Here is a 69,675-nt window from a genome sequence, read left to right as displayed (position 1 = left end):
AAGTAAACACACACACACTTTTAAATACAGTGGTGTTAGGGTAGCATTGTCTATGACACGTGGGGATCGGTGTCACTGTGTCACAGATGATCCCTGGTGTACAATCTGACAGCAGGCACCCTCAGGGCCCTGCTTTACTGCTGAAAATACATCCGTCCATACGGTATCTATCGCAACAAACACATTTGGCGTTCATGTGAGTGGGGTGTTTGCACTTTAGCTGTATGGCTGTGAGTACACTGATGTAGCTGCCTGTGTGTGCATGTTGTATATTTCTGATTCTGCCATTTTATTATATTTGTGCAAAGCTAAAACATTCAAACATTAGCCCTTCAGTCTCATCCTACCCAGCTGCACCTGTCTTGCTCAAATTGTTTTTTCCCCACTCTGTCTCGCCTGCCAGCTACCTGCCATTGTGGCTGGCAGATTATCCCTATTTTACCAAGTTCCTCCTGTGTTTATTTGTCCCATCTTTAATGACGGGTCACTGTGGTCGCAGCCACTAATGACCTTGGTCTAGCACTCCTGCCACAGTAGGATTGCTCCATAAATGGTCAGTAAAGACCGAGTGCCTGAGAGCTAACAGGCCCCACTGTTACAAACAAAGGTAAGTAACAGTGACTGGGCTTTGATTGTAGAGCTTCTGTTCTTCCCAGAACAACTCGATCTTCTGGTTCCTTATGAAGAGAGTGAGGCTTTATTACTAGATTGCAAACATGTGGTATTAAAAATCAACATTTTGGTTTGAATGGGGTGCTATAATGAGAATTTAGCATCAGGTAAAATTAATTCTTATTTTCCAGTATTTGGTATTTCTTTTAGATGTTTCAGATAATTAAATTAATTGTCAGTGGTAGTTGTATTATTGGTATTATTTTTTAACCTAGCAAGGTGGGTCTAGGGTAAGGATGCTAATACTGGTAGGTCCAGACTGAATTTCTCAGAAACTACTGCATGAACTAACATATTTTTATAAGTTCAACAGATGATGGACTTAACGCTTTGATCTGCCGGTTTTCCAAATTGCTACCAGCAGGTTTACAATTGGCCAACAGCAAAATGTCCTCCTTGTAGCTGGATGGATTTTGATGATGGTTACATGCGTTGTTCCCTTCAGGATAATTTAACTCTGGGGATCATTGAACACTTTTACCAGCGTTATTACCAGGTCAAACCCCAGTATGTGTACTTGAGTGCAAGAAAATTACTTCTCCTACTTTAAAGTCCTACTTTATATCTTTTGCTAATTAGCAAATGTTAGCTGGTCATTATGCTAAAATAAGGCGAAGATTAGCATGCTAGCTTCTAATGACTTGCATTGGATTTTTAGTCTTCTTAAAACACATCAGGTCATTACTTTGCTTTTCCAGAATTATTGAACATGGGAATGCTGTTGCACATAAGTACATGAAATATTCCAATAAACACAGGCATAAATAATAATAAATCATTCATTTTTAAGCATTCAGGGGACCAAAAAATGGCTATCACTTTTTTGTTTAACCCCTGTCTTTATCGGGGTAACTGAAAAGTGCTGACACTTTTATAGCAGCTGTGAAGAGAAGCCTCTTGAAGAGGCACCACAGAGCTCGCTCTGCTCCCTAGGTAGACACAGATAGACTGCTGCAGATTAGCTGGTTTTCTTAATGTCTCCTCTCTGGCAAAGTTTCTTTCAGAGTGTTGAGAGGCAAACAGGCCCTGGTGAAAGACTCACTCCCCATTAGTGGAGGTAAATGGCTCTTCTGTGAGCAACCAGTTAAAACAGGGTGGGATAAAGGACCTCTCCACAGAGTCTTCAGTCAGATTAGAGAGGTGACTCTTGTCTCGAGGATGTAAAATGTTTACATGGGCACAAGAGCCACTCTACCGTAGGACTTCAGCAGTTTTTCCTAACACATACAACACCAGGACTTCAGAAAGCGCTTCTTTTTAGTACTGACACAGCTCCCAAATAGGATATTAAAACTCTCCACATATGGCGAAACAGTTATAGTTAGCTGTCATTTATGTGTTTCCTATAGTGATAGCTTTAGCATTAATCAGTTTAATGCCACACAGCTCCCTGACGTCAAAACTAAATCAACTTTTCCTTCACCGTGTTTTAAAATTTACATGCAGTTTGGTGTGAGAGACCAAACTACTGCAATATATTTTCTGTGCTACTTCTTCAGCTCAAACTCTGCCTTACTCCTTGAAAGGCGTGGGGCGGGGAGGGACTGCACCTAATCACAGGCTCATTGCTTCTTTGCCAGCTACCAGCCACTGATTGCATTTCAGCTGAGAAGTAAATACTACATGCTCAGTTACCAGGTGAAATCAAGCAGGCAGATGTGTCTGCAGCCTCAGTAGATACTCGCTGGACCCTGCTTCTGTCTACCTGTGCCACAGAGTTTCTAGCCAAGTCAGCTGCTGCTGATCCATGTTGCTGAGTAGGTGTGTGTTTGTGTTGTGTTGTGTGTGTGTGTGTGTGTGTGTGTGTGTGTGTGTGCGTGTGTGTGTGTAAGTGAGTGAGTGAGGGGGGAAATGTACTTAAGCTAACTTAAAGGCTATTTAAGAGACAAACATGAAGCAAATCCATGAGCCTCAGTGGGTAGAGTGGGTTGTCTACTAAACAGAAGGTCTGTAGTTCAATCCCCATCTTCTCCATATTTATAATATTTCATATTATCCTCAGGCATGATACTCCACCTGAAATTCCCCCCAATGATGCATTTAAAGGCATTTAAGAAAGCATTGTTTGAATATGTGCGTAAATGAGTAGATGTGACAGTCTGAAAACTGCTTTGAGTGCTCATTAAAAAACATTATATAAATACCAGACTACATACTTCTACTGATTAAAATATAGCTCAAAATTCAAAACATACTCAAAGTAATGCATACTAGCTTCAGATTTCTAAGAGCTTACAAAGGAAGAGTGCAGCAGAGCTAGGTTTGCCAGAGAAGGGGTGAGAATACAATAGCCTTCCTTCCAAGGGTCTGTAACCATAGACTCTAATAAAGTCACTGCCTGCAAATAAAGAGCCGCTGCTCTGCTCGTGTTACAACAACAAGGACGGCATTATACACCACGGCTCTGTTTTGAAGTTCGCTACCATATATTAAAGATCAACAAAGGGGCACAATCCACATGGTTTGATACTGACGATCAGTAATTTGCTCGTCTCCTTTCACAACAGATATATCAATATATAACTGCACAGTTTGAAGTAACACGGCTGAGTTTTTTGTCTGATCTGTGTCCTGAAGACTGGTTGTTTGGCTGAGAATAATACTTAATGTATTACATTTTATAGACATAACATGCTGTCAGCTCAATCAAGAACAGACGTTGTATTGATGTTGAGTTTGAGAAAGATGTAAATCAATACCGATACATACTGATTGGTTCGTCTTTTTTTAGGAAGCCGATCACTGGCTAGATGGAGATAAAGTTAATAAAAAAAAGTAAGACAGAACAACACACCTGTGTAAATGATCAAAAACATGGCAATGGCAACAAGGTAATGCCGGTGTTTATTATCACTTTTAATATGAAATTACATCCAATAAAACTGAATTAACCTCAAATTATTTGGTAAAAAGTTACAATGAAACAGTGACTGAAACTTGTCTGTACTCTGTCAGCAGTTACATGTAGTAAAAGTTTGACGGGGCTGCTCTTTGCAAATTTCAGGCCTCCCTGTTGCTAAAGGTTGTGACCCGGCTTTTTATTTTTCCCGGGGCTGTTGGGTTAATGAAGTAACAACAAACTGGGCCTGCAGCTAATTTGGAGTGGCACTTCCTGGCCCCTCCTGTCTCCACGAAGACGTATTTCATTTTCTCTTATCTCTGCTTCGGTCATGTGGCTTTCCGCATGGACGCCCTTGTCTCCCCCAGTTGCGCGAATAATGGAAACTTCGTTAATGTCATTAATCTGCAGACCAGGACATGAACCAAACATGGTTAACCTTTCTGGGTTTGCCTCTTCCACGAAGCTGTTGTGACTTGGTGCTCAGTGTGTGGACGATTACTGCTTAGTGTTAGGTGTAACAACACGAGTTTCTCTTGTCCACATCAATTTCATCCACTACAAAGCCACGTTGGACCAACGTGGGAGTGCTATGCAGCATTGCAAAACATCATGTAAAACACGTAAGGTCTACAGATACTCAGGTTTCACCAGCACTAGGAGGATGGCTGTATCTTTAAGTTTACACTAAATACCTTTTCCAATCATTCTCACTTGACTGGATTGGTGTTTATTGATGACAGCGCTCCCACTTCCAGCATGCCCATTTAAACACTGCTAATGTCAAAAGCTTGTTTAATGACTAATCAGGTGTCTGTGTTTCATGCTTCATTCAAAGCCCTTATTCCCACATTCCACCAGCTCCATGAATGGACACTCAGCCCCGCATGTCATATACTTTCATTCATAAGAAGAAGACAGGAGAAGAGGGGGTGGTTAGAAAAAAAAAAGGACTCTCTCTCTCTGGTAGGATGGGTAACCCAGGGGACATTTTCTTTTGTGTGGCACTCAGCTTATGGGGCCAAATGCCAGCAGGCTTACCTCCACACTGTCTGTCTGTGTGTGTCCCTTTTTCCTTTGCACACAGTAATTAGGAGGATCTTAATGGAGAGGGGGTTTATTAGTGTCTAAGGAAGGCTTTAAACGTCACTTTAATTAAGGGGGATTCGACAGACAGCTTGTGTGGCTATGTCACCCGTTTTATAAAATCCTTGTTTGGGCACAACAGGAAAATAGAAGTGGGTCTTTAAAAAGAAGGGGAAAAGGCTTTCCAGAGGAAGACTGTCTAGACCTGCGGTCAGACAGAGAATAGATAGTCTGACCCTGGCTGAGCATTAAGATGACGATCATTATCTGCTCAGAAATTTCACATCTGTGCATGCAGCGGGGGGACACCCTCCCTCAAGAAAATCAGACAAACAAACTCACCTGCCTCTCTGAAAGTGTTTCATTGAAAAGATAACCTCTCTGCTAAAATTTGGACAGGGTGGGGGGGGGGATTAATTTATTCTCAGCATATCCTATGGCCATTCATGCAGGATATAAAATCCTAGATTATTTCCTGCTTGGTTAACCCGCATCCGGCCAGTCCCTCTCACAAAGCCATTCTAATGTTGCCATTAGTTATGCTCCTCTGGTGGCCAAAAGATTGATCCCAGAGACTTGGAAACCAATAAATGTGTACATGAATGGCAGAGAGAGATAACATATTTCCCACAGATAGTAGAGGGGCCGATCAGTGCTGAAACATAATTGGAAAAAATTACTGATGATATAGCTTGGGGAAAATAGCACAACAATGATATGTTCAATTAAATATTTAATATTTAATCCTTCTTCTTTTTATGATATGTTTGATATATCTTTTACAGTTGTCATGTTTTCAGAATATTTTTTAATACAAAACGGCATTATTATATTTTTCTAGTATTGTGTTAACATGCATTAAAAAAGAAGGAAACTACTATCCAAACAAGTTAAATAGAGCATATATTTCCTCATAAAAAATAAAAAATAAAAATCCTGTCACAGACATCATGGTGCTATAAAAGTAGAGTCTTCCACAATGACTGCAGCTGCTGGGAGCCCACAGAGGGGATCTGATAATGGGCCTGAGGGGAAATGACAACGTGCTCAGGGAGCAGGGATTGTCTGGAAGACAGATAAGAAGACGCAGGAACAGGTTATCAGCTAGTTTATGGGGTGTCACTCTACTCAAACATTCACCTGTTCCTCAGGAAAAATCACACAGTCACAAGCACTGCATTAATTCCCACAAGGATCTTATAGCTATGATCCATTTAAATGTAGATATCTTTAAACTGTGTCTCGCGTATAACATTTAGACTGTTCAGACAGAAATGACACAAGATAATATTATTATATACACTGTAAACCAACTGTACATTGCAGTCAGGATTTAGTCAGTGTGTACACCAACACTTTGGAGTATTAATGCCGTACTTCGAAACAAGAAAGAAAAAAAAAACAATGTAACAACGTAGAAGAGGTTCTTAAGGAAACATCCAACCAAAACTGTTTTGTGGAAATCATACAAAGACAGGTTAAATGTGAAAATGTAATGTTTTTTATCATTTCAAAGTGGGTCACAGCTGTCATGATGCACTTTTCCACAAATCCCAAATCAAATTTGGCTCAAGTCTGAGTAAAATCGCTAAAAGACTACAAAAGAGAATATCAGTCGGCGTACATTTGTACAAACAGGGCATTGCTGTAGAATAAAAGTCTTAGGAGTTACCAAGTCATTTCAGTCACATTTGACTTTTGTGGCACCTGCAGTCCCTACAGAAGGCAAACTTCTTGTTGACAATAAACTAAAACAGCATCTTTTTTATTCATCGTCTATGAGCTGTAGTGTACTTGTTTACTAGACTAGCTACTACTCATGACATCAAAATGACTTCTTCATTCACTCATACAAATCTGACAAAGTAAATAAATTGTGTTTTGCACAATGAAATCGTTCGAAACAATATAGCACAATGCCAATTTCTCTTCTCCACTGACTTCTTCCCTATTGTGATAACAATCATCGCATCATGAATAATTTTTGTTATCATTTTTAAGCCGCTGTCAATAACGCTAAATGCATGGGGGGATGTATGCTTACTGAATTGGTAAATTGCAAAATGTTTCTAAAAACTTTACTTTGCCATATTGCTCCCAGAGAATTATAGTTTAGATTTACATTAAATAACATAGTTACATGACATGCCTCGATGTGCCAGCTGCACTGTGCCACTAAAACATGGAAATGTTGCCTTCCATTAAAAAAGGCACAACCTCCTGTAGATAGCTTAACTACATGGGAATATTCTCCAGATTTTTTATTATTATTCTTTCACCCACATAAATGATCAAAACAAATGACAATCTCTGCGCAAGGAGGAGACGAAGCCCACAAAAGGGAGTCTGACAGCCATTTCCACAACAGATGTTTTTACAGAGGGGTGTCTTCTCTCCGCTGAGCAGTCTCACACATGAGAGACCCCCAAAAGCTTCAGAGAAACGTCCAGAAAACCAACATGTAAATTTGTAACTGCCACGTCTCAGACAAGCAGGCCCACGCCAATTATATTTCTTTAGGAAAAAAACACTGAGAGAGAAAGAAAGAGATGCCGTAAAAGCAAATACAAATGTACATATCAGCAAGGATGGTTTAAGAAAAAAAAAAGAGTGGCGGACAAAATTAAAACTTCAATATCAGAAGAAGACAACAGGCATCGTTATGTGTTATCGTGAAAAGATAAAAGTCCCTATTGATCCAGGTTGTGGGCAAAGGCTGCACTATTGACAGGAAGACTGAATATGTCGGAGGGGCAATATTTCATACATTTGGCCTGTTCACTCCATCACTGTGAGAGGGTGTTTTTCTGGGCTGTATATAATAACACGTGTGCTCTTTATTTCCCTCAGATCAATGGTAATGTGAGGCGGGCCACACAAGATGGATGCCACAGGCAGGTTAACCTATCGACTGCTGAACAGAGACACGCAGACTAAGACAAGAGAGACCAATCCATTTACTGAGATAAACCTAAGCTAGTTGGGATTTGAATCTCTCTGCTTGTTGCTGTAGCTCGACAAAAAAATATCATAATTAAATGTATATTTTTTTATGTTATTTCCAGATACAAATTAAGATTTTTCTAAACATCCTGTTAACCTAGCTCTGATTTCTGTGTTGAAGGTGATGGGGGAAGTAGAAGAGGATGGAAAGAGCCAGTGGGAAGCCTAGTGACCATTTCCTGGAGCCAGGACAGGAGGCAGATGAGAGGGCAGGCTAGGCCACACAGGTGGCCCGGATCTGGACCAGGTCAGCCTCACCCTCGAACAACAAGCCAGCGTATCTTGTGCTTATGCTCCAAGTTCTCTCAAGTCACTAACTGGCAGCTTTTGTTAAGTGGGGGGAAAAAGTGTAAAAGGTAACATTTAATTAAATTCATATGCCCGCTTTGATTTCATGAGTGTTGTTAATATGGTGCTTTTGTAAAAAATCTACACGGTCTGGCTTTGAAATCTATGACCTTCAAAACCAAGCAGAGAGAGGAGAAATGGATTTCAAGCATCTGATTTGATTAAACATACCTTAGGTTATGATTGTGAAGAAAGCCTTATATTATAAAAGTTTCAACTAATTAAACCACACTGTGCTTGAATTCACTTCGTAAATGCTCCTTTTGTAATGCTTAGGAACAGATCTGTTAACTGTTTAACAAATTCTGCCTCCGCTGAGTGTGCTGATCCCATCTGCGCTGCACAGGTGACTCAACAGAAAATGTGAAATAATTCTGCACCGTTCTATTGTGGATGCAATGCCACGCACTCACTGAGAAAATACAATAAAATCTAAATATGAAATCACTCTGGCTGAACTGCAAAGCGACTGTTAATAGAAGAATACCGTTCCGACAGACGGCTCCGAGCATTATTGTCTAAAGTTGGGTAAGGGGTAATTAATTTGGCATTAAATCATTCAGTGTTTTGGTGAGTCTGATGAGAACTGTAAAATACCTTCTTTTCTTTTTTTTCTCAGACACTGCCTCAGCCAACCCCCAGCCCCCATTGTCTGTGTGAAAATGGAAATCTGTGCCACCAGTACAATATCCACATTATGTGCCCTGCCTCGACATTGTTGCATGACATGCTTGATTGTACCCTGGCATATAAGAACAGAAATGTATAAACATACCATTAGCACATATTAAATTTATCTCCCACTCACATTATTGTGTAAAAGGTAAGTTTTTAAGTTCATTTTTTTAATTTTTTGTATTTTCTGAATAAAATTCACCACTTTAGACATTTTGTACAACGCTTTTGATTGGATTTAAATGCAGAAGAAATGCATTTATTTCCTATTTGTTATGTCTTTGGACATGCTTAAGCGGTCAATTTTAAACTTTTACAATTAAATTTCGAAAAAAGAAAACTACGCAATTATGTTGAATTATCATTCCGCCACACGCATGCACAAAACAATCAAAAGGATACCGTTTTGCCACACCACTTTAACTTAATCAACCTGCTCTTCCATGTCTTTAGGTTAAAACTAAAAGTCTAAAACAATCTTTGTAATTATTTACAGTGTTAGCCATCTGTAAGCATTAATATGACTTGTTTTAAATGCTCCACATGTTTTATAGAAGTAAATGTTTTCTTCTGAACCTTAAAAAGGCCTGCAGCAATAGCAGGAAAAAAAACCTCACTAACCCTCAGCTGCACATTCACATTACTGGTATATTCTATTCCATTTTCGTTCACTCAAGTCCAAATTTAACAATTCTGCTCACAGCACAGGCTGAGGTCAACCCAGTACAAGCAGTCCAAACATGTCTCCCACTCACACTGAATGCACTGTAGCCACTGTATGCACAGAGAAAGTCTTCACTCATAAAACCAAATCAAAGAAACCTAAATTTGTACATCAGCATGGGTTAATGCTTTCAGATAGGACAAAATTATAGGTGACTTTTAACAACTTCCAACCCCAACATCATCGACACAACTGTTATTAATCCAAATTTGCACTCTTAAATTGAACTTTTCTGTCTGTTTTTTGGTTTTTTACATAATTCATTTTTGCATTTAAAAACGTAACATTGGGAGCATCTCGCCATCCCAGGAGGTTGTGGAAAATACACAAAGATATTCTAAAATTCTTTTCTTGCTTTCATTTATTTTTATTTTATTTTTCTCCAACTGAAAGGTCTCATGAGAATGCTATCTTTTCAAAAAATAGAAGAGGTCCTCTTGTCACTAATAACTCAATGCTGCCACCCAGTGTCAGCACATCTGTTGATTTAAAACAGCGGGTCTCAGACTTTCTCTGGCATTTCCCCCTTTTTGGAAGCTAAAAAAAATATCAACAGTAAAAAAAAGGAATCCTTTCTGGGTTTGCAGAAAAATCATAGTCATTTAACTTAGTTCCCAAATTTTTCCAGCTGGCCTTTCAAAGGCAAAAGTTAATTTTGTCTTTATCATGGTCTGTGAGGTTGATTTAACTACTGAACTTTGACTAGAAGAAGCTATAAACAGGACCTCCAGATGGCTTTTGAGACTATTATTTTCTGTTTGGACATGTGCAAATGCAGTTAAAACCTTGTTTCGTGCATTAAGGTATAAGCAATGGCTGTTCTAAGTATGAGCATGCGCAATATAATATTACAATATGTTCTTCAAATGTGTGTATTACTACTTGCAGGCTGTTCTCGGTGTTGGGAAAACACAAAGAGGGGAAAAACACCATGCTGTCCTTTAATACAGATACTACATGCTCTCCTCTGATACCTCAGCCCCACCTGTCTAGCCATGAGCTCAGAGTTGAAACAGAGTTCAGCCAAGTCGAGAATTGTTCTTGCTTGTTTTATCAGTGGTGTGTACCATATTTCCCGATGAAATACTACAGCCGGCAAGAGATACTGCCAAGGGAGCAAGGAGACAATTGAATGAGCATTAATGATTTACAGGTACATATCTGCTATAATACCAACACAGGCGGAGGTAACTGAGAGCAGGCTCTAATGACATCATTGATGTTGCCTCAGATAACACCTTGATCATCAACTATGTATGGATCTGGCAAAAGATATAAGATAATGTCAAAGTGAGAGTAGACTGTTTACCACCCTACCATAGGCTGGTAAATAGACCAATATTCAGACACTGAGTCAGGAATTTAAAAAAAGAAATCTACACATGTATCAATAAGACAAATGAACTGTAAATCTTGGGTTCGCAGTGGAAGATAAAATGTATTTTCTAAGAGAAAAATATTTGATGACAGCTGGAAAATACTTTGGGGGAAATAATTATTTGATCTCATGCTGAATTTGTAAGTTTTCTTGCTCGCAAGAAAATGAACGGTCTCTAATTTTTATGGTTGCATTTTAATGGAGATGGACAGAATATCAGCCAAAAATCATGAAGAAAACATGTTACACAAACGTTATAAATTGATTTGCATGTCACTGAGTGAAATATACATTTGATCCCCAAGCAAAACATGACTGGAAATCATAATGATATGACATTTCTTCTAGTTGGTCACCAGGTTTACATTCATGTCAGGAGGGATTTGGGGCCACTCCTGTTTACAGAAACTCTCTAAATCCTTTAGTCTTCTTTTACTGCATCTTGGCAGACCCTCTTGGACTGAAGGCTGTTAATCCATGACCCTATTGTGCTTCCTTTTTACCCACACCTTTGTTGCCTTGAAAATATTTTTGGGGCCACTGTCATGCTGGAAGATCCATCCACAGCTTAGAGAAGGAGGCTCTCCGCTATGATTTTATGGTACGTGGCTCTGTCTATAGGCCCCTCTGTGCAGTGAAGTAGCATGTACGCTTAGTAGAAGAAACAGTCCAAATCATAATGTTTCCACCTCTGTGCTTGACTGTGGGGATGATGTTCTTTGGGTCATACTTAGCACTTCTCTTTCTCCAAACAGGGTGGGTAGAATTGATGCCAAAGAGCTCATTTTTGTTTTCTACAGTCATTGTGTGTTACCAATGGTGTTCTCACTGACTGTGGTCCTGACTGTCTGCAGATCATTTACCGATTCATACATATAGTTTTGGACTGATCCACCAACTTTCTCATGATCATCCTCACCTCATAAACCAAAGATCTTGTATGGAGCTTCAGACTGAGGGTCACCAAAAGTTGTCACTAGTTCTTGCTGATGGTCTTGTAACTCATTCCAGCTTCTTTTGACAGCTTTTTGGTTTTGCCCATGGTGGCATAGAGGTTGGTGTCTAAGAAGTATCTGTGACTGATTGATTGATTGATTGATTGATTGATTCATTCATTCATTCATTCATTCATTCATTGACTGATTGAATACTTATTTTACCCACTAAGGAAAAAAATGTGACATTTTAAAAAAGGTAACAATGACCTTGAACTGGTAGGTATTAGCACTAATAGCTCTGAGAAAGTCTTACACTGATGTTTTTGCATTTCCGCCATTCGTTATCTACTTACTATCTACCGTCCATCATAAAATGGGTACACTGGATAACCAGGATAACCCACCATGTCACAAAGCTGAAATCATCTCAAACTGGATTTTGCTGTGTTTTATTCGTCAAACTACATTCTTGAACATAGCAATGAGTTCAGTATACTCAAATGGCCTCCAGTGACCAGATTTCAGTGTAACGTAGCAACTTAGGGATGTAGTGGAATAAAAGATTCCCATTATGAATATGTAGCTGACGAATCTGCAAGAATGATGTGATGATATTATTTTAATATAGACCAAAATTTCTTAGGAATATTTTCAGCATCTTGTTGCTGCAGTGAGTGTAGTTCTTTGTTATTTGTAGCAATATTTTGTCACAGTAACTGTGTATTTTAAGAGGGAGCAGGATAGTCCCTTGAATATATATGAATATTTAAAAAACATATGTTAAATAAAATATTATTCTACCATGGTCTCTTGGTTGTTTTGTTTTTTGTGTGTGTGTTTAAGCTTGACAGTGCAGATTCAAAAGAAACAGTCTGAATTGCATTAGATTTCCTTTTTATTTCAATTAAATATAACCAACATTATTAAGGATTAAACATTTTTAGAGGAAGTGACGTGCTAATGTTTTGAATCGTGCCGTGCAAGTTTGCGGTTGTCACGAATAGAAATCCCTGTACTGACCTGTCTTCCCCGTATATATCTGGGGAAAACCTTTTAGCTTCATGTCTCCATAATTTCTCTCACAGTAAGTTTTCTTCAATACAAACCCGCTCTTATGTAACAGCATTCGTTTAGGCATTCAGCGTTGAGTGTTAGCTTGCTTGTAGTTGTTGTCAGCTAACGAGAAGCCACTTTGCTAGCGCTAGTTCTCCAAGAGCCTGCAGCTATTTCTCTAACGAGATGCCCAGATGAAGGTTAGCCTTGTGGATCAACAGACACTTGTGATGTTGAGAAAATACGAGTGATATGTGTGTGAATAACAACACACAATATCGTATAGCTTATGATAGCTAAGCCGTGATGCTAGTAATTAACCATTAGCGGGTAAGTAACAGCTGCAGTGCTAATGCTGTGCTGCAAAGCACGAGAGAGGTCATTGTATAGTTGTGTGTGTGTGTTGTGCTAAAGCGTTGTTAGCTGCATAGATAGGCTGTTGCTTAACTATCTGAATTAATCTGCCTAATTGCAATGGTAAGTCTTTCCTCAAAGTTTGTAATATTATGGTTGCATCACAGCTAACCACATTTGAGATCTGTCCCGCATAAAAGTCATCGCTGCCTGCTAGAGATGCTGGATCTCAAGCTTTTGTAACAACTGGTTTTGTAACGTGTTTATTTCAGCATGAGCTGACTGTGTACCAAATCTGGTAAATGGTGACAGCTGTTAGGTTATTTAAGGGTCTGCATTTGCCACTGCTCAGTACATAACTGACGTGATCATCCAGCACTTTGACTTTTGTGCGTATTCTACCTCACAGCAGGAGAAAGTAATGGACCTCCACAAAATTATCCACAGTGCACTGCAGGAATTTATTCAGACTTACATTACTGATGCAGATCTCAGGTAAGCAGCCCCCAGCCTCATTTAAGCCTGAAAAATCATTTTCTATGGCTTTTGGAAGTAACTTCCTTTCTTACCGTGCCATGCAGCACACTGGATGATGTCCTGTTGTCTTACATCACTGGGGTCCTGGAGGATCTTGGTTCCCAGCAGAGTGTTGAGGAGAACTTTGATGTGGAGGACTTTGCAGAGATGCTAGAAGCTTACATACCTGGCTTTGCAGAAATTGACAGGTAAACAGACTTTCTCCTTTCTCTGGATGGGTTAAGAAAACCACATAACAACTGTACTATGTGTTTTAATGTTATTTCTATTTTTATTTATTTTTTTAATAACAGTTTTTTTTTCTTTTTATTCTGCAGTGTCAAAGTCTGTGAAATGATGTTCAGTCTGGCTTCAAAACTAGCTACTGCTCGGACCTCAGGTGGCAAACATGTTCATTTTCTCAGCGTTTCTAAAAGTGTGATTCTGATACCTCTACTATTCTACTAAATGTTAATTTATTTGTTCCTTTTTATTTAGCTCGTGAAGAAAATGGTATCCCCAAGGCAAGGACAGAAGAGATCTCATTGAAGCTCACCAGCCTGCCCAGTGAGCCACCAAGAAGAGAAACGCAGTGCCTTAAATCACAGACAGAGGGAGCCACTGCCAAGGTTATCGATTCACCTGACATCAGCACATTGTTTTTTTACATATTTGCATTTGTCTTTTTGTCCTACTGTAGATATTGTTACATCCATTAACAAATATTCACGTGTCTGTGTTAGCCACCAGTGTCTGAGTGGGAGGCCCAGGAGCAGCACTTACTAGAGATGTTTCCCAAGTGTAGTCTGACTGAGGCTCGCAGCGCCCTGTCTATTGCCAAAGGAGACATGGAGGAAGCTGTTCGTCTTATCATAGAAGGGGATGTTCAACTCAGTCCCACACCTCTTAACGTGAGTCTCTGATAGACACAGAAACGTTGGTTTTGTGTTCCTCCTACCTTCCTTAGCAGTCTTTGATGGGATCCTCTTGTCTCAGGTAAACCATGGGAAGAGTATTTCCTCACTGGCAGACCAGAAACTTAAAGAGAGCATCCTTGAGAAGTGAGTAAGAGTGCTAGTGTGACTCAGCAGAACTTTCCTCATTTGTTTGTTTCTTGAGTTTATGACTGTGCTTAATCATACCAGGTACATGCTGGTGGACAGGGAGGAAGATAAGAAAACACACCGTCCCGTCGTTCCCAAAGATGTAAGCTTCCCCTTATACTTCTATTTTCTTCACATCAAATCTGTTTCATGCCTCTAAATCCAGGTGCACTCTGTTGTGACAGGCTCCAAAGAAGCTAGTTCGGTACCACGGTAACCAGGTGGTAACCACGAAAGGAGAACGGTATCAGCTCGTGAAGAAGGACGAGACCGAGGACATGAAGAAGACATATGTCAACCTCAAGCCAGCGCGAAAGTACAGATTCCATTGATGACGAGCACAGTTCTGAAAGAGCAGCTAATGACAGTATTGTTTACACTATTTTTAATTTATTAATTTCATTTAGCCTACATTTTGTTTGTTTTTTCCCAATTAAAAGCTGACATCTGCAGTGTTGTCAGAAGCTTCTTTTGGAAAAGGAAAAAAAAAAAGTTACCTTTTCATGCCTTGGTTAAAACGTTGGATTACAGTGTTTCAGTTTTTTATTGAAAAACTGAAACAGATATTTCAGTCAGGATGTTGTGACTTGCGTTCTTGTGTGTGTTTGTAACAGCCTAACCTATCTACGTTTGGCCATCTCAGCAGGTCTGATGTTGCTCTGACAGTATTGAGGTTGTGTTTGTTTAAAAAAAATTAATTTTATTTTTTTTATGCATTTTTCTTTTTAAGCCGTACTGACATTGTGAATGAACCTATATTGATTTCTGTAACTAAGTTTTAGTGGTGCTGTAAAGTTTCTTCTGGACATTAGAATTATCAGCTGTTTTATGTACATATTGATTCAAAGAGGCCAATTTCATTTAGTTTAAAGTTAGGTCCAGAGTTTGTTGGACAAGGACACTGTTGTTGGAGTTTTGCCTCTGCACTCCACCACGGTGGATTTTAAATAAGATAATCGTGATGATTTAAAACATTAGTCTTAGATGTTTATTGGTAAAGTCAAGTCCTTCCTCCTTGTTCTTGTGTAATCAGTGGTTTACAACTTGTTTTAAACTTGCTGTATTTAAATTGATGAATTAATTGCAGTTTGTGAAAATGGAGGATATGCTGATGAAATTGCTTTTCTTACCCATGTAAATAATTACCATTGTGACCTTTAGTTTTTTGTTTTTTTTTTCTATGGTCTTTCAGTTGTGGTGTACACACTCAAAACTACAAAAATTGTCTTTGTCCAACAAATTATGCACCTAACTGTGTATTGTAGCCAGTAGGAGTGCTGCAGATATGTTTGTTCAGGCCTTGAATTTTAAATCAGTTTGTTCAGTCCATAAGAGGAAGTCCTGATTGTTTACTTTAACCACTTTCTCACACACGTATTAGGGCAAAAGGATGTTTTAATATGCAAAGTTTTACGGTATTTTGGTTGTTTTGCCACAGAACACTATCGTCCCCTGCATCTCCCTACATTGTTGAATCGCCTCAGGTCTTACTCTCTTTCTCCTGTCTGGCAGCTCCATCTTCATCACCTCCTCTGCACATGTTCAAACCAGCTCAGCTTTGCCTCTTTGTTTCCAGACAGCTAAACCTGAGCTGTCCCTCTGATGTACTCATTTCTAATTCTGTCCATCTTGGTTACTCCCAGTAAAAATCTTGGCGTCTTTAACTCTGCAACCTAGGTGTTAAAGTACTGAATTTAAAACCAGAGGGGAAGAAAACGCATTACAATAACTTGATCTGAAGTCTGACAGAAGTGAGATTTGACAACCTACGGATTCACAGCTCATCCCTAATAAAGGAGGACGTACACTTCACAGGCCTTACCCAGCTGAAAACATGTCCGTATGCTATATAAATTCATTTTTCAAGACATGTTCAAACAACTGCAGCACTCTACTTTCTAACATTACGAAGTTGTGTGTGTGCTTTCTTTCACACCCCTAATGCAGAGTAAAAAATGCTGCTGGATGACTTCATTTTAAAGTTCATTCCAACAGGATTACCTTTATTTTTGATAGAGATGTTTAGATTTTCAAATTCTCCAATCATGTATTTGTGATAATAGATCATGTGCTTTCAGGGTCCGTTTACATATTACCGAAGTGGTTCTCTTGTCACAGCGCCTCTCATCTCGTTTGTGTTCTGTGAGGTTTGCTTCGCATGTGATTGTGGATGTTTTTTTTCCTCTGATTGGATTCTGATTTCTTGTTAGTTGTAGATTAGGATAAATGGGGTTTTCTTTTAGATATATGCGTTGTGTTTCTTTCTGCGTCCATTTGGACCAGCTATAAGCATTTGTTCTAAATGGATGGTATATAGTTTTCCCCTCGGTGTAGTGTAACAGCTGGGTGTTGGAAAGATGTCTTGTTTCTGGTGCTTATCGGCAGCAATGTTATCTTTAAATACTGTATGATGGTGTTACTGTAGAGCATGGAATGGATCCCCTGAAGCTGTTATAGTGACAACCGAAACAGCTTTCCTCGCTCTGAGAAACTGCTGACGCACAATTTATAGTAAATACTAATTTTGTAGACTACCATATGAGTTGTGTCTATTTATTCATGTACATACATAAGGTGCTAAATTTGAATATTTAAGTTTATTATTTAATTTCACAGCTTTCAGTAATCAGTCAACTCTGAAGAAGAAGAACAAACAAACTTTAATCAGAAGAACAAGGAGATGACATTTAAAAAAAAAAAAAGAAACCACAGGCATCCATCAATAAAAAAGGAAAAAAAAAAAAAAAAAAAAACATAACTATCTCTGCAAATAAAATCATTCTCATCTTTAAAGCAGCTTAATGCCAGAGTGACAACAAGCATTTTTACTATAAAATTGGAAAATTAAAAAAAAAATAATAATAATCTTGTGACATTTAATACCCTGCCCATTTAAGACAAGGCACGCACAGTAATTAATTACCCTAGCAAAACAGTCTTATTTTTACAGAGTAATTAGTACTCAACGTTTGATCACTGCACAATTTGTGAGAAGAACAAATGATGATTACTATCAGGAGTTTAAAGGCTGAACCTTGAGCAGAAAGAAATGAAAAAATATTGACAATATATGTATATTTCCATTTCAAGGGTTCATCTCACTGATTTATTCAGTTACATTATGAAGATACCATCTACTGGTTGGTTTGGCACATACTGCACAGGACACCAGTCAGCCACAACATTAAAGCCACTGATATTTAAGTTAATCAAACTGTTCTGCGAAACCATGCTCCTACTGTAGCATTCGTGTGGATGCTACTTTGACGTGCGCAAGCCACCGTACCCCACTGTGCTCGCTTTTAATACCGTGGCCACACAGCGTGTACCAAATGGTGTCCCTTTTATTTAATGTACATATTAATAACAACTCGAGAGAGCAGCTTAAACTTCTATGACAGCCATCTTTCAAGTCGCTCTCGCGTCAAGATCTTACAAACCTGTTTGTGTGAAAGTAAAAATACATTTTTCTCATCTACAGATGCAAATACAGCATTTTCACCAGGAATTAAATGTTTGTATACATTACAGAATCATTTAATTTCAAAATAGACGTATGTAATATAACATTCTGATTAAGTGTACTGTAGTCCACATCAAGCTTGAAAAGCAAATGCAAACCTAACCACTAGGTGGTGCTTCTTTGTTGCACTGCAATGGTTGATACTGAGCTACATTCCACACATTTTCCTGCTAGTTCACTAAACTAATAGCATTTTAACATGTGAGTTGTTTTAAACCGGTTTTACACCCTTTAACCCAAGACAACATGATGTGTAATTGTTCTAAGAGGTTTCCACAAATTTCATATTTTCTTTCTTAAAAGTTGCAACTAAATCTGCACTGATCAGCTCATTTCAAGTACCCACTTCTCCTGATACTGGTGTGCAGAGTAGCCCATCCCAAAGAAAGGCCTTGAAGTAAAAACTCAAAGAGCAGTTTATAACACACACAAAGGAAAAGAAATCACTGCTAAAAAGAATGTGACATATTCCTTCAGCTGAATATATGACCCCCCCACAAAAACAAAACAAAAAAAAAAAAAAAAAAAAACACTTTTTGAATATTACTGTACTGCATTAACATCTGTGCCTATGTCTTTTTTTTCTTTTCTTTTTTTAAACGAGAAGTCTTGCTGATCGTATCCGAAGCAAGTCTTAGGTAGGCATAGAGGAAACGCAGATAAATATTCCCAAAAACCTCAGCTGTAAAGCTGTCTTTGAATTGCAATAAAGATTATGATTATTACAACATAATGAAATGAAATTTACTAGTCAAGCCAAAACTGTATTACTCCATGTATATGACAAATATCCTGATGTGCACTGTACATATAATACCCCTCTGACTCTTTCATTAGTGGTTAAAATAACAATGCTTCTCTACCAATTTCAGACAATCAACAGCTTGAATTGTAAAACTGAGACAGCTCTGACAGATCGGTACGAATAGACAAAAGAAAACGAGAACATGAATGTTTGATCGATGTTTCTTCTGTTGCTTTTGTATTTTTCCAATGACAATGGCACTCGAAGACTGAAGCACAACGTTTTCATGATGGCCGCTTATTGCCATGCAGTGATGCGTAGCTCCAAAGACAGTGCTTACACACACAGCAGTGTCAGCATCACATGCACACAGTTTCCAAAGCAGTCTAGTCAGCAGTTTTTAAGGGTAGGGGTCTAACTAAGATCCTGCTCGTATCGCCCTTTGATCATTGTTTTCAGCAAAGGTCCGACCTACAGTAAAAGAAAAAGGGTTTTTTTGTTTAGGATAAGCTACATCACGTACTCTTACTACACGGTTATGCTCACTGCATTGTCCTGAACTGCATATATATCTTTCCTCTGTACTAAATCAGGTAAGCCATAAATATTCACAGTAACTGGGTTGCTGGAAGGGTCAGCATGCCCCAGTGATTTCATGTAACAGGTGACCTAAATGTGGATCTTATTTGATGTTCTAGAATCAGGCAATGTGACATTCATGTGCAACTTTGTGCAGTCATGTACACTGCCAGTACTTTAGAAACCGCTCTTTTCTTTTTTTTACCTCATGTGGATCTCCGAGTGCTTCTCCCAGCATCTTTTCAATATTCCTCATGATGGCTACTTTCTGATGAGCCCGCAGAGGGTATTCTATCCTCTTAGGTGTGGGGGCACCCTGGAAGTACATGTAATAGCTGAGCAATCATGAACAGACATGTGGTGGCAATATACCACATGTTTTAAAGTAACTGTACATACTTTGTACCAGAAGTTTACAGTGATTGTCACTCCACCATTCAGCAGCGATTCAATGTGATGCCACCTGAAGACAGAAGAAAAATACAATCAACTAAATCCAGTGAACTGAATGTGTTAGAGCAAAATTAACCATCACTTAATCCCAGCATTACAAATGCAAGTAAGAAACTACAAGCAGTCTAAGTGAAAATAAAACAGAATGTCAATGGTGTAGTACCCCAGTATCCCAATTTCTTGTAATGTGTGAAGTACACAAAGTAAGTGATATGTTTTCTTGTCATTGGTTGTCTGTGCATTACTGGTGTTAGCATCAATCAATCAATTTATTTATAAGCACATTTAAAAACAACACAGGTTGACCAAAGTGCTGTACATAGTAAAAAAGTAGATCAAACACACACAAAGAACAGAACAAAACTCAGTGACAATTAAAAGCTAGAGCGTAGAAATGTGTTTTCAAACGGGTTTTAAAAATGTCAAGTGTTTGAGAGATCCTAATTTCAAGATGCAGACTGTTCCAAAGTTTGGTTGCAGCAATCGCAAAGGCCCGATCTCCTCTGTTTTTTGGCCTGCTTCTAGGGACAACTAGAAGTAATTTATCAGCTGACCTGAGAGTTCTACTAGGAGTATTTTTAGTTAACAGATCAGAGAGGTATGATGGAGCTAATCCATTTAGAGATTTAAAAACAAGCAATAAAATCTTAAAATCAATTCTACAACGTACTGGAAGCCAATGTAAATGAGCCAAGACTGGGGAAATATGGTCATGTTTACGTGTGCCGGTCAGGAGTCGAGCTGCAGCATTTTGAACTAGCTGAAGACGAGAGAGCAGAGCCTGGCTGATACCAAAATAAAGACTGTTATAGTAGCCAAGTAGTCAAGCCTGGATGAAATAAATGCATGTAGTCAGCAAATGACAAAATGTTCTTAGTTTTTGCAAGTGCCCTGAGCTAGAAGAAGCTGGCTTTTACAACAGAATTTATTTGTTTCTCAAATGAAAAGCTGCTATCAAAGAACACTCCGAGATTCTTTGCAAGCACTGCAAATAGTACAATCTCAGTTTTTTGGTCGTTTACATTCAAAAAATTTAATGCAAACCATGATTTAATGTCATCGAGGCAGTCTAGCAACACTTTTAGAGAGTCCGTAGAATTATTTTTAAGAGGAAAGTCAATTTGAAAATCATCTGCATAACAGTGAAATGAGATTCCGTGTTTCCTGAAAATAGAGCCTAATGGGAGCAAGTAAAGGGAAAAAGAGTACTGGGCCCAGGATAGATCCCTCAGGAACCCCACATGTAAGGTAAGTGGATGTGGATGAAGAGCCACCAAACCTGAAAGAAAAACTTCTATCAATTAAATAGGATCTGAAGCATTCAAGTGCAGTTCCTTTAATACCCACACAGCTCTCCAGTCTTGATAAGAGAATCCCACGATCTACTGTATCACATGCCACACTTATATCTAAAAGCACAAAAATGGCAGAGTTACTAGAGTCAGCAATTAATAAAAGATCATTAAGAACTTTTAAAAGCGCAGTTTCAGTGCTATGTAGCGCTTAATGCATAATGGTGGCAAGAAGACCTCTACGCTGCCTTCTTAATGACCACGTCCTCCATGATCAAGACCAGTAAGATCATAATCCATGTACAGGAGGGGTTTCAAGCGTACGACACGTGGGCCAGAGGTAACCCACCAAAGGATCCAATCCAGCCCACAGGATGCTTTTGGAAAAGGTGGTATTTTAAAGGAGGAGGCCAAAACTTTTGAGCCTTTAACTGCATTTTCATTAGTTTTAGTCTATACCAAGACATAACCTGTAATAACCTATAATCTGCCATACACCAAGTAGCTCAACAGATAAACACCAACTGCAAGGAAATTTTACTTTTTTATTGTTAGTATTCATTTTAAAACCATTTACAATAGGATTTGGGGGGTTTTTTTCCAATGATTTTACAAAGTAAATAATGGAACCGTCTTTCATTTCTTTACAGTACAAGCCCTGCTGACCGGTTCATTTGATTTACCACAGCATTATGTTGACAAACAGATATATTGATGAAATTGTACTTTTCTTAAGACACATTTGGCATTAAATACGCAGGTAACCTTCTTCACACTCAAAGTAACAATTTTGAGGTGTATTTCTTTATACGAGATATTGGGCAACATCTTTACTGGTCCACCCCATTTAAGATGAAACTGAGCTTTATGTGACACATGACGTAAAATGATTTTTGACACCCCTGATCTGAAGGAAATCAAGTGCTATGCAACACATACAGCAAGTCATGACATCACTCGTCAACACAGAGACTCATGTCAACAACCTTGCTAAATGGTTTAAACTGAAAAATGTACATCAGGAGCAAGAATTTGGTTAAACTAAGGAGTGCACATGAAGTTTATGATGGAGAAAATGGAAAAATGCTCATTAAAAAAAAGGGACCAAAGGGTTTGTTCACTGTGCACAAATTTCACCAAAATCTGACTAATGCTCAAAGCGGAGTAGTGGATTGTGAATCGTGGACAGATGGACAGACAACTGACTCCTCCCCATGGCACAAGCTCATTTGTCCTTTGGCTACATTAGCTAAAATAGCAAGGCATAATACGATGAGCAGACATGTACTGAGTGACAAAGTGACACAAGACACTACTTTTACACTAAAAAAGGAAAAGATCATGTTTTAAAACCTCTTAAATGACAGAGGCGGAATACAACGCACACTTCCTCCTCACATGGATGTGAAAGTGCGACTCAGAGAACTCCATCACATGACACATTAATGTCACGCTTGCTTTTTCTGGGCTAATTAATGAGGCCAACCTAAACCAAACGACTGATGGATAATCCTGCAACAGCCTGCTAAGTGCTTAAATAAAACAAAGCCATGCCGAGAGCATGAAAACACAACAGCTGACAGGGCTTCCAAGAAATGTTTGCACACATAAGATTGATAGAAAGATCACAGAGATATTATTCTTACCAGTACATTGGGATGTAGAGCACGTCTCCGGGGCCCACGACAGCCTCATAGCCAACAACATTTTTAAAATTTGGAAACTTCTCATGGTCTGGATTATCAAAATCAACCTATAAATGAATAAATAAATTATATAAGAAACAGGAACATATTACTCATCTGTCTTCATGAAATATAAAACACATTTAAAAAGGTGCAGATTAAAGTTATTAAGGTAAATTAATAAAACAAATCTAATGTTATCACATTAATGACGTCATTGGAATCAAACTTGGGTGTATTGCTACATACAGCACACAAAAGTTTGGTTTCACTCATCAAAATGTGAAAAATAATTATATTAGAAAGTTAAAGATGAAATATTCTTTTCAATATATTATGCAATGTTGTATTATTTTTGTATTTCACAGTTTTTACAGTATAAAAAAAGGAAAGGAGCAAAGTGCAAATGAAATAGAACCCTAACCCTTAATGCAATGGAGCTAAGGCTTCTTTATAATCATAACTAATTAAAAAATAAAAATATTACTAAAACCTTATCCAGTTTTCATGTGCCGTCTATGCAACTGCCTGGTGTGACACATTTGAATAATTATGTTACTAAATTCCACTAAATGTGTTGTTAATGTGTTTCAGCTAGCAAGCCTTTTCGCAGGATGGAGCTGGCTTTGGACCGGAGATCAAACATATGAAGCTTTCTATGTGTTGTGCGTGTCAAACAGGTAAGTATACAATGTTGGGCAAGCGTCACCTTTCAACCCATCATTTCATCTCTAACAGAAAACGCAGAGTGGCACAAACACATACTGGCACTGTGAAAATAAAAATCTGATAGCCTACAGAAGAGAAGGCTATCACAGGATAAGCAAAGGTAACAGTTTCTTCAAATTTGTAATGCAAATAAGGAGTTCAAACAAATGCCGCAGGGCAAGTCTGGAAGAGCAAGAAAACTGCATGTCGGATTGCCACTGATGACCTGCAAAAGACTGAGAACATTTTAACAGTCTCTGGAGTGGTGGTGCACGGTCTTACTGTGCAGCAACACCTCTGCAAATTTGCAAAGTAACATCTAAGCAAGCCTGACACAATTTGTAAATCCAAACTGATATTGTTGAAATAAAACCGACACCAATAAGCAGCCTGGCTTAATAACATGAACCCCTCCTGAATGGAGCAGCTCAAACACACTTTGGGTTTGTGCTGCAGCTAGTAGTATGGGAACATTTAACCGGGAAGAACGCATTTATGTAAATGCCAACTCCTGGAAGCACATAATGATAGTTTAAAATCCATAACAGCAAGGAACACAAAATACAGGTTGCACCACAGCCCTCAGGCCCTTAAAGTGAACATCAACAATATATTTATAAACCTCAAAGGAGAAGAGCATACAAGACCCATACAAGAGAATAACACAACTACACATCTTGCAGGATAAATTGGTGAAAACTTGCCAAACAAGAATTGAGACTGAGTAGAAAGAGGAAAGAAAAAAAACATCTGTATGGCTTTGGCAAAGAGGGTGTCATTAAGCAGAGAGTGATCCTTTCCTTTTTTTGTTATTTTAAAACTGCAAAAAATTTAAAAATTTAAAAAATGGAAATAACAGTGTCATCTTGCTGAAAGTTTAAAGAAATTTAGCAACTTTCGGGGTGGCTGTAGCTCAGGAGGTAGAGCATGTCAACTGCTGATTGGAAGGCTGGTGCTTCGATCCCTGGCTCCCCCAGTTTGCATGCCAAATATCCTTGGGCAAGATACTAACCCCGACTTGCTCTCCGATGCATCCATCGGAGTATGAATGTGTATGAATGACAGTTAGAAAGTATAGATAACTGTGTATGGGTGAACCCAGCATGTTGTATAGACTCCAGTAGAGTAGAAAAGCGCTATACAAGAATCAATCTATTCATCTTATTCTTTAATCATTTGACCAAATTTCTGCACCTACAGTACAACTTACTTGGCTCTGTCTGTCACAGGGGTGATGAACAGGGTATGGATAGAGACATTCAAACTGGTCTGGCGGGAAGAGGATGCATCTCTTATGGCCTTTAATCTGTGCAAAGAAATTCTGCTGCTCGTCATAATGCGCTGGCGTCACATTGCCTGCGGTGACAGATTAACAGAAAATGTAACGCAGGGGTGACAAAAATAACTTTGAACTTATTTTCTTTCTGCTGCCAGAGCCTCACCCTCCATGCCAATGAGCAGGAGGTTGGATGTCAGCTGTCCCCAGCTTCTCTTGGCTTGCTGCTTGTTGATCCAGTTCCAGTTGAAACCAAGAAAGTCAACAACGATCTTCTTTCCTACTGTGTCGTTCAGCGTCTGCTGCAGATATACCCTTGAAATGCACGAGAAAAGGGCACATGCAAAATGTATGAGCCTGAGACAAAAGTGGTATAAAATACACTGGCATTATAGTGTACAATGACAACTTGTTTACCAGCTCCTGTTTCAGCTGACTACATCTCCTTTACACCACAAAGAGAAATTTAGCATTTAAGGAAGTGGCTAGTTTAAATCCAAATAGGTAAAAGCCGCTTTGCGTGTCGGCAAGTCAACAGTCAGCTCTCTTTAGTAAATGATCTGTCTGTGTGTGTGCTGCCAGGCCAAGTCAGGTCACAGGAATAAGCTTCTCCCATGGTTCTCTGGTGGAAATGCTTAGTCATGGCCACCGCTTTCCTCTGCTGCATTACGCTGTGAGTGTAAAAACCCTTCCCTGTTAAGTACACCTGCAGCACAAGCACATCTTGTCCCTGACATTCAATGAGGCCCTCGTGCACCATATTTCTATACTTAGGGGTGCACTTAAGTGGTCCGCAGGTGCGCATGCGCTGTCAAAATAAAAGACGCGCACCAGATAAGAAGTTGTAACGCGCGTTTGCGTACATAAGATTTTGTGGAGGAGGACAGACATTTGTTTAGAACTCTTAAAGATGTCGAAGAAGCAAGCTCCTTTAAGCAATTACTTTGGTGTTCCTCCACCTCCAAAGAAATATCAGGAGTCCAAACCGCAAAAGAAGCACGTATTCTCGGAAAAGTGGTTGCAGGAGGCGAGCTGGTTTCAAACAAATGATGAAAACACAGAGATGGGGTGCAGAATATGCCATGAAAATCCCACTGTAGTGGACAAAAACAGTACCTTTGTACGCAAACGCGCGTAGCAACTTCTTAGCTGGTGCGTGTCTTTTATTTTGACAGCACATGCGCACCTGCGGACCACTTATGTGCACCCCTGTCGATACGCCTATATAACAAACACACCGCTTCGACTAAAATATCATTTCATCCTACCTTTCATCTCCTCCCCTTTCCTCCGTTTCGTGCATTTGATCCACAAATTCGTTAAACTTCATTTCCATTCGCTGAGACTTCGGGACAAAGTTCTCAAAGTTGCACATTTTTTTCTCATCGTAGTAAAGGAATTTGTGGTTTCCTGAAATGTAAACAGAGAACTCTCCGTTTCCAATGTTGTCCTTGAGGTATGCGATATCCCATTTGAGAGCTGGGTACACGAGGTTTGTGTCTGTCAAAACCACCGGTTCCTGAAAAAAATAATAATAAAAAGCATTTCAACACAACAGAAAAATCTAACTTTATTTCACGCAATTGAAAGGTGACGTAAGTGACTTTGAACATGGCATTGTTTATGGAGACCGGTCAGAATACTTCAGTCTGATAGGAGGAAAAAGTAACTCATCACCACTCATCACGCCCAATGCATAAGAGCATCTCTGAATACAAAACACATCAAACCTTGAAGATGGGATACAGCAAGAGAAGACCAGACTGGAACATGGACCATGTCCATTTCGCCTTGTATCAACCATTCACGCTCCTGGTGGTGGTGAAACGATGTGGAGGATATTTTCTTGGCACACTTTGGACCCCCTGAGACTAACTGAGCATTATTTAAACACCACAGCCTACCTGAGCATTGTTGCTGACCATGTCCACCCCTTTATGACCACAGTATCTTCTTCTGATGGCTGCTTCCAGCAGGTTAACATGCTATGTCACAAAGCGCAAATTATCTTAAACAGGTTTCTTGAACATAACAATGTTTACTGCATTCAAATGCCCCCCCTATTCACCAGCTCTCGATGCAATAGATGACCATCACCATTATAGTGAAATGGGAGATTTGTATCATGGGCGGGACTCCAAAAATTCTGCACCAACTGCGTGATAACAGCATGTCAATATGGACAAAAATCTGCCAAATGGTTCCAGCAACTTGCTGAATCTACTACTACTTTTAATTCTTTATGGCAGCGTGGAAAAATCTCACAACTAGACTTCAGTAGATTGCAGATTACAGTCAAGTGATTTCTGTTTTTCTACTCCACCCAATTCAAGCGCCTAATCCTAGCTGCAATGGCCATCATAGGTCAAAAAAACCCAAAACAAAAACAGCTGGCCACTGTTCGTCTGCAATTAGCGCAGGCTGTCAGTCCACTGTTTACCTTATCTGTCAATATGCCAATTTTCCACATCTATTTACTCTGAATGACAACGTCAAATTTTGTGAAAGGAGTCCAATATGAGTTGATGGATCAGTGAAGTTCACAAGCATGTTTTGCATTTTTTCATATTTCAAAGGTCTGACTTCAGTTCAGGAGATGAAACGTGGGGTGAGAAGGAAGAGGATGAGTGGAAAAGAGGGAAAACAGAGACATAATGAAAATATACATGTAAAACTGTTAAATAGTCAAACAACTACTGTATTGAAGACAGACAACTTGGTGGCTTTTGCGAATCTGTGCCCTGTCTGTTTTTTTATGGACTAATTCTAGGCTGTTAAAATGCATCAATCTGTTAGAATATGTAATTATACACTAATAAGTGTAAATCTTTGATTACAGTGTTCTTTTTGCCATTAGAAATCCAACCCAGTACTACCAGGCATACCTAATATAGTGGACAGCGAGTGTACAATGGTAGGATAAAAATGTAAAGTTTTACTTTACATTTCTCACCTTTATGACCAGCACATAACTATGCTGCATAAATTAAGAGGAATGCAAAAAGACTGCTGAAGTGTCTTTCAAGGGCGACTTTTCAAGCTTTTAAGTAAAAATAATAATAATAATTAATTAAATTATTAATTACACATAAAAAATAAACATTAACTGTTGCTGCGTGTATCACCATGTTGATTTTGTCGCATTATTGTTCATAAAATCTCCCAAAATATTTGTTTAATAACTGCTCTGAATGCCATTAAAATAAATATATCCCAGCAGCTTGCAGCGGGCTGCACGGGGAGTATATGGCAGCACACTCTGAGCTACGAGGCCTACGTGACTAACTGAACGTACACCGCTGCGCGCGCCCCCGCCGCCCGCGTGTCTCGTACGTTGTGCACTGTACTGGTTCTCGGCTTCACTTTCACCGGACAACTGGGAGAATTTTCGGTGGCAAAGGCTTGAAATGATGCTGTAAATCCTCGACGCCGTCAACTAACTGTAACGTTTTGAAATATAGACACTTTAGTTATGGTCTGTGTTTAAATTAAGATGGCAGGTGGAAGCAAATAAGGGGGGAAACTGCCATTTACTTCAAATACATCTTTTTTTTTTTCTTTAGTTTTTACGCCCGCGCTTTATGTGCGTCGTTTTAAAATAGTTAAATATATCTCATTATTTTCCACTCTGCCTTAATACTGCTGGGAAAGAGAGTCGGTAGTTTTAATATGGATGTTTTTGTTAACATTAAACAGCTAATAAGGCGACACAATTGACATGTCACATTTGAAGCCGTGTTTGGTAGCTACAGGGGTCACTCCTAGCACAACCTGTGATCTACATTACACATACCCCTCAATGTGTCTTTTTTTTCACTCATGTATTAATGGTTGAATCAGAATGGCTGCAGCTGTTAAAAGCAGTCTCTCCAATATGACAACACCAAATAAACAAATTCCAGTGTAAAAGATGCCTATGATAATGAATAAACGGGGGTAATTATACTCATTTGATTATCTCTGAGTGCATTTCCCCACCCTAACCTGCCTTTGCTAAATATTCTACACCATCATACATATTACTATTTTTTAACTGTTGCACAATTTGCAAAGTAGAGATCTTGAAGCCCAAATACAGATAACTGCACCAGTTTTGAGGAAGTTGGAAGAGCACAATGTGTAAGAAAAGGTGTGAAAATGTGTAAGAAATTTTCACTTCCCTTGTTCCATATATGGTAATAAAAATGAAGTGTGAAACGTGAGTAAGCTTGACAATATTACTATCCGTGTTCTGTTACTATTCTTAGATAAACATGTCTCAAGAGCTGAAAACTGTCATGGATTAGTGTGCAGAAGAATAATAAAAAGCAGAGCAGGAAGCTGGTTTCTTTGGAGAAGTATTAGTAAGATGACACATCTACTTCTGTGCAAACCAATTCTGATTACAAACAGAGAAAGTGTCAGCTCTATTAATGTGCCATTTTGCAATATGCTTTTGTTGGGCACATACACCTACTCCATAAAGTTTTATAACGCATACCATATCTTAAATGAGGAAAGTTAATATGGTTAACAGTACCTTTATAGCTCTATATTCCACATTAAATTCTTGTGAGACAACACTGAAGTGATTAGAGTTTTCTATGGAGAGTGACTTAGGTGTCACTTCTTTTTAAATGCAATGGCCTGCATAGAAGCCATGCACCTATACATGATTGGTCAGTGGCCCATCAGTAAACTCCTGTAACGGGTAACTATTGTCTAGAGAGGTCTCTTGGTAAAAGGCTCCAGCTAAATTAAACAAAGAATAAGAGCAATAAAAGACAGTGGACGTATTATGATATTGTTTGCCTGCTCAAGATAGAAATTATTACAGCCTCAACCTTAAGCAGACGAGGCATGCATTTCACTTCCATTTGTTATGGTTGGAGTTAACCTACAGCTGTTTCATCAAGAAGTTGGGGAGAGGTGAAAAACCTATATCAGATAAGACACCACAGAAACGCTGATTCTTATAAACACTTCTGTGTGTAGACCACAATGATGATCACCCCAAACAGCTCTGCAAAGTCACAAAGCACAGATACCGGATCTGCTTATATTAATACGTTTGCGTCCAAATGTGGAAGAAAAAGAAAGCATCTTGCTTTGGGTGTAATGTGCTGTCACGAAAACCCATTTACAGTGCCAAATTCTTACATGGCAAGCTGGAACTCTGAGGATTTGAGCTTGAAAATTAAAGTCTCTGTACTAAATTTAAATGCATCATACAGATTTATGTTGACCACACTGAGCTGATGTAGTGTTGTGATAAAGCAAGGCTAAATCTGTCCAGGATGTGTCCTTGGACACTAAACAAAACTCTAAGATTGTTCGCGATCTTTCACTGTCACCGCGTTGGTAGATAACCTGAAGACTGATATTTCTTAGATGAAGCTGTTACTAAAATGTTTGTGCTGCAGCGGTACTTTTTTGGTTTCTGTAAAAACACGGGGTGCAATTTTAGCGAATCTTAGAAGTTCCCATAAGCTAACTTAGCAATTTTACCTCATTGTTTATTAGCATTTCTGCTCTCGGGTCCGTGTGAGACAGCCTGGGAATGGGCTTGGTGGGGAAAGAATACTTTCGGAGCTGGGATTCATCCCAACCCCGGCTCTGGACGCCAGAGAAAGCGGCACCACCTTCGCTCGTCGCCGGGTCAGCTTCCACCACGGTCGCCGCTGCCATGGTCGTCGACAAGCGCTGATTAGCCGCCTCAGTCTTCCCCTGAATAAAACAACCATACACCGGTTTTCGCTGCTAACGATATCCCGCTAGGCTACACAGTCAGCAACGGCACTTTCTTACAAGCTTTTCCATTCACAATTATTAATCGGTACAAGAAAATGTGCGCAGTCCCACAGAGAGCACACAGCTCCGCTCCGTGCAACTGTTTGTTGACAGCTAGAAAACAAACGAAACCAACTCATATATACTCTGGTCTGATAATGTGATGCTCAGAATATCGGACAGCGACTCCTAGCGTTGTGGCTGACTAAATGCTACTATTGCATCTATTTCCTTTCACCACAAGGGGGAGCAGTCGCACTTACTTTTTTCACAGTTGTGCAGAAAGTCGATAGCAAAGAGGCAACGAGCCCATCAGTGATAGGTTAAAAGTCACACTTATATCATCTAGTGTGCAGATACAAGCTGGAAGACTTTGTTAACTGAAAAAATATGTCCTAATTAGAGCTCAGCCTACATGTAATATGAATATTTTATTTAAGTGCTTCACTTTATTCCTCTGTTATGCAAAATTTTATTGCATAAATCCGATATTGCATGGTTTTCAATACAGGAAACGCTAGTGTAATTTTAACAGGACTTTTAATTCACAGTGACAATTAGAATAGTTTAATATAATGGACATCAATTATATTGTTCTATACAATGGCAGGGCAAACGATGGGGCTGAGTTGGCATTGACCCCCATAGTTAAAGTACCATAACCCTCAATCAGTGTAAATATACCTCCACCATCCACTTTATTAAATACACCCTATTAGTACTAGATTGGACCCTTTTTTGCCTTCAGAACTCCCTTAATTTTTCATGCCATGCATTCAGTCAGTTGCTATCATGTCCAATATAGAGACAGAGTTGCTGCAGATCTATAGACTGCACATCCATGGTGCACTCCACTCCACTCCACTGCATCCCAGAGGTGCTCTATTGGATTGAGATCTAATGACTATGGAGGCCTTTTGAGTACAATGAACTCCTTGTTGTGTTTAAGAAACCAGTTTGAGATAATTTGAGATTTAAGGCATAGCACATGATCCTGCTGGTAGCAGCCATCATAAGATGGGTACACACTGCTCATAAGGTGGTGTGGTGTTTGGTCTTTAAATGATGCGCAGAGGAACTACTAAGGAGGAGCCCAAAGTGTACCAAAAAATGTCCCTCACCCCGTTACACCCAACACCACGGCTGAAAGCCTGAACTGTTCAATGTTGTTTGTGCCAAAGGTTGGCCCTATCTTCCAAATATCGTCATGTTCAAAGTCACTTAAATTGTCTTTCTTTCCCATTTTGATGCATAGTTTGAGTTAGGCAGGTTAGCTAGACCATATCCTACATGTCTAAATGCACTGAGTTGTTGCCAGGTGATTGACTGAGTAGACATTTGCATTAATAAGCAGTTAAAAAGGGTACCTAACAAAATGTCCAGTGAATGTGTAACTATGTAATGTTAAATAATAATATTTGCAAGTTTTAAAAGACAGACTCCCCCCTCACCTACCTCACAGTGGTTTGGTATAGTGGACTGAAACCTGTCTTAATATGACAAGACATCCTGAAAATAATGTAGAGAAACACAAACTCTTACTTTAGGGACAGAATGACATTTATTGGCGTGTTATTTAATGCCACCATAATCATAAAATGATATAAAATAAGATCAATCACACACACATTAAATACATGAAATACAATAAATTAGGACCAGAAAGAAAGGATGGCAGCGGCTTTATTGTGTAGTAGTATGTACATTTGTTTGTGAAACCAAAGATCCCTGGTTCAACTGTGGGAGGAGGCACAGATCCTGCAAAAGCAAATATGTGGCCCTATCTACTGTGGTGACCCCTGTGTGAATAAGGGAGCAACTGACAGTAGCTTCTATATAAAATATGTAAGAAAAAATAACAAAACTGATGAAGTTAGAAGCTCCGTGAAGGGAATTTTACATTAAACAAACGTGTTAAAAAGCTCCACGTGAGGATTGAAACTGTAAACCAAAAAGCATGTATTGTACCAAAATACTCTTTTAAATACTTTTGTTGAGTAGTTCCATGTTAAAGTACTTCTACTCCATAAGATGTCAGGGGGAAATATTGCATTTCCCCTTCAGTGCTTTAATTTCTCAGCCATAGTGGCGGGGATACTCTTCAGATTATAATAATAATTAATATTTTTCCTGTAATATTCTGAATTCAAGACTCATACTTTGAATACTAATTTAATTTGATTATGTGTCCCAGTAACACCACACAGTACCCCAGATGAGCCACCTATATAAGTCAAACTTTCTGCTTCAGATAAAGGAAGATGTAGTATTTTGATAGTGTGGCTCTTATTTCAGGAAAAAGACCAACTGCTTACAACAGTACTGGTCTTAACAAAGCACTGCATATTAAAAGTTTCATGAAAGTTAATCAGTGATGATCTGAAACATGAGTCTTTTTTTACTCTAATATTTAGGTACTCACACACTATGCCATGCTCAGCAGGCTGATTAGCCGATGCTGCCTTGTTCTGTTATTTAAATAACAACTGCTTTTAATGCTACACATAATTTTAGTTCAATAATGCAAATGCACTTCCTTTATGTGTTTTCTCCTGATTCAGTATTTATGTTCCCATGCTTAGTGTTGTTTGTTGTGGAGATCAGTGAGCTGAGCGGATCCCTCTGATGCTTTATTTTTCCCGTAGTTACTCACAGCCAGGAGATCAAACAGCCTGGTGAGTCACAAGAAACTTGTTGCTCCATCCTGCTGACCAATACCAGCAAATCTACCACTGCTGTCTTTTCCCCAAACAGCTGACAAAGCAATCACTCTGTGTTACAGTGGATCTCTACTGACGAATAGAAGCTGTTCATATCTATAGCACTTCCAAAAGTTGCAACAAATTTTGGCATTCATTGAGTTTTATAAAGCAGAGTAGAGCGCATAGTGGAAGTAAAACTCATCTGTACTCATCTGTGTTGGCTTTCATGCTGACCCTCTCCCCTCTAGGTGTTGCAGGTCTAAAACCCCTAAGCCATAAATCCTATAAGCTGAGGATTCTCTGAGGCATTATAAGTCATTTTCCCAACTTTAATTGTTTGCAAACAAAAATACTCCACATCAAAAGCTCAAAGTCTTAAAATTAGGTTTTAATACCGACGCTACTGTACAGATTAAAAGAAAAAAAATCTTTTATACATTATGCATCTCGCTGTTTTGGTTCAGAAGTTCAGATTAATTATTTAAACTGTGAAAGTAAGCAGCTGCTTTAAAACAGATCCCACAGTTCCCGTGTGGTGGTGGTGTAACCTGCTTCCCTGTCACCTCAGGCTCATGTGTTACCGCAGATCGAAAATGGCAGGGCCGGCCCGAGAGACGGAAGTTAAGACCGCTCGGTCAGAGGTCGTGTCACCTCTGCGTGGTGGGAAACTGTGTGCCCGGCTCAGCGACGAACACTTTGCGCTGTTTCACACATCCGTGATAATATTTGGTTAATTCAGGTCAGCTCTCTTCAGTTCATCAGGGTGTGTGGTAGCGCATTTGAGGAAAATGCTGGTGTTTGCATCAAACTTTATGTCTGTCTGCCAGCTTTTTTCTTTATTGTAGTCCAAATATATTGAAGGTATTTAATAGTAATAAAAAAATTATAGTAAAGCAACGATTTAGAGTTAGAGTGAGCATTAATGTTCTCTGTCCTTGTGAATCTTCTCAGCTGATCTTATAGTCCAGCCCCTGATTTTAGATCTCATTCAGTGAACAGGAGAATAATTTCACAGATGTGTCAAACTGCTCAACTTTAACCTCCTAAGACCCGAACTCTTTCATGGCACGCACTTTTAGTTTCTCTTTGCTATTTGGGTTGATTGGGACCTGATGAATGTAAAAACAAAGAATTACAGTGGGGCAAAAAAGTATTTAGTCAGCCACCGATTGTGCAAGTTCCCCCACCTAAAATGATGACAGAGGTCAGTAATTTGCACCAGAGGTACACTTCAACTGTGAGAGACAGAATGTGAAAAAAAAAATCCATGAATCCACATGGTAGGATTTGTAAAGAATTTATTCGTAAATCAGGGTGGAAAATAAGTATTTGGTCAATAACAAAAATACAACTCAATACTTTGTAACATAACCTTTGTTGGCAATAACAGAGGTCAAACGTTTACTATAGGTCTTTACCAGGTTTGCACACACAGTAGCTGGTATTTTGGCCCATTCCTCCATGCAGATCTTCTCGAGAGCAGTGATGTTTTGGGGCTGTCGCCGAGCAACACGGACTTTCAACTCCCGCCACAGATTTTCTATGGGGTTGAGGTCTGGAGACTGGCTAGGCCACTCCAGGACTTTCAAATGCTTCTTACGGAGCCACTCCTTTGTTGCCCGGGCGGTGTGTTGTGGATCATTGTCATGTTGGAAGACCCAGCCTCGTTTCATCTTCAAAGTTCTCACTGATGGAGGGAGGTTTTGGCTCAAAATCTCACGATACATGGCCCCATTCATTCTGTCCTTAACACGGATCAGTCGTCCTGTCCCCTTGGCAGAAAAACAGCCCCATAGCATGATGTTTCCACCCCCATGCTTCACAGTAGGTATGGTGTTCTTGGGATGCAACTCAGTATTCGTCTTCCTCCAAACACGACGAGTTGAGTTTATACCAAAAAGTTCTACTTTGGTTTCATCTGACCACATGACATTCTCCCAATCCTCTGCTGTATCATCCATGTGCTCTCTGGCAAACTTCAGACGGGCCTGGACATGCACTGGCTTCAGCAGCGGAACACGTCTGGCACTGCGGGATTTGATTCCCTGCCGTTGTAGTGTGTTACTGATGGTGACCTTTGTTACTTTGGTCCCAGCTCTCTGCAGGTCATTCACCAGGTCCCCCCGTGTGGTTCTGGGATCTTTGCTCACCGTTCTCATGATCATTTTGACCCCACGGGATGAGATCTTGCGTGGAGCCCCAGATCGAGGGAGATTATCAGTGGTCTTGTATGTCTTCCATTTTCTGATGATTGCTCCCACAGTTGATTTTTTCACACCAAGCTGCTTGCCTATTGTAGATTCACTCTTCCCAGTCTGGTGCAGGTCTACAATACTTTTCCTGGTGTCCTTCGAAAGCTCTTTGGTCTTGGCCATGGCGGAGTTTGGAGTCTGACTGTTTGAGGCTGTGGACAGGTGTCTTTTATACAGATGATGAGTTCAAACAGGTGCCATTCATACAGGTAACGAGTGGGGGACAGAAAAGCTTCTTACAGAAGACGTTACAGGTCTGTGAGAGCCAGAGATTTTCCTTGTTTGAGGTGACCAAATACTTATTTTCCACCCTGATTTACGAATAAATTCTTTACAAATCCTACCATGTGAATTCATGGATTTTTTTTTCACATTCTGTCTCTCACAGTTGAAGTGTACCTCTGGTGCAAATTACTGACCTCTGTCATCATTTTAAGTGGGGGAACTTGCACAATCGGTGGCTGACTAAATACTTTTTTGCCCCACTGTATGTGATTTCTTTTAACCAATTTTTACTTATTTTTGTTTCTGAGAAAAATGAGATCCACATATGAGGACATTTGCTTTAAATTCTGATATAACAGTATAATGTCCTTGTAAGTGGATATCAGGCCCTTGTAGAGCAAAATTTAGTATTTTGGTCTAGACAACCCAAAATGTGATGTCCACATATGTGGACGCCAGGTCCTAGGAGGTTAAAATGTGTTTTTCATGTTCAGCTTTCCCACACGTTAACCAATTGTTGTGCCAGCATGCTTTCCTCACTCTCTGGGGTGCTTTTTCACACGCGGGTGTAAGTGGGCAGCAAACGACTGCTGATGGCGAATTACTGGATGGCAGCATGGAGAGGAAAGCACAAATGAGAATCACTGCATTGTGCACACTGAGTCTAAAGTGGCTTTGTTAGGTTTAATCCAAAACGCTTGTCCTAATTATATTTCTGCATTACCTTTGAATGCAGTGAATGAACATTTTGTGCCTCTGTTGTACTCCCTAACACAACAAATTTGCAGGACTGCAGAGCCGCGGGGCTTTTGTTCGTGCGAGGGTTTTGCTGCATGCCAGTCGGAGCGATCTGACCAGCCCACGGGGGTCATCAGAGGAGAGAGGAGTTTTGATTATAATCATTATTTGGTAAATAAGATGTCAACAAGGTGTTTCCTTGACACTTCATTGAGTAAAAGGAGGAAGGTGCAGAAATGAATGCCCCCGTCTCAATAGGGACTCTAATCTCCCCTTTCATGTCTCTTCTTGTCTGAAGGGTTTCAGCTTCGGCTGCCATGTGCTAGTTTGCCTGAACCTGGCACTTCTTACTCGCAGGTGGGGTGAGTATCCTGGCAAGCATGTGTTTATAAAACCCACTTGTTTGGGCACAATACTTGAACTAACTTCTTTTGAGCGAACAGTGTGAATCTGTGCAAAGCCTTTTCCCAAAGTCCTTTAGAAGGCGACAGCCCATTGAGAGTGGAGAAGAAGGGATTACCTTCCTCGACAGTGGTGCATTTCCGAGAGAGCTGATTAGCTCTGCATTCATTGTTAAATCGAGCAAAGGCAGGCCCTAGAGGAGTGAAAGGATCCAAATAGGTGGGCCCAGAAATAAAACAGCCACAGGAAGCCTTGCACAGCTAGCCCAAAGTTTTCCCAACACTTCTTTCCCCCACTCCTAAGGAGGTGCGGCGTGAAAAAGGAGATTAGCATACAAAATTAGAGGCGGGATGATTTTTAAGGGCAACTTGCCTCATGCCCTCCACCCCCATGGTCCTACTCTGTCTGGACAAAGTTAATTAAACTAGTATTAAACAGTGAAGAAACTTCCAAGCGCTCAGGAGTTAGGGGGCTCTTTGAGGATTACCATGATGAGGGAGAGAATGGGAGGTATTTGTTGAGGCGAAATTGAGAAAGGCGTGATGGAAGGAAGAGTATGCTGGAAAATTTTCTATTCTTGTTGGTATCCGAACCCCAGTGGGAGGAATGTGAAGCGTAATGCTGTGTTTACTCCAAACGGCAGGGTATTACTGTCACAAAGAGTGTGTTAAAGAAGGATGAGTACTTTCTCCAGGCTGAATGATAGACAGGGTTGACGGATTTATTATTCTTTTATGGCATTTTAATAGTAAACAAACCACAAAGAAAACTAACAATAAAGCAAAACTAGAAAATGCTTCGCAATAAATTAACAATGTACAGTACAAAGTGCTTCATTTTATGTACAATTAAATACATGAAGAGGTGGAGCAAAGGTCACAACAAGCCAAATGATGGGAGAGAAAATTCAAAACTTGACACTGATGGGTGTTTTATATACAAAGATTACTGACGGGTTCATATATATATATATATATATATATATATATATATATATATATATATATATATATATATATATATATATATATATATATATATATATATATATATATATATATATATGTATATATATACACACACACATAAGTTATTTATACCACAATAGCCACGTCCACCAAGATTGTGTATCTGCATGACAATAAATACATGAAGTTGTGGAGAATTTTGAAAGCAGATAAAAACTCTTCAAATGCCCAGTGACTTTTCAAGATGTTGTAAAAAATATAAAAAAATATATCTTAAATACATTTATTCCTAACCATCTATAAATTTGTTAAAACCCTTCTCATCTCCTCTATCTTGTGGCCGTTGTGTTTACTTTTAAAACGCTGTGGACACTGACGACGGTCTGAGATCATCCTTTTATCCAAAACAAACTATCTAAAAAAGAATCTGCCGGGGAGCTGCAAGAAATCATTAAGATCCTCAGTGCTTCTTCCTCAGTCTGAGGTTCTTCCTGCGGCTCCCGGCGCTCTCGCTTCTTCCCCTCTGACCTCCTTTTTTCACACAAAAGTACTTGGTCACTGTCTTTCTGCACTGCTCGCACTTTACCGCACAGCACCAGTGAAATTTACAATTACAGCTCGACACCATCTCAGCCTTACGCTCCTCCACAGCCAGGCCGCACTCCCCACATAGTCTCTTGCAGCTTCGCTTCTCCCATTTGCTCAAGTTCTTGCCTTTCTTTAGGCACTCGCGGCCCTCAGTGCCAGGCAAACCCAGAGTGCGATTTTCCAGGCAGTAATCAGGAGAGTCCTCGAGGTGGACCAGCTCCTTACGGGAGATGGAACTAAAGGTCTCGGCGATGGCCCCCTTGCTGGCCGCGCTGTTCCCCGCTCCTCTCAGAAGGTCTACTTTCAGCGCCCTGTGGTACTTCTCCTTCAAGTAGTTCCCCACCTCTCTGAACTCTGGCAGCTGCAGCCAACAGGTCTGAGTTGTGCAGCTTCCTGACACGCCATGGCACTTGCATGTCCTCTGCATGGTTCCCTTCACAGCCTGGGCACACAGACACAGTTCATGTTATCAAAATAAATAGGAATAGTTCACTGCATTAAAGAAAACTGTGTTTTGCTCTGAGTTTAGTGGAAAAACTGTCAAAACATAAAAACCGTAATTGTGTGTTGGTGCATACATTTCCTGCAAATTCTTGATTGACGTGTGGTCAAATTAACTGATTGTATTCTCAAAGTTTTTCAGATAAAGGCATGAAAGCGGTGAAAAGGAAGAAATGATAGCTTCGAGGTCCATCGCGGAGTTCCTTGTCATCCATTGTGTTTCCTGACTTCAACCAACACAAAACAGCTGTCAATTGAAAAGCGGTGTTTTCTTTCCGTGAAGAGGGGATGAACTTTCTGTTGAAGTGAGGCTGAATCAAAGTTTCACATCGGGTCGCATTGTTCCTCGTAGAATAAATAGAAGTATTTATTTAGCATGTTCATTATCAACATGTTTTCTAGTGTGAGACGACCCAATGGAGAGTCCCATTGAGTGGATAAATGAAAAAGGAGGGGTTTTTCCCTCTCTCTTTCTATCCCCATTTTTTTCTGTTACAATGATGCTCCAGGTGCCATGGGGATCCCAGGGCCCAACAGGGGGGAGCAAAGGCACCGTAAACAAAGACCACTTCAGCTGCACGCCTGTGGTCCCCTCAGACTCCCTCGGGGCCAAACAAAGACCAACATAAATGTGGGATCCTTATTGCAAGAATAAAACTAAACACTTATTTTAAAAAAAGCAGAATAATACAGAATGCCGTGCAATGTCTGGCTCCCCAGGATCTCTAATTAAGCGTGCACCAGTGATCCTGAGATTCTTGAGTTGAGGTTTTGTCATAAGGAGCATTCAGCACTGGTAAATAGGCCCTTCTGGTACACCGAACACGCTGTTATTATTGGAGACGAGTGGCACCTCACTTATAGCGACGTGAAAGGGATGCTTGGGTGGCACACTCAGCGTAATTCTGCGCAGGGAAAAATGATTCAAAAGGTGCTTTACAATCTGCAATCAGTCGGAGGGCCGTGTAAGATTCTTACATTTTAAGCCAGGATGCCACCCAGTTTAAATAATGAGTGGTTAATTAAAGCCATAATATTGCATGATTGTACTGCATCTCATGCAAGATGCTCGTTTTTCATTTGCAAGTTGATCGGGTAAATTAAGAGGGCATACTGTACCTTGCGCCCAGCCTCATTGTTATGGAGATTCATGGCTGCCCGTGCATCCTGTCCAGTCTCTAAAGCATCAACAAACTGTTTGGAGATGGCCTCACCAAAGCCAACATTGTCACTGCAGCCACCCCAGAGCCACCCGTGACCACCTATAAAACAAAAAGAATGAAATTACTGGAATCGCTTTAGGAAGCGAAAACTGTCCTTTCACATGTCATGTACGCGTTCGTGTATCTCTCTGACCTCGTTGTCCATTTCTGCTGTCATCACAGCCGCAGTTATCAAAGTCTCCAAGGCTGCAGTTCCGGGTTAGGGTGTACATAACGCCAGCTGAGCTGATGGCGTGGACAAACGCCGTCTCTCGATTTGCTATTATCATCGGAGAAACTTGTTAGCTATGTTGTCTAATACATTCACACAATTATACTCCAGTTGCTTCCTTCCACTAAGTTAAATCAACTACAGAGAGAGTTTAACTTTATGTATTTTGTGTTGTTGCTGTTGTTTTTTTAATGAAAATTATTTTGAAAAAAAATCCCGCCTTCGTGCCAGGAGAGTAAAACCCTCACTGACAGTTATTATAAATATTCTCTAAATTAAACTAATTTTATTTTATATTACCTAACAAATCTGTCTCTTTGTGTTTGTGGATCTCTGTATGTAGAGGCTGTGATTCGGTGGGACATGAGTGCCTTTTTGTTTTGGCTCTTGTCTTACTTGCCTCTGTAACAATCCCAACTCTTTGGACTAAGCAAATATTTGTAAGACACAAAGACAAAAAAACTCAAGCATCAGAAATAAACCTAAAAAAAAAAAAAAAAAGCACACAGTTGCATACCACTTTTTAAACATCTTTGAAAATCTGCCATGTTTGCCATGAGTTGGAATCTCAGCCTCGTAGGCGTGTGGGAATATTTGGGATGGCGTTGAGTTGTTCTGTGAGGGGTGGGGGGGTCAGGACTTACCACTGCGCAGGCTGCTGTGCGTGGATAGCTGCAGAGCTCGCTCGGGGCAGTTCCAGCGGTCCCATGCAAACTGGTATTTGCACTCCTCTATGCCACTCTGAGCTCCTGCTGCCACGCTGCTTGAGTAGATCAGGTATGCCTGCGTTATAATACAATGCACATTTTACAGCAACAGCAGTGTGATTTCACAACATGGCATCTGCTGTGATTTCAGTACCAGGATGCATCCTACCTAACAAGCATCATATTATACTTTTAGGAAACATGGTTGAACGAGCTTGATCAAGTACAGGGAAAGTCAGTCGCTGCTATCTGCGGGACTAAAAGATCATGAGGGACTGGATCAAGGATGTGCGACTTTCACATTTGTTAGTGTTAAATCCACTGCTTTCATGTCACTTTCTTATCAGTGCAAAATTTAAGTTACTATGTGGAGTTTAAAATGTGGAAGAAGCTGGTATAAAGTGGTTACTCTTTAACAGACAGATTAAATAGATGATATCTGTCAGTTATGTGACAAAAACACTATGAAGCGGCTCAGTTTGCATGTGGAGGTCTCATCAGCTGCAGTAAAGTCTCAAAGCGCCGTCTGTGCGGGTTTCGCCTGCCGCTCTGCTGCTTGTTCGGACTGTGTGAATGATAATATAACTAATATGTCTCAAGTGGCCTTCAGGGAGATGGAGTACCACCTCTTTCACAGGGGTCTGGATCACTAATGATGACCACCCACTACAGCAGTGCCTGCTCTTGCCTCTTAACACATTCAACCCTCGGCTACACAGAGCCTTTGAATAAGGTCAAGTGTACGGATGGGGGGGTAAAGAAAAAAAATCACAAAAGTCCAAGAATATCACAGATGTAGCACCATTGTTCAACGCAGACAGGTACCAGAATTTGTCCCTAAACTTGAGTTAAGATCTCATAAGAAGTGTCTTTCTCTTTTGTGGAAAAACAGAGAGGAGAGAAGATCAAAAGAAAGTTGGCTTACCTTGGGTCCAGTCATCAAGAAATTATTCACTGACCTGGAAAAGGAGACAGCTTATTCACCCTGGGAAGCTCAGTGTCCTCCACAAATTCCTCTGCTAATTCATCTCTCATTAGTGCACTTTGTAACATGTTAAACTATGACATGTGGGTATTCAAACTTTAGTGAACCACACTACTGAAAGATTTTTTAAAAGTGGGAACTGATGTGGGAATGTTATTTTATTGACTTAGTCAAGAAAAAAAAATTTCGCTGGTTGATGGATTTTAGTTTGTAAGAAATCTCAGGGAATTTTCAAAACCTGGCTACCCGCAAATCGACCTCATAAACGGCTTATATTTAGCCAACACTAAGTGCTTATTAACCGCCTTCAAACCCAATAAGCCCTTTATAAAAGGTTCCTTATTGAATAATTCTATTAAATAAATTGGGCTTTTATTTTTCGAATTAATAAATGAATAAAAGTTCCCCGCGTGTGTTCAGTTAATCCTTTTCAGTAGGCTATTTGGAGCGGACGTTATAGCCAAGAAAGTGGCTAATATTTCATAATAAACCAACTTACCAGCAGCAGGTGGACCTCATGTGAGTCAGGAGAATGAAAATGTAATAAAAAACCTCCCAGTGCATGAACATCCTGACAGGTGAGGGGAGGGAAGAGACGGCAACTCGTCCAAAGCTGCAGACGGCGTGAAGATGGAGAGGACACTGAACTACCAGCACATGAAACTTCACAAGGGCTTCCAGGATTCAAGGCGGGGGCTCTGAAATGGAGCTGCTCTCGTCCCAACAAGAGATTATCTGCTTAATTAAAGATTTTCCCCCTTCTTACTCTCTTGGCCAATCAGAAGTAATGCACCAAGGAGAGACTGAAATGATCAAAAGGGCACCCTGGGCCTTCAGGGCCGAGCAACGGTAGGTTCCCTGCCTTCCTTTAAAAGCAAAGGCAGATCTGTTTAATCCTTTAGGAAAAGTGTAACAGTGATCCCTTGAATTTCTGCGCAGAGAAAATGTTTATTTAAGCTATCGAAAAGCAGTTGATTTGTCGGGGATTAGCTGGAGGATAGCCGTTTGTCAGTTTGATGGGACAACAGAAAACTTTGGTTCAGTTTAACAAAGGTGTGATTGAATCAGTGTATCTGTCATGGAAACTGTTACTCAACGAAATTTAACAGCACCGAGCGAGTGTGTAGTTTCATACAGGTCAAATACTCCCGATTAGTGATTGATTTTTAAAATTGATTTATTTATTTTAATTAATATTTGTTTATTTATAGGAGAGTTAAAGCAAAATTCTGCAAATGAATGATGTTTGGGTGGGGGTTCTTGATAGATGCATTCTCAGAATAATGTGCGATGACGTGCTGCAGGGAGCGGCGATGTTTATTTTGAGTGTTTAGCAGGTTTTCCCTTAAAATTTTCTATTTATTTATTTTACTGATCTTAGTAGGAGTACATTTTTGTTTACTTGCCTGCTATATTTTAACAGCCACATAAAAGGTGGATTGTGACAGAGTGAAGGCCAAGCCACTGATCAGAAATAGGACATTTGCATCGCTAATCCAGACGGCCCTTTCCTGACACTGGATAAAGGGTTATTCCCCAATAACCTCGTCTGACCTTTAGGTCCCTTCCTTTATCTGAGGCAGGACTTTTGCGATCTTCTTGTGTGCAAATTGGGATTTGGGGCGGGGGAGGGGGGGTCATCATAAGGGACTTCTGAGGGATGTTTTTGGATTAAGATTTAAAAAGAACTGACAAGTAAGATGAGATGAAATCAGGAACCACGTTGTTGCCTTAGCTTCTTTTTTTTGTTTTTGTTTCTCCAAAAAAACACTACATTTATTTTTTTTCTTATAAATGAATTGGTCCTTATTTGGCATTCCCCCCCCCCCCCCCTTTTTTTTTTTTTTACTCCAAGTCATATTCACCCAATAATAATAATAATAATAATAATAATAAATTTTATTTATGAGCGCCTTTCAAGTCACCCAAGGACACTTTACAATAGGATAAAACAATCACATTCACACAAGCATTTTTCTAACGTTTGTATACACCCCACTGGATTGGGGGCAGCTCTGGGTTTAGTATATTTCCCAAAGAAAATTTCTCATGCAGCCTCGAGTATCCAAGGATTGAATCACCAACCATTTGATGGACAAGCCACTCACCCTCCTGAGCCACAGCCACCTCAAACATAGAGTTCCTCATTTTTACATGTGGTCTCCCAACTAACCGGGCCCAATCCTGCTTAGTTTCCCAGATCAGATGAGAATGCTTAGGGTGCTATGACCATGAGCTACGACAAGAAGTTTGTTATTCCTTACCTGAAACAAACACCAAAAATTTAGCACTGCAGATTTCAGTAAACATGATGGAAACTGAGTACATTTTTAGCTTCACACAGCATAAAAGTATAGCGTGAAGAGGCATTGTTTATGTATGTGTCATAATTGTTCAAATGTGTGACAGTGTATGAATATTTAATCCCAGGCACAGAAGAATACTAATCTTGCCACACTTGCAGTGCGCAGTTTATTTTTATTTGTAAATTAGATTAAATTCAGAGGTGTCCCACACAAATGCTGCCTTTGTCTCACAGCAAGTTTATCTGCATTTGGTCACCCTGCCACAGTAAAATTTATTGACAATGTCAAAGTTTAATGGAGCAGAAACGTAATGCTGCAAGTAATGTTCAGACCATATCTGAATAGCATGTCAAATGTGTAACCTGCAGATGGATATGATCCAAACTCACACAGCTATCAGCAAAGATAAGTGATTTCTATAAGGGTCATTTTCACAGAATCCAATATGTGGCGCTGAAATGTAATACTTAATGTTTTTGAGGGTTTTTAGATTCATTCACACAGTTCATGTTTTTGTCAAGTCATTTTTTATTTTTTTTTATTCTTTAAATAATGTCAAAGTGCATAATCTTCTTGTCTAAAGTAGCATTTTGATTAGTAACATATACTTAGCTGCTTTTGAGTGATTCTTAGTATAGATAGTATAAAAAAAACAAACAGCACTGGTTGTGATTCTTGCTTTTATTTCATTTTTTTAAATTTACATTATTTATTTATTTTTATTCGGAATGTGAATAGTTTTACAGTGCTCCAAATTTTAAAAAAAAAACAAGAAGTCCGTTCTGGTGTGCAAAGAATTTGGTGCCTGCTTAAGGTTCATACATACAAAAAACAACAATAAAAAAAAGTCTGAAAATCAAGAACAAAGTGCCTTTATCAGTGTAGCAAGTCATTCTTAAAAAGAGACAAACTACTGATTTGGTGATGGTGATGATAACTCATCACAGAAAAGCAGTAGGGAGACAGACACTGGTTGAAGCATGTGAAGGATAATTTGATGCTGAGTACACTCGTTTTTCCATTTAAAAATCTTGAAAAATAAATAAATAAAAAGATAATCACACACATTTGTATGTTAAGCTAAGCACCTGTGATTAACATCCTTCCAAATCCCTTACTTGTGAAAACATTTTCTCATTATATATGTACTTTTACAATTACAATAAGTTTGGCACCTTCTAGGTCATTATGATCTTGACTTCGATGTTGTAAAGTCATTCTTTGATCATCTCTCTCTTCTGTAGTCTTTCAGGCCTGTCGCTGTTGCCGAGCTGGTTAGTACATTAGTTCTTACTAACATGCTAGATTTTGATTTGGCCTCTCCTAATTTTTTTTTTTTTCCTCTCAGGTTTAGTTTTGGCTTTTCAGCCTATATCTCTTTGAACCTTAAATTGAGGGTTCAGCTAGTAGATATTAAACTGAAGTTAAACACTTGGAATCAGACTCCATAGCTTTTATCTGCTTAACCTTTAATGAAATAAGAGCAGGCCTAAGCAGGCCTCACCTGACCTTATCAGTCAATTCTCAAATGAATTTAGATTCTCTGAAAATGGGATCCTGTGGACAAAAATGACTGCAATTCCCAAACAGTTAATGCAAAAATAATCTGTTTAACCCATTGAATTCAAGCTGAACGTCTGCACTTCAGTTTTTTTTAAATCTGCTGTTGTGGTATATAGAGGTTAAATTAAGAAATTGTGACACTGTCCATACAGTTAAGGACCTGACTGCAAATAGTAACTTTAATGAGTTGTAAAAGAAAATCTTACGGCACTGAAAGAAACAAACTTGTTTTCCCTTGGGTTGATGTTCTTGTCATAAGGTCTGTTGCCCCACATTTGTGCAACACTATTTACAAGCCAGGTGGCATTTAGGACTGCAACATGTCTGAGGAGCCCAGGGACAAAGCACCCCACAACTAAGGATTCACCCCAGAAGTACCAGGGAACCAGCGTGGGCACGAGGAACCAGAGGACCAGCATAGACACCACGTAATGTCTGAAATAAATCAACAGATAGCATCTCATACATCCATTCTTAGTTGGCTACAATTTGGTTTGCAATGAACATTTTTTTGGACTAGTTTCAAAGACGCACAAACTCTGAATGGTAATTGGACAAATTCTTACATAGCGCTTTTCTACTCTCCCGGAGAACTCAGAGCACTTATACAACATGTCTCATCCATTCATTCAGCACATTCAGCAAGTGCTTTCTATGTAACATCCACATACATACTTGGGTTAGTATCTTTTCCAAGGCAGGCAGACTAGAGCAGATAGGACCTGCTCTACCTCCTGAACTACCAGTGACTCCAAATGGAACAGAAATCAAACATAGCATGAAGAGCACCAACATCATCGTTATTAGGGCAACAACTTCCTCAGTACCTCTGACCAGGTCACTGACCATCATTAGCAGAGGAGGATTTGCCCAGAACAGTGTAAATGTTTACTAGTGACCAAAAAGTTAACATTACTAAATCAATTCAAGGCCAAACTCACTTTTCAACATTGTTTTGCAGAAATCAAGCTCAGAAACAGTAATAAAGTATGTCTGTGTAGGTTCTCAGTCATCCAAGTCTTGCTACTCTAAGGAGCTTGGAAAGAAATCAACTGGACTACCAATAAAGTATGAGGTGCATTATTGCACTCTGTGGCTTGTTGTTGATTGAATGAGTCTTGCATAACTGTACTTTTTTTATGATCCAAATCAGTGTCTGCATTAAGGTTTGCTCACCGTTTCTGGAACATAACCACTTTATCTGTCGTCAGGTCAGACAGGCTGAGTTTCAGGATGTTCTTGGACCAGGAGCCAACCAATGTGGGAGAAGAAAAATCCCCGTGAGGCATTGTGAGGGTCTGCGTCTGTGCATACATATTTGTGGTGGAGGCAATGGTCCCTCACCCATTCATATATGTTCTTCTGCATACACATAGACAGGGAGAAGGCATGAAGTATATCACATCTCAGACTTTGCATTTTATTTTATGTACAAGTGTTCAAAAGAAGCATCACATCCGCAATTATGTTTTGTAACTTAATATTAAGTATTTAGGTACATCAATGTTTTATGACAAAAAAAACAATATTTTCTTACTACATTACAGTATTTAATTTAATATACAGTAAAAACAAAAAGTGCAAATACTTAAAATTTAAAAAGCACTTGATTAACAGATCAGCAAGTGTGAACACCTCTGTAAAAGCAGTAGCCAAATACTTTTCCCGTGTGGAATTACATTACATGTTTTTAAATGGCCATTCAGTTATTTAAAACGTGTCAAGTTGGCTTCCTTTTTTATGATATTTAGTTTGAAGATATGCAGATAGTGTCCTTTTATCATGTGCCAGAGGTTACTTTTTCATAGCACTTTACCCTGAAATTTATAAAGCTAGAGAGGATCAGCCTCCATTTTTCCCATATGTAATCGTACAACCAAGCATGCCCCTGGATTTCCTGAATACTCACTCCATGCAAGGGTTGAAGGCGATGTGGAGGAAATGAGAATCAGTCCGTAAAGTGCTCCCAGATGTAAGAGGATAAACACTATGATATTTCTCCATCTTAAGACTGTCGGCAGTTTCCATGGTTTCTCTTTATAGGTAAAGTAAATAGCATCATCTACCGTAATTGAGTCTGTCCTCGCATCTCCGCTTTGCTTCTTGTTAGTCATTTTTTATTTTTTGCAAAGAGGACCCTGTAATAGCACCTCGAAAACTAGACAGATAGATGTGATCAGTAAAACGCGCACACAGTCTCCGATCGTGTCTGCAGACACTCTTATTCTTTTGTTTGTCGTTCACCGCTTAGGTTACGCTAGACATTTTAATTAGTAACTTATTATGATGATGAGAGGGGGCAGTCCACGTTAGACTAAGGTGATCGAGGTCCCCTTGACTGGATTGTTGCCATCTGCGTGGGGTGGGATAGTGATAGGGGAGGCTGGATGCCTGTTAGCTGTATTTGAAGCCTGCCTGTGAGACTGTGCAATCTCTGCAGGGCAGGTGTGGGTGTACTCCGGGCCTCAAGGGCCGGTCTCCTCCAGGTTTTAGATGTGTCCTTGATCCAACACAGCTGATTTAAATGGCTAAATTACCTCCTCAAAATGTTTTGAGGTTCTCCAGAGGCCTGGTAATGAACTAATTCAGGTGTGTTAACCCAGGGTGATATCTAAAACCTGCAGGACACCGGCCCTTGAGGCCTGGAGCTTTTCACCCCTAATGCAAGGTCTAAGTATCGCCTCATGTTACCACACTGATCATAGTCAAAATGCAATACTAGTAAAAAAAATGCCAGCGCATATAATTCCCACCTGTAAAACCATACCTGTTTTGGGGGTTATCTCATTGTTGACGTTCTACTGTTATAACAACCCCTTCTGCTACTTATCTGACCAGATCAGACTCCCAGATGTTGAACTGTCTTGATGCTGCTCATGAAATTAAAGGATTGAAAGGTATTACTTTATTTATTTGAGTAAATACCAAAGTCCATGGATTTGTGTGTGTTACTGTTTGTGTGTTACTTTCCATTAGTTAATTAATGGAATTAATTTATAAATTGGGGGGGGGGAGAGCTGCAAGACCTCCTCCTATAAGGACTTTGGTAAAGCACAATCTGTCAGAGCAGAGTAATAAACCCCCCAGTGCTGTATTTAGAGGTGTTTTATGTCACTCTAGGTCTGCTTAGTCTGATAATGTGAAATCAACAATGTCGATCACCATTAAAATTAGGATTTTTCCATTTTTTAGTTTTCAGTATTTAACGTGAATATATCTGGGGACTGACTGTTGGATATTCATCTTTCTAATATTTTATAAACCAATAATTACTCCAAAACAATGGCACGTTAGCTGATTAATAATCTAAACAGTAACTTCTTGCACTGGTAGCACAGAGTCCTGAAAGCAAACAATTGAGAACACGTGGGTCAAACATGAGTATAGGATGCGCAACGATTTATTTTATCATCTAAAATACAGTACATCATTATTCCTCTACTTACAAGCTTTCAGGGTTAAGGCCAACCTTTGAACAAAAACTATTTGCTACCTCTCGAAAAGTATCACCACTTCACAATGAGGAGTATGTGGGAACAAGTCAACGGGCACAGCCAGAGTTGGTGAAAATGCTTCTCCTGTGAGTTTCTTCTGTGAGTTAGGATCACAGCAAAGTTCCTTGAAGTTCCTCATAGCTTCTCCGTCTGGTTTACAAGAAACGTAGACCAGCCTGCGGATAGCCGGTTGGTTTCGCAAAGCCCGGACAACCCTGTGGTGGAGGCCGGCTCGAGCAGGATTTACCACGACTGTAAGGCATCTGCCTGCGAAGCTCAGCTGAGATATAAGGCCAGGAAGCACAGCTTCTGCCTTCCCAGAGATAAACTCACAGTTTAACACATTATTGAGAGCTGCGTTGTGTTTAGCGTCTTCCACTGCCTGTTCTATGAGCTCTATACCAATAATTTTGTCCACTCTGGGAGAAATAGTGATTCCCATGGCACCCGTCCCACAGCACACATCTAGAAGAGTGCTGCCGGCTTTTGTTTGCCCTCCATCCTCCTCAGTGTTTGGGACACAAAGGTCTCTCACTGTGGCATAGAGGACTTCAGCAGCTGCCTGGTTCACCTGGAAAAAGGCGTCGGCCGAGATGCGGAACTTGAAGTCCAGTATCTGAGAATCACAAGATGACAGAGGAGCAATGAAAAAAAACAATCATAAGGTAAAAACATATTAAACAGTAGCTACCCACTCTTCTCTATTGCCTACATAAATTCAGTGTTTATAAGGATGGTTTTATAAGTAAAGCTAATGTTATTGTTTTATGGTAACTGACAACCAACATGAAGGTGTATTACTGCCACCTGCTTGGCTAGAGTAGTGGTACAAGACTTCAAAATGCAAGCCTGCAAGGGATGCAATGAAAGGGAGCAATGGCTGTACACACAAAAACACACAGTTTTATATTTCATTGCTAAGTTTGAATAATGACTCCTGTCTTTTTTAAAGAGACAGTTCCCCCTGGTGGGCCACGAAGATACTGCAGGTGGGCCACAGTAATAACAGAAACTCAGTTTTAATATACTAAGTTCATTACAAATGTATGAAAATATACTTATTTATATAAAAAGTGAAACAAAACTGGTAATATTAGGTGGTTAAGTTGTGATATTAGTCATTACTCTGACCTAAAGTTACAGCTCTTGAATTGACATTTCTGTCTTCCAGTAGCAGTCGGGTCACACACTGGCCTTAGCACCTTGTGTCTGACTGCGTAACATTAGGAATTTATAGACAACAGTCTGTGTTGTTTATGTTATTTAATAAAGTTTTCAAGGAAATACATCTCTTTCTCTTGTATTAATTTGGGCGAAGATTCAGGGCTTGATGGGCTCCGCTGGATTTTCTGGTGTTTAATGAGACACAGTACTCTTGGCTTTGGGAATGGCCGACTTACATTTTAGTCATACATGTTCCACTGCTTCCGTGATGTATCTTGTGGGGGGTTTTCCCAGTACTTCCACAGCTGTAAATAAGCTGAATTTCCTACATGGCCTATTCTTAACCTCAAAAATATTACTTCTTCCCTTCTGCTTCTCCCTATTGCCTTGCTATGATAACTTTGCTATTACAAATAATGCTCTTACATGCCTCATTTACATGTCCTTAGATACATTACTGTGCAAAAGTCTCGAGCCAACCCTAATTTCTTCATATTTTGCTAGGAAAATATGTGCAGCGACTTACTGAAACATGCACAAACAAGTACTGAATGATGTGCAGCTCTGCATGAGGCAACTGACACCAGCTTTCAGTAATGTTTTTCCAATATTCTCCGATTCTTTTGTGCGGGAATGGATCGTGTTAAGACATTATATAGCCAAGAGAATAAAAGAATAACAGATTTCAAACACTTTATTTAAATTTAAGTGTTTAAATGTGCACATTTACCTATTTTTGTTTCCTATTTTGGCAGTGAATCTGAATTAAAATATACATGAAATTATTCATGAGAGCAAGCACTTGAACAGTGTCTGTGCAGCTGGACAAGGGATTATGAAATCTCTGTGAGGTTACCTCCTCATATATGTGTGGCTGACCATACAGAAGCTGGTAGGGAGATTGCTCATGGGTGCACCGAGTCATGCTGCTCTCCTGGAAGTACAGCGAGTCCAGCTGACAGACCGATCCAGGACCCTGCGTGAAGTAATCCACCAATTCCGCCTTATGGACGGCCACTTCTGCTGGGGTGAGGCTCTGTGGGTGAAAGTACACGATGGCCATGGTGCAGCCCTCTTTATTGGTCCTCACTGTGATCTCTCTCCAGTGACCCCCGGTGTGGAACAGCAGGCAGGGCTCCAGTGAGGACAGGCGGATGAAGTCTTGGTAGCACCTGGCCACCAGTTTGTGCTTCTGTGGCATGTTGAGCAGGTGGTCTCCGCTGACACAGACGATGTTCCCCTTCCTGCCCGTGCCCACGTAAAATCCAACCGTCTTCGGATTGCCATCCACTCCTCTGTTGACTGAAAATGTGGACTTGTTGCGGTAGCCATCTCTCACTGGTGAGGGCAGAACAGGCAGCACAGGAAAGCTGAGTTTATCCCTGACAGGTGAGTCGCCAGAAAGATGCCCAGAGAGCTGGGACAGGATCTTCTCCTGATTCTGTTGCTTGAGCTCAAGCTGCTTATCATAACTCAGCCTCCACAGAGGGGTGACCACATCTGCCAGCCTCTCCTCCCACGACACATCATCAGTACATGAGGGTGGTTTCTTCTCCTTACCTTTCCTCCATCGCTTCTTTGATGGTGGGCTCCCCTGTTCGGTTACAATAGTGCCATTCGCTAGAAACCGCAAAAGGTCACGTTTGACAAATATAACTGACTTGCTGCGTGCAGCTACCAAGGCCATTTTCTACTTTTGAAAAACTTGCTACTATGGCTGAGGGTCCTGCAGGAGGATTAGCGCATTGTAATCTATAAGGTGTACACGGCAAAAGACTTTACCGGGTGTTCATGAAGCACATGCTGGAGGTTCAAAGAAACTCCTCTGACGTCTTATTTACCGGACAGATAAGCTTGCTGTCGACATCCCCCTGCGTCCCAGGGCAAGTAAACATTTCCGCTGTGTCGCGATGGACTCAAACAAGGACGAAGCGGAGCGGTGCATTAAAATAGCCCTAAATGCAGTCAGTAACAACCAGCCGGATAAAGCCAGAAAGTTCCTGGAGAAGGCACAACGCCTGTTTCCGACAGAGCAAGCCAAAAGTACGTCGAATAAATGCCTGTTTGGGAAGTGATTGGGGGTTTTTTAAATCATGGGTGCTAGGCCGTCGCTGTGAAACCGAAGCAGCTAATGCTAGCATTAACGTTACACCAGCTGCTAGCCGACACTGGTATTTGTAGTTTTTCAGCCTAGAGTCGCGTTTCTCTAATACGTTTGGTTTCTTCAACATAGTGGACGATTAGTCGGTATTCGCAGTTTTATCCCTTATAGAGTGGTCTTCGTAGCAGCTGGGATGCTAACAAGTAGCTAACCGTGGTAGGATTAACGACATAGGAAACGTGAACTCAGGTGGCAACCGTCGATAATGTCTCCTCTGTCTTTTCACAGACTTACTGGAGTCTTTAGCGCAGAATGGAAAGCCTCCGGAGGAGAACGGCAGTCATGTGAACGGAGAAGGACCTGCTATGAGACACCGCGGCGGCAGAGAGGAGCCCGAAGTGTCCGCACAAGCGACGGCGGACTCGGGAAAGTCCTACACAGCCGAGCAGCTGGAGGCCGTTAAAAAGTCAGTTCGCGTCTATGTGCTCCCTTTGTTGCAGTGAAAATGCTGGTAGAGCTGGCTGACGTCGATATCACTTGACGTTTATCAAAAAGTCAGTGTGATTATAGTGAATATACGCTACCTGACCAGTTTATTAGGTACACTTGCTGGCAAATGCAAGGATTTCAACAGCCAATGACATGGCAGCAACCTAGTGCATTTAGTTATGTAGACATGTCCAAGACGACCCCTTTAAGTGCAACCTGAGCAGGAGAATAGGGAAGACGTGTGGTTCAAGGGACTTTGAATGTGGAGTGGTTTTAGGTGCCAGGCAGGCTGGTCTCAGTATTTCAGAAACTGCCGATCCACTGAGCTTGAGTGTGATTGAGATTGGCTAGACTTCTTCCAGCAATAACTCAAATAACCTCTCATTAAAATCAAGGTATGCTGAAGAGCATTTCTATAGGCAGAACGCATCGAACCGACACCATTGAGGTGTCACTCCTGTCAGCTAAGAACAGCAAACTGAGGCCAAGATTCACACAGTCTCACCAAAATTGGCCAGAAGAAAATTGGTAAAAATGCAGTTTGGTGTGATGAATCTCAGCATTTGGATGCTAGGGTCAAAATTTGGCATAAACTGCATGGATTTAACCTGCCTTGTATCAACAGTTCAGGCTCTTCATTGTGGGGGATATTTTCATGGGATGCTCTGGCCTCCTTCGAACCAATTGAGCATCCTTTAAATGCCACACCCTGCCTGAGTGTTGTTGCTAAACATGCCCATGCTTTTATGACCTCAGACCACAAAGCTCACATCATCTCAAAGTAGTCTCACAGTGAGTTCACTGTACTCAAATGATCGCCAGCTCTCTATCCGATAGAGCACTTTTGGGATGCGGAGAAACGGGAGAGTCACATCATGGATGTACAGCCAGCAGATCTGCAGCAACTTTGATATTGTCATGTAAATATGGAACAAAATCATGAGGAATGTTTTCCAATACCCATGCCGTAAAAGAATTAAGGCACCTCTGAAGGCAAAAAGACATCCCATTCAGCAAGGTGGCCCTCATAAAGTGTGCAGTGACTGTATTTCACACATCACTCAGTCCAGCAGATTTAGTTGACCAATAGGTCAACAGGTTTAGGTTTAGGATGACAAGATATCATTACTACTGGGATGTGATGACCACATTATCTAATCCATCTATATCACATTGCTCCAGACTTATTAGTTCCTTTTATCAATGCTGACATGTTTTTTTGCAAAACAGTGACGTCAAACAGACGTCTTCTACACACCCAAGTGATGTGCAAATCTGTTTCCCCCCTCTACAGAAAATTGATCTAGAATCAATAAGAGAAGTGATAAAAGTATCGGACCCATAAGCAATGTCAGTAGTTGCACCGGTGTCAATATCGGTCCCTAAAGATGGCAAAGCAGGTAGAAATGATGGTTCATGTAAAGTTAAAGTAGTTAGATCTGAAGAGAGAGAGAGCTCAAACTGGGGATGTGAATGTTGTAAATATATATATTTTTTTATTATTATTTGCGGAAATTAAAAAAATAAGCATCATAAAATCCACATAGTGTAAGACTCAGAGTCACATCTCTGTAGCTCTAACTACATATTGTGTTTATAGTGTTTTATTTTATTTATCGTGTGTAGTCTCCTAACAATCTCTGCTGTATCATTTTTTTCCTGCAGGATTAAGAGCTGTAAAGATTACTATCAAATCCTAGGAGTGGAAAAGACTGCCTCTGAGGAGGACCTTAAAAAGGCTTACAGAAAGCTCGCTCTGAAATTTCACCCAGATAAAAATCACGCACCAGGAGCCACAGAAGCATTTAAAGGTAAATTAAAAGTTATTTACGGGAAAGACATGGACACAAAGATTCAGAAAGTGCATAACGGTGGTGATCTTCTGTGTGTCTTGCAGCTATTGGTAATGCATATGCAATTCTGAGTAACGCTGAGAAACGAAGGCAGTACGACCAGTATGGCGAGGAGAGAACGCACCCGAGCAGACACAGACACCATCATGAGTTTGAAGCAGATATCTCACCCGAGGACCTCTTTAACATGTTCTTTGGTGGAGGCTTTCCAACAAGTAAGTAGAGCTCAAAGGAATAATAACATCCCAGTAAAGATGTTTGGCGTGTTTTGATACACTCTTATCAAAGCAAGCAAGGGATCTTAGAAATTCTGCACAACACGAGAGTCAGCTAGTGGTTATTACATAACCATAATATGTAATCTTCCCTCATATCTGGCAGTTTTACAAAGCAGCTTCCCAGATTACCTTTCTAAATGCAGAAAGATAATCACTCCAGACTGAAAGCCAGCATATTCAGCTGGTTTTAGATGCTTACATGTGTTAGAAATGAGTTGAGTTGAAAGGTTTGAAAAACTCTTGGTAATCATCGAGGATCGTTTCGCCTTCACCATTGTCTGTCCTTACCACCAAAGTGTCTGTATGGAGGCAGTGAAGGAGGAACCTGCAAACCAGCTTATTGTGTGAATCTACGCATTTGTTGACCATGCATCATTTTCATCCTCCACAACAAGAAAATGCAGGCTGACACCGGCACAAACGGACCTGGGTACATCTTTATAGCACTGCTGCTTTATCATTTAGCATATGAAGAGTTTGGAGTTTGGGGAGGTTTTTGCCTTCAGAGACCCTCCTGGGAGGGTTTTTTTTTTTTTTTTTAAACCAGGACAAACGTGTTCATGTTTAGTTCTCCAAAATCCCAACTGCACTGTGCTTGATGTCGATGACGCTGTGTTGAGTGGGCTGTAACAAGGAAGGGGGAGACAGCAGCATTCATGAGGAATGGGAATTGCAAAAAAGCCATCAAAGGCCACAAAGCACAGCACGAAATGCACAAACAGCAGCTCCAGTGGACACTCGGATTCACATCAGCTCTTTGTGTGTTATTACTTCAGCTTGCTTACAGACCAAGAAGAGCACAAGCAAGAGTAGCCCCCAGACCGGTTGTACCACATATTTTTCACACTGCCCTCATCTGTCAACAGACACTTTCTGCAGGTAGCGGGCTTCCGTAACTGCCCGCACACTGCCAACAAGCTACCGCTACTGATTCATCACTTCTCCATAAATGTGGTCGGCTCCTCTGTAATGTTTAGTTATGTGCTAGTTGATTGCTGAAGAGATGCTTTCTCTGACTTTCTCTGTAATTGTTGCTCAAGTTGTGTTGCAGTATAATTAGGAGAGATGATGTCATGAACACCAGACCGGTTTCACCAAATAACATGATTCCTTGGACCAGTTGTTAAAAATAACAGAACATCCTTCTCTGTGGTTGAGCATGAGAATGCCATAAGTGATTAGGCAGAAAGTTTGAGTATGCTTTGGACTGAATTTTACATATCCAAGAGGCGCAGTTTCATAATCATGATGTGTTCAAATTTTGCAGGTAACGTACATGTTTACAGAAATGGAAGAATGCACTTTGCACACCATAATAGGCAAGAAAGACGAGAACAACAGAGAGATGTGAGTACAAGCTTAAACCTTGTAAGACCTTCAATACACTTGATATTTATACCACCTGATTTAGTGTCTGATCTGTGGTTAAAAACTAATCAGTCCATTTTTGTTTTTTCCTCTCTTCACAGGGAGGTTTGGCTCTGTTTGTCCAGCTGATGCCCATCTTAATCCTCATCATTGTTTCAGCTCTCAGTCAGATGATGGTCACCCAGCCTCCATACAGCCTTAGCTACCGCCCGTAAGTGGTGCATTGGTTAATGAGGTTGTGCAAAAGTGTCTGAACATCTGTCACACCCTCAGTTATACATGTTTCTATACCAGGTCAGCAGGACATATCCACAAAAGGCATACATCAAGCCTGAAGGTGCCTTTTTATGTGGGAGAACGTTTCAATGAGGAATATTCTGGAAATATGCTGAAGACTGTGGAGAGAAGTGTAGAAGAAGACTACATCTCCAATCTAAGAAACAACTGTTGGAAGGAGAAGCAGCAGAGTGAGTTTACAGCATTAGCTATGATTATTATTGAGTTTTACATTGCCGGAGTTTAAATATTTGAAGTAATTATTTGATTCAAGATCTGATGCGAAACAAGAAGAAAACTGGAAGATTTTCACATTTTTAGGGTGGAATTATTCTTTTTTTCTTCAAATTTGGCTTTAAAGATTAACTCTTATTGTTTACATTTCATTTTCTTTTCTTCATTGAATATTTTATGTCACCTTGTAGTGCTTGAGCTTGTTTGGTTAACATCCCAAGTTCTTTAAAACAACGTCCAACTGAGCAATTTAACACCAGTATAAAAAATAGATGTAGCCACCATGACGTCACCTGGAGGTCGGAGGATTCCTGTTTTGCAGCCTTGGGTTGAGCTGTTATTGCTGCCTTGGTGTTTGGAAACCGAGTGCGTCCCGTGTGAAACCAAGGACACTATACGACCCTGTATTATCTTTTTTAACTCCGAATGGGATCATAGTTTACAAAATGAACTTCAGGATTTATTCAGTTAGATTTTAGCCTAGCAATTGAGGTAATCAAGTCGTCAGAAAAGTATTTACTGGGATGACAGAGCAGAACCAGACCAGGAGGAAAGCTCCCCCTGCTGGCTGTTGGGAGTTGGCTTCGCACTTCAAACCAGGAGCCTAAATCCATATTTTATTCTATGTTTAACAGTTAAGTTCTGCCTGATTTTGAACCAGTTAATGTGAATTGTACTGACAAATTCTCTTCTTGTACTTTCAGAGGAAGGCTTACTGTATCGTGCTCGTTACTTCGGGGATTCTGAGTTGTACCAGAGAGCACAGAGGATGGGGACTCCCAGCTGTTCCAGACTATCTGAGATTCAAGTCATATTGGATGGCTAGAAAACATTTCTGCACATATGGGTACGTTGCTGTCTGTGGCATACAGTATGAGTACTACAGGATGCCGTATATGGACTGGAAAGAATTCAGTTTTTGCATGTTTTATCTGACACATCCCCCATTACTCCAGCCACTCAGAATGCTGTTTTAAATTTATTTTTAATATCTTACAAGAATCAGTCAGTACACCTTGTTTTTGCGTGGCTTGATAATCGAGCTGTGTCAGGGACTGATACCAGATATTCAAGAGCAGGGATTTACATCAATTTACATCAATTTACATCGCAGGCCACATACAGCCCACTTTGATTTTAAGTGGGCCGGATGAGTGACACTCTTCTTCCTGTCAGTGTAAAGAAGTTTAACTACCCCTTTATTCCCTAAGATGTCTTAATATAAGGAAAACAAGTGCAATTTAAACAATGTGTCACAGTTTTTCTGCTTAAAAAAAAGCTCCTGCAGTAAATGAAAGAAATCTGTCTTTGACTGTGATTGTTTAGCCATATTGAGCTAAGGAAACATCCCTATAAATTAACGTTCCACCTTTTAAAGTAGGAACTACAATTCAAAAAGAGTGACCAGGTGTAAAGTAACAGTAGCTGGTTTGGTGAAAACATGCAAAATTATCTGTATAATTTAACCTTTCCACTCATGGTGAATGTTACTGAGTAATAGTGATAATGAATGATATTTTTAAGAAACTTAAATATATATAACATTGAAGTGATTATCCTGTGATATGAATGGCTGTATAACTGTGATTTATTCTCTTGGTTTTCTCAGGTTCGTCAGTACTTGAATCTAATTAGAAGAAATCGGTCGGAGCCCACTCAAATTTGACCACATTTCTGCAGCAAACCAAGAGAATCAAAAAATGCCTTACGTGTAGTGGGCAGCAGACCTCATCAGGGAACCTCTCTGCGCCTCGGTGTAGATTGACTTCCTGTAGAACTGTGAGAAGCTTTGAGTTCACTGCTGACATTGTCTTGCTAGAATCTTTACAGTGGTGAGAGGCGGCCGGGTAGTCGTGCTGAAAAGTAAGAGCATTGTTGTCGGTACGCAAAGCTACTAAGATTAGCTTCCTCTGTCCCAATCGTTTTCTTTTTCTTAAATATTTTGAGAAACCCGATGGCCTTGTCATAGACAGATGTCTGAGCCACTCACAAGGAAAGCGTGTAATTTTTGTAGTTTTACCAATGTAAATATTCATTTTACTTTTAACAGTGCAGGGGTTATTGAAGTCATTTACATTGTTAAGTGGATTTGCTTGTAGCCTGTTGGATCATAATTACTGTAAACTGTTGCACAAATGAAAGTAAACCATATTTATTAAATTAACATGCTAAAATTGTATAAAAGTTTCTTTGAATTAAAATTGTCCAATGATTGACTGGTGCACGCCTTTTGTTTTACATCATACATACACGTACACACACTCGCTTATGTGCTTCAATAGTAAGTCAGTTTTTGTGTCCCAAATTCAAACTTTACACTATGTAAGTCAGGGTATAAAAGCGGGTTTCTGAGTGTGCCTAAATGTAGCGTTCACAGGAAACTGGAATCGCAGTTCAAAACCTTTACATTTTTAATTTTCAGTTATTTCTCCACGTTTACAGTTTTGACGTCCTCGTTGGATTTTCTGTAAACTGCTTAAACTGTGTGCTGCAGTGTATGTAGTAGATATGGGGGTGAGAATGATGACCTATAGCATCACAATATCCCCCGTTTTGGTATTTGCTGTTTCTCTGATGGCATAATGTTATTCTAGGACCATCACTGCAACTGATCAGTCATGCTGTTTGTGTCATATGTTTGTGACTTTGGTGGGAAATCTGGAAAAAATACCACAGAAACACTTAAAAGCTGGATGTAAAAGGCCTTCGGGAGTCAGCAACCGGCCTTCAGCTGGTTGTGGTGGGTGAACAGACGAGTTTCGCTCTGGGAAAGTAGAGATTTGTGTCCTCTGTGTTTTGTGGTTTTGTTTTTGTTTAAAAAAAAAAAAAAGGAAAAAAAATCAGTGTTAAATTTTATTTTAGACGTCTTGCTTCACTATACTTTAAGGTTTCAGTTGCACTTCGGCTAGCATTTGGAAACAACTGTGGGTTGTTTTTTTTCCATGTTTGCTATTCCTAGGAAAGCTTTTTTGGGAGTTGGATGGCCTGAAGGCAAACTTCTCACATGTGTAGGAAAAGGTGACACATCTGCTTCGTGACGCATTCACTTCATGTGAATCATCACTCTTTGAACCGCCGGTTTACACCTTGTCTAATGTTGGCTTTAGGTTCAGACACACACAAGATAAGTTGGTTCCAATGAGAGTTTTATTATGATGTACAGTGCTGCGTAAAAGTATTGAGCCTCTCATTTCTTCATATTTTTCCAGGGAAACTGATGCAAACACACATGGAAATATGATTTGTGTATATATATATATATATATATATATATATATATATATATATATATATATATATATATATATATATATATAAGCAAAAACAGTTTGTACATTTCTAACAAGCTTCAAAGTCAATTTTTGGTGTGGCCACTTTTAAACTTAAACACAGCCTGAGCTCTTACCAAACTTTCTTGTCATTTCTTTAAGTAGTTCAAAGCTCTTTGATTGTTGACTGCTTTTTTATTATGTTCTCTGTCAAAATGATCCCAAACTGCTTCAGCAAAGTTGAAGTCCAGTATCTGGGGAGGCCAATCCATGAATGATTGATGGAGTGCTCCATTGTGTGGAATAGTATGCTTTTTCTGTATTGGCGATGTGTTTGGGATCATTGTCATGCTGAAAAATGAAGTCGCTGACTGATTAATAACTAATTGAAGGTCTCTCAGGTCTTTCAGATGCTGTTCATCTGCTGCAGCTTTTTCAGGCCTGTTACTTTTCCAGATTTTTAATTTTTTTAAGGCCACACTTCACACCACGCTGTGCTACGCCAGGAATTTGGCTAATAGCTCTTTGGGAATCATCTTGTTGTTGCAAAAATACAGTTTTATGCCCTTCGAACTATGGTAACTTTTTTTTTGTAGGTTCAACTAAAGGTTTGTCATTCTGTTAAGTGCCTTTCTTATGCTTGAACGATGTCAAAGATTTTTAGTAAACCTGGCGAACTAATGCTTAAAACCTTTTTAAAATGTATAAAGTTGTTGGAAACAACATTTTTAAAACTGATGCGTTCCTCAAGACTTTTGAATATTACTGTTGAACATTCACACATTTCCTATGATAACTGTTATCAGACAGTACTATCTCACTTTTACTGGTGTCTGCCAGTTTCCCCTGTTATCTTTAAGGTTTCTTCTTCAAGATAAGTTGGTTAACTTCATTAACTACACCTGTTGACTACTCCACTCCATGTAGAGCAGGGATGTCAAACAAATTTTACATTATGGGCCACGTACAGCCCACTTTGATCTTAAGTGGGCTGAACCAGTGAAACACCTCTTTCTGTCAGTGTAAAGTTTAACTACACATGTAAGCCATAAGATATTTTAATATAAGGAAACAAGTGACATTTCAACATTATAGCTCAGTTTTACTACATGATAAAAAAAATTCAATTGCAAGAAATAAATGTGTAAAATTATAGAAAAAGTTCTGTTAGCTCATTGTGCAGACTGTCCTGTGACTACAAATTAAAAAACTGACAGAATACTTCTCCTTTTTTTTGTCTTTTTTAAAAAACTAAACCCACTTTCTGTGATTTATGTACTTAATTATTTTGGTGTATAATGGCCAAGGGGGAGGTAGAGTCTAAAATTGATATCTTCCTTTAATTCAATTCAATTCAATTCAATTCAATTTTATTTATATAGCGCCAAATCACAACAAAAGTCGCCTCAAGGCGCTTCATAGATACAGAGAAAAACCCAACAATCATATGACCCCCTATGAGCAAGCACTTTGGCGACAGTGGGAAGGAAAAACTCCCTTTTAACAGGAAGAAACCTCCGGCAGAACCAGGCTCAGGGAGGGGCGGCCATCTGCTGCGACCGGTTGGGGTGAGAGAAGGAAGACAGGATAAAGACATGCTGTGGAAGAGAGACAGAGGTTAATAACAGATATGATTCAATGCAGAGAGGTCTATTAATACATAGTGAGTGAGAAAGGTGACTGGAAAGGAAAAACTCAATGCATCATGGGAATCCCCCGGCAGCCTACATCTATTGCAGCATAACAAAGGGAGGATTCAGGGTCACCTGGTCCAGCCCTAACTATATGCTTTAGAAAAAAGGAAAGTTTTAAGCCTAATCTTAAAAGTAGAGATAGTGTCTGTCTCCCGAATCCAAACTGGAAGCTGGTTCCACAGAAGAGGGGCCTGAAAACTGAAGGCTCTGCCTCCCATTCTACTTTTAAATACTCTAGGAACAACAAGTAGGCCTGCAGAGCGAGAGCGGAGCGCTCTAATAGGGTGATATGGTACTACAAGGTCATTAAGATAAGATGGGGCCTGATTATTTAAGACCTTGTATGTGAGGAGCAGGATTTTGAATTCAATTCTGGATTTAACAGGAAGCCAATGAAGGGAAGCCAATACAGGAGAAATATGCTCTCTCTTTCTAGTCCCTGTCAGTACTCTTGCTGCAGCATTTTGGATTAGCTGAAGGCTTTTCAGTGAGTTTTTTGGACATCCTGATAATAATGAATTACAGTAGTCCAGCCTGGAAGTAATAAATGCATGAACTAGTTTTTCAGCGTCACTCTGAGACAGGATATTTCTAATTTTAGAGATGTTGCGCAAATGGAAGAAAGCAGTCTTACATATTTGTTTAATATGTGCGTTGAAGGACATGTCCTGGTCAAAAATGACTCCAAGGTTCCTCACAGCGTTACTGGAGGCCAAGGTAATGCCATCCAGAGTAAGAATCTGATTAGATACCATATTTCTAAGATTTTCAGGGCCGAGTACAATAACCTCAGTTTTATCTGAATTAAGAAGCAGAAAGTTAGCGGCCATCCAGGTCTTTATGTCTTTAAGACATTCCTGCAGTTTAACTAATTGGTGTGTGTTATCTGGCTTCATGGACAGATAGAGCTGGGTGTCATCTGCATAGCAGTGAAAATGTATGCTATGTCTTCTAATGATGCTGCCTAAGGGAAGCATGTATAATGTAAACAGAATTGGTCCTAGCACTGAACCCTGTGGAACTCCATAATTAACCTCAGTGTGTGAAGAGGACTCTCCATTTACATGCACGAATTGGAGTCTATTAGATAGATATGATACAAACCACTGCAGTGCAGTACCTGTAATACCTACAGCATGTTCTAATCGCTCTAATAGGATATTATGATCAACAGTATCGAACGCTGCACTGAGGTCTAGCAGGACAAGCACAGAGATGAGTCCACTGTCAGAGGCCATAAGAAGATCATTTGTAACCTTCACTAAAGCTGTTTCTGTGCTGTGCTGAGCTCTGAAACCTGACTGAAACTCTTCAAATAAACCATTCCTCTGCAGATGATCTGTTAGCTGTTTGACAACTACTCTTTCAAGGATTTTTGATATGAAAGGAAGGTTGGAGATTGGCCTATAATTAGCTAAGACTGCTGGGTCTAGAGATGGCTTTTTGAGTAAAGGTTTAACTACAGCCAGCTTGAAGGCCTGTGGTACATAGCCGATTATTAGAGATAGGTTGATCATATTTAAGATCGAAGAATTAATTAATGGCAGGACTTCTTTGAGCAGTTTTGTAGGAATGGGGTCTAAAAGACACGTTGATGGTTTGGAGGAAGTAATTATTGAAGTTAACTCAGAAAGATCAATTGGAGAAAAAGAGTCTAACTTAATATCAATGGTACTAAGAGTAGCTGTAGATAATATTACATCTGTGGGATGATTATTGGTAATTTTTTCTCTAATGATAAAAATTTTATTTGTGAAGAAGTTCATGAAGTCATTACTAGTTAACGTTAAAGGGATGGTTGGCTCAAAAGAGCTCTGACTTTTTGTCAGCCTGGCTACAGTGCTGAAGAGAAACCTAGGGTTGTTCTTATTTTCTTCAATCAGTGATGAATAGTAAGATGTTCTGGCTTTGCGGAGGGCTTTCTTATAAAGCAGCAAACTATTTCTCCAGGCTAAATGATGATCCTCTAGATTTGTGACACGCCATTTCCTCTCCAGATTACGAGTCATCTGCTTTAGGGTACGTGTTTCAGAATTATACCACGGAGTCAGGTACTTCTGATTTGAGGCCTTAGTTTTCACAGGAGCTACAGTATCCAGAGTCGTACGTAGTGAGGAGGTGAAATTATTAACAAGATAATCGACCTCTGTTGGGGTAGCGTTCAGATAGCTACTCTGCTCTGTGTTGGTACAGGGCATTGAAGATGATAACAGTGGGTGGATTATATTCTTAAACTTAGTTACAGTGCTTTCAGAAAGACATCTACTTTGATAAAGTCTACTCTCCACCGCTGTGTAATCAATTATTGTAAATGTAAATGTTATCAGGAAATGATCAGACAGCAGAGGGTTTTCAGGAAACACTGTTAAATGTTCCGTTTCTATGCCATATGTTAAAACAAGATCTAGAGTGTGATTAAAGTGGTGGGTGGGTTCTTTTACATTTCCCATGCCATCCAAAGGGCAGAGTAGAGTCTTTGGTGGGCAGTTCTGGACTCCGGGCCTCATGTTTAACACCCCTGATGTCAAGTCATTAAGTACTGACTACTCTAAGAAAACTGCTGGAAGTATCTGTTTACAGCAGTAACATAACTGAATGGTTGGTGCAAGAGAAATAAAATACAACATACTGCTGCTTTACTGTTTTGTCTCAGCACTGCAGTACATAGCATGTATGAATTTGTGTGGATATGGGACACAGACAGATAAAACTCACACAAAAAGTTAATAAAAAAATAATTTATTCTCTCATGTTAAAAAAAACAAACAAAACGAGTGTCCGTTGGTATATTTAAATGTCACATACATAAGGCATTCCCTTATAGGTGTGGCTTCACATTCACAGGAATGAAACTGACCCATGTGCAAACACTAATCTTCACTGCACCCACATGAGTAGCTGCTATGAGACAAAGGTAGTTCAGTATTAACCCCGTCATACATCATCACAGACAGGTCATCATTGTTATGTCTCGAGAGTGCTTTTGTTAAGATTTTGCATTAATTAGCAGCTTCTTTACAGTTTCTTTAGAGTTCAGCTTATCAGAGACAGGAGTGCTCAGCGATCAGCACTCCTCAACCAGCAGTGCGGCTGAACTGTACAGTTTCCTCTTGATAGCCCTGAAACTCGTGCTCAGCTTCAGGGTGTCGTGGTGCTTCGGAGACGATGAGGATGTCTGTGCTGGTTTGCTACTTTTGAAGAGCTTCTGAACTTTTGGCCACAGTCCACTGGACTCCACCCTCAGCACCAGTGTCACATGGAAAGTTGGGACAAGGGATGGATCTACTGCTATTTGATCCACAGTACATGGGGAGTCCTGTTTCCCCATGTCAACGCACAGGTCGATGAGCGCCCCCCTGAGACCACAAGGCTCTATCGCGGCCAAGTGGAGCAGCTCTTGGCTGATATTGTGTAGCAGGCAGTCAGGGAGGATGAGTTTGGAGCAATCCAAGCTGGTGTGCGATGCATCACTGAGACTATGTGCAATGGCAGTCACAACATCTGCAGCCAAGGTCTCCTCCAGAGGATAGAAGAAGGAGCTGATGTCTAACTCTGACAGATCTGTCATAGATCCTGAAACAAAGGAGTAGCTACAAGTTAGTAAGGAATATATAGCAGTGTGGGATTCACCTTTCTTTTTTTTTAAGTTTTCTAATCATTAAACAAAGTGGAAGAAAGACTGACAAGCATATTTTCTTGGTACTTTAAGACTTCGTTCTCTCTTGTTCTCTGTTTCTCTTTCCAAAATGCATTTAAACAATCAGAAATTATACATATATATTCTTGAACAGTGTTAGTTCGATCAAATGACACTCACCAGATTCACTCCTGCAGTACTGATCTTCTGTCACCCTCTGATTGTGTCCCTTCAGCTCTGTCAGCTTGTGAAGCAAACTGCTCCAGGACAGCCGCTGTGAGCCCCTGTCCTCCGATGGAGATGGAGGAAAACTACCGTACAGAGACTGATTGCAAGACATCCTTAAAAACAAAAAAATTAAAGTGCTATTGTATCCTCGAATGGTGGCCCCGTCCCTTGAACCAGACCAGCTGGAAGACCTCTGCAACAATGGAACAAAGCCTTAAATACCCACGAAAAGAACACCCCGCCCATCGTATTTTTCAGCCAATGACGATTCAGCTCACGTCCTCAGCATTCTGCCTTGCCTGGTAACACTGCTGATCCCATTGATGATTAGGCAAAGCCCCTCTGCCGGTATTGCAGCAACAGCCCGACCCCCATCCTGCATACGCGCAGAAGTTCCTGATCTTTCTACTCTTTATTTTTTTACTCCTCTATTTGTTAGTCATTTTAAAGGTAAAGTAAAGATTGCCACACAAATCCCACTAAACGATAAAGAAAGATCCGCCCAACAGAAATTTCACACGAAAGCCCAGAGGAAAAGACGATGACTGTACAGCTGTTGAAAGATCGATTCCTGTGAATGACATGGGGGACACGTCTCGCACGTAGACCTCGTTTGTCGTTTCCGTCAAATGGTCAGAAAGAGTGCTGACCATTAACTTTACAGCTTTTGTTTTAAACAGCGCCCCTGGGAATAATTTATAAACGTCTAAAAGTCTCTTCAGCAGGGGCCAAACCTAAACTCAAACTGCCAACTCAAACTAAACTTCAACAGGCAGTTTCTCAGGCATGAAGTAAGCCCAGTCGACATTGCTGGCACAAAAAACAGATTTTTTTTAAAGGGGGCGTTGTAGTGATCATAGCCTAGATCTTATTATTTTAATGAGTTTTATTTTCCCCTCTGCACATCCTCATAGTTTCATTCTTCTTTTTCTTTTATGATAATTTTGTTTTAAAGTTAAAGTTGGTTTAAAGTCTTACCATTACCAAAAAAAGCACTGTGTAAAACAGAATGCAATCAAAGTCAAAACTCTTAAAACCATATATTATTCACAATAAAACATAGAAATCTTTTAATAATTTACTATTTTATTAAAATGTTATCTCATTCTGAATTTGATGGCAGCAACAATTGTTTAAAAAAGTTGTGAAAGAAACAGGTGGTGAAATATTTTTAACTAATTAAGTTAATTGGCAAAAAGTCAACAATAGATTGGATATTTAAAAGAGTTTGTCTGAAGTAAAGATGGGCAGAGGTTCACTAATCTGTAAATAAAACATCTGCATTTACAATATTCCCGAAGGTAAAATTGTAAAGATTTTAAAAATCATCTAAATAAAAAAAACATTATCATCAAAAGATTTTTAAAATCTGGAGGAATCTCTGTGTGCAATCAGTATTGGATGCTATATAGTCTTTGGGCACTCAGGCAGTATTGCATTCAAAACAGACATGATTCTGTCATGGAAGTCATTGCATCAGCTCAGAGACACTTCCAGAAATCAGGTTTTAGCAACATTTGCTCCATCCAGCTGATGTCCTTTCCAGGACCCACACATCCTAGATCTATTACAACAGCATGGCTTTGAAGTAGAAGAGTCCGGGTGCTGAACTGCCTTCAGTTCAATACAACAAAAATACAAAAAGATCCAGGACTGTTGAGCACATGGAATTTATATCAGGCAAGATTGGAAGAACAGTCCTTTCCCAGAAGTTCCTCTCCCCAGTTCCTAGACATTTATGGAGTGCTGTTAAAAGGGGAGGGGGTGATACACAGCCTAAAACATGGCCCTGTCCCACCTGTTTTCACATTTGTTGCTGCCATTTTCTCAGTTTAAGCAGCTGATACGTCCCTGTGCTCTTCTGTGAATAAAATATGGGTGTATGAGATCTGAAAATCATTCTGTTTTTATCTACATTTTACACAGCTTACACATGCTAGTTTTTCCTTTTTAAATGTTAATTTTTTTTCAGTCAGTCAATAAGCTTTAGTGACAGATTGGTGTCACAACTTTATGACCATGTTGTTCACTTAAATGCTTTAATAAATGACTAGAAAGTGTGCTATTCTCAGAGACCCAAAGTTTAAGAAAAATCTTGCACAATTCTGGCTCATGATTTCTAACAGGGAGGCTTTACCATCCCCCACTGCTGCAAATCCCTCCAGACCTGTTTACAATAGCAGGTAATTGCTCTCCAACTTAAAGTCTTAAGCCTCTGTGTCCATTCATGCCTCTTATTTTTATGGGGATTGTAGGTTACTTACATCCCATTCTGGGGACTGACCTTCTCTTTGACTAGGTTTGTTGGAATAAAAACCCAAAGAAACACAGAAAAGTACTAGTATAATTTTGAAAACTACCACTTGCTTTACACTGAAGTTGAAGCTTAGTTGATTAAAACTATGTAAAACCAAAAGTATATCAGATGTAAAATATACACTCAAATTGACTATATGAATGAACATTTCAGGAAATTCTAACAATGCAACACAAAAAAAGTTGATATCTGACTCAGTTTACCTGACTGGTCCTTGTTTAACGGTCTTAAAAACTAAAATAGCTTTACAGCACTCGTATGATAAATTGCTATGATTTTACATTTGCAATATCAGAAAGCCCAGATAGCCTAAGTGTTGCAACAAGCAGGAAATAATCCTGTTTGACATTTGTTGATGATGTCATCATTACTACAGCTGCTAATGTGTGAGCCCCCAAGAAACGGTTGCTGTGAGTTAGTTTGTATATATACAGTATATGTGTGTGTGTATATATATATATATATATACATGTTTATTAACTTTTGTTGTTCATTGTTTAAACGTGGTCCATTGACTTATTTTTCACTCTTCAGTTTTCGGTTCGTGTCTTTTTATGATTATTATTATTATTATTACTACTACTATTATTATAGCCTAATAAGATTCCTATTTGTGCTGAGCAAGATTTGAAAAGTCCATTATTGCAAGTCATATCAAAAACTGACTCACAGTCAGTCACGTAGTCATCCCAGTCTCATAATATGCACGCACCAGAACCACCTGATACTGGTTGTGATGACACATTTGACCTCACTGACTAAGACTAAAACTCTCTTTTTTTTCTCTGCAGCTTTACGTAAGTATAGTTTTGTGAGCGCTAAACTTTTTTTTTTTAAGTTTACCTTTTATTTAGCACATAAACAGTGTTGTGATAAGACTAAGAACGCTGCAGAGATGGGGCAGAATGTGTTGGCAGAAAGCCTCATTTGGTTAAAAAGAAAACACCACATTTGTGATAACTGAAATGGCACATGCAAGGATACCGATGGTTAGACCCTCGTGCAGTTAAAGTATGATGTATCGCGAGACACAATAAGATCGCTGATCACGTTCCTTTACTAATTCACCTGCACAAGGCAGCTGTAGCAGTTGTTTGAATTTAAACGACAACTTTATTCTCCACATTTCAACTTTATTCTGAAAATGAACAACAACATATATATATATATGGTGTTACCCTAA

General features: G+C 39.8%; 7 protein-coding genes across 11 annotated transcripts; 2 read left to right on the top strand and 5 right to left on the bottom strand.

Annotated features, from left to right (window-relative positions):
• Positions 1-12,620: 12,620 nt before the first annotated feature.
• On the top strand, positions 12,621-17,224 carry cuedc2 (CUE domain containing 2). 2 transcript variants are annotated; one of them, XM_085477610.1, is made up of 9 exons: positions 12,621-12,747; positions 13,480-13,565; positions 13,652-13,795; positions 13,925-13,986; positions 14,085-14,215; positions 14,330-14,497; positions 14,583-14,647; positions 14,732-14,792; positions 14,875-17,224. In XM_085477610.1, the coding sequence occupies exons 2-9, from the start codon at positions 13,492-13,494 to the stop codon at positions 15,019-15,021; spliced, it is 852 nt and encodes a 283-aa protein (XP_085333736.1). In that variant the 5' UTR covers positions 12,621-12,747; positions 13,480-13,491; the 3' UTR covers positions 15,022-17,224. The 2 variants fall into 2 exon arrangements, with proteins under 2 accessions (XP_085333736.1, XP_085333737.1); XM_085477611.1 differs by lacking the exon at positions 12,621-12,747 and adding an exon at positions 12,775-13,046.
• Positions 17,225-17,326: 102 nt separating this feature from the next.
• On the bottom strand, positions 17,327-30,851 carry hif1an (hypoxia inducible factor 1 subunit alpha inhibitor). Of its 2 annotated transcripts, none has more exons than XM_085477607.1 (8): positions 30,438-30,851; positions 26,219-26,469; positions 25,117-25,265; positions 24,885-25,030; positions 22,928-23,034; positions 19,936-19,999; positions 19,742-19,852; positions 17,327-19,428 (listed from the first exon to the last, which is right to left on the bottom strand). In XM_085477607.1, exons 1-8 carry the CDS (start codon positions 30,615-30,617, stop codon positions 19,372-19,374), a joined length of 1,065 nt encoding a protein of 354 aa, XP_085333733.1. In that variant the 5' UTR covers positions 30,618-30,851; the 3' UTR covers positions 17,327-19,371. The 2 variants fall into 2 exon arrangements, with proteins under 2 accessions (XP_085333733.1, XP_085333734.1); XM_085477608.1 differs by lacking the exon at positions 30,438-30,851 and adding an exon at positions 26,681-30,427.
• Positions 30,852-38,103: 7,252 nt separating this feature from the next.
• On the bottom strand, positions 38,104-42,897 carry wnt8b (wingless-type MMTV integration site family, member 8b). The gene is made up of 6 exons (XM_085477606.1): positions 42,721-42,897; positions 42,162-42,195; positions 41,174-41,312; positions 40,452-40,577; positions 40,215-40,357; positions 38,104-39,036 (listed from the first exon to the last, which is right to left on the bottom strand). The coding sequence occupies exons 1-6, from the start codon at positions 42,789-42,791 to the stop codon at positions 38,467-38,469; spliced, it is 1,083 nt and encodes a 360-aa protein (XP_085333732.1). The 5' UTR covers positions 42,792-42,897; the 3' UTR covers positions 38,104-38,466.
• A 2,302-nt stretch (positions 42,898-45,199) lies between these two features.
• scdb (stearoyl-CoA desaturase b) lies at positions 45,200-48,204 on the bottom strand. Its single transcript, XM_085478542.1, is given in 4 exon segments — positions 45,200-46,525; positions 47,267-47,320; positions 47,322-47,566; positions 48,157-48,204. Coding segments are annotated over 4 exon segments (603 nt in total). The 3' UTR covers positions 45,200-46,269.
• Positions 48,205-49,446: 1,242 nt separating this feature from the next.
• Positions 49,447-52,436, bottom strand: trmt2b (tRNA methyltransferase 2B). Of its 2 annotated transcripts, XM_085477603.1 has the most exons (3): positions 52,309-52,436; positions 51,605-52,086; positions 49,447-50,200 (listed from the first exon to the last, which is right to left on the bottom strand). In XM_085477603.1, the coding sequence occupies exons 1-3, from the start codon at positions 52,433-52,435 to the stop codon at positions 49,580-49,582; spliced, it is 1,230 nt and encodes a 409-aa protein (XP_085333729.1). In that variant the 5' UTR covers position 52,436; the 3' UTR covers positions 49,447-49,579. The 2 variants fall into 2 exon arrangements, with proteins under 2 accessions (XP_085333729.1, XP_085333728.1); XM_085477602.1 differs by having other exon boundaries at positions 51,605-52,436.
• A 159-nt stretch (positions 52,437-52,595) lies between these two features.
• On the top strand, positions 52,596-59,561 carry dnajb12a (DnaJ heat shock protein family (Hsp40) member B12a). 2 transcript variants are annotated; one of them, XM_085477604.1, is made up of 9 exons: positions 52,596-52,791; positions 53,138-53,315; positions 55,004-55,149; positions 55,236-55,406; positions 56,737-56,816; positions 56,939-57,048; positions 57,132-57,304; positions 58,052-58,194; positions 58,957-59,561. In XM_085477604.1, exons 1-8 carry the CDS (start codon positions 52,659-52,661, stop codon positions 58,171-58,173), a joined length of 1,113 nt encoding a protein of 370 aa, XP_085333730.1. In that variant the 5' UTR covers positions 52,596-52,658; the 3' UTR covers positions 58,174-58,194; positions 58,957-59,561. The 2 variants fall into 2 exon arrangements, with proteins under 2 accessions (XP_085333730.1, XP_085333731.1); XM_085477605.1 differs by lacking the exon at positions 52,596-52,791 and adding an exon at positions 52,993-53,052.
• A 5,471-nt stretch (positions 59,562-65,032) lies between these two features.
• On the bottom strand, positions 65,033-66,405 carry LOC146695441 (DNA damage-inducible transcript 4 protein-like). Its single transcript, XM_085477601.1, has 2 exons — positions 66,128-66,405; positions 65,033-65,883 (listed from the first exon to the last, which is right to left on the bottom strand). The coding sequence occupies exons 1-2, from the start codon at positions 66,285-66,287 to the stop codon at positions 65,375-65,377; spliced, it is 669 nt and encodes a 222-aa protein (XP_085333727.1). The 5' UTR covers positions 66,288-66,405; the 3' UTR covers positions 65,033-65,374.
• Positions 66,406-69,675: the final 3,270 nt, after the last annotated feature.

The sequence above is a fragment of the Copadichromis virginalis genome, linkage group LG13, assembly GCF_057382275.1.
Source record: "Copadichromis virginalis isolate Kocher_CV1m ecotype Utaka linkage group LG13, C_Virginalis_male_GT1.1, whole genome shotgun sequence".
NCBI lineage: Eukaryota > Metazoa > Chordata > Actinopteri > Cichliformes > Cichlidae > Copadichromis > Copadichromis virginalis.
Note: the sequence above shows the minus strand (reverse complement) of the source record. Positions and strands in the feature narration are given on the sequence as shown.

What these genes read in the sequence shown, in the direction of transcription:
- LOC146695441 (XM_085477601.1), bottom strand. Translation starts at nt 66,287, where the DNA reads ATGTCTTGCAATCAGTCTCTGTACGGTAGTTTTCCTCCATCTCCATCG. An exon ending in GTACTGCAGGAGTGAATCTG is followed by an intron (nt 65,884 to 66,127) that starts GTGAGTGTCATT and finishes CCTTTGTTTCAG; the next exon opens with GATCTATGACAGATCTGTCA.
- wnt8b (XM_085477606.1), bottom strand. Translation starts at nt 42,791, where the DNA reads ATGTTCATGCACTGGGAGGTTTTTTATTACATTTTCATTCTCCTGACT. An exon ending in TCTTGATGACTGGACCCAAG is followed by an intron (nt 41,313 to 42,161) that starts GTAAGCCAACTT and finishes ATTATAACGCAG; the next exon opens with GCATACCTGATCTACTCAAG. An exon ending in CAGCAGAAATGGACAACGAG is followed by an intron (nt 40,358 to 40,451) that starts GTCAGAGAGATA and finishes TTTGTTTTATAG; the next exon opens with GTGGTCACGGGTGGCTCTGG.
- cuedc2 (XM_085477610.1), top strand. Translation starts at nt 13,492, where the DNA reads ATGGACCTCCACAAAATTATCCACAGTGCACTGCAGGAATTTATTCAG. An exon ending in GGCTTTGCAGAAATTGACAG is followed by an intron (nt 13,796 to 13,924) that starts GTAAACAGACTT and finishes TTTATTCTGCAG; the next exon opens with TGTCAAAGTCTGTGAAATGA. An exon ending in AAAGAGAGCATCCTTGAGAA is followed by an intron (nt 14,648 to 14,731) that starts GTGAGTAAGAGT and finishes TAATCATACCAG; the next exon opens with GTACATGCTGGTGGACAGGG.
- dnajb12a (XM_085477604.1), top strand. Translation starts at nt 52,659, where the DNA reads ATGGACTCAAACAAGGACGAAGCGGAGCGGTGCATTAAAATAGCCCTA. An exon ending in TGGTGGAGGCTTTCCAACAA is followed by an intron (nt 55,407 to 56,736) that starts GTAAGTAGAGCT and finishes CAAATTTTGCAG; the next exon opens with GTAACGTACATGTTTACAGA. An exon ending in TACAGCCTTAGCTACCGCCC is followed by an intron (nt 57,049 to 57,131) that starts GTAAGTGGTGCA and finishes TTTCTATACCAG; the next exon opens with GTCAGCAGGACATATCCACA.
- hif1an (XM_085477607.1), bottom strand. Translation starts at nt 30,617, where the DNA reads ATGGCAGCGGCGACCGTGGTGGAAGCTGACCCGGCGACGAGCGAAGGT. An exon ending in GAAAGGGGAGGAGATGAAAG is followed by an intron (nt 25,266 to 26,218) that starts GTAGGATGAAAT and finishes GTGCATTTCAAG; the next exon opens with GGTATATCTGCAGCAGACGC. An exon ending in CACTCGGAGATCCACATGAG is followed by an intron (nt 19,429 to 19,741) that starts GTAAAAAAAAGA and finishes CTTTTACTGTAG; the next exon opens with GTCGGACCTTTGCTGAAAAC.
- trmt2b (XM_085477602.1), bottom strand. Translation starts at nt 52,435, where the DNA reads ATGGCCTTGGTAGCTGCACGCAGCAAGTCAGTTATATTTGTCAAACGT. An exon ending in AGCCACACATATATGAGGAG is followed by an intron (nt 50,201 to 51,604) that starts GTAACCTCACAG and finishes TGTGATTCTCAG; the next exon opens with ATACTGGACTTCAAGTTCCG.